Source organism: Lactuca sativa, chromosome 7 (assembly GCF_002870075.4).
Source record: "Lactuca sativa cultivar Salinas chromosome 7, Lsat_Salinas_v11, whole genome shotgun sequence".
Classification (NCBI taxonomy): domain Eukaryota; kingdom Viridiplantae; phylum Streptophyta; class Magnoliopsida; order Asterales; family Asteraceae; genus Lactuca; species Lactuca sativa.
Window position 1 is genome coordinate 169,116,992 of NC_056629.2, and position 72,089 is coordinate 169,189,080.

The 72,089-nt window shown below is 36.7% G+C and overlaps 3 long non-coding RNA genes across 5 annotated transcripts; all 3 read right to left on the reverse strand.

Moving 5' to 3' along the window:
- Window positions 1-36,250: 36,250 nt before the first annotated feature.
- Window positions 36,251-38,884, reverse strand: LOC128126980 (uncharacterized). 2 transcript variants are annotated; one of them, XR_008224946.1, is made up of 6 exons: window positions 38,769-38,884; window positions 38,537-38,628; window positions 37,835-38,098; window positions 37,276-37,749; window positions 36,515-36,608; window positions 36,251-36,377 (listed from the first exon to the last, which is right to left on the reverse strand). It is a non-coding gene; the product is annotated as an uncharacterized LOC128126980 (long non-coding RNA). The 2 variants fall into 2 exon arrangements; XR_008224945.1 differs by lacking the exon at window positions 36,251-36,377 and having other exon boundaries at window positions 36,394-36,608.
- A 10,601-nt stretch (window positions 38,885-49,485) lies between these two features.
- LOC111912004 (uncharacterized) lies at window positions 49,486-52,628 on the reverse strand. The gene is made up of 7 exons (XR_002857028.3): window positions 51,994-52,628; window positions 51,013-51,141; window positions 50,678-50,924; window positions 50,270-50,607; window positions 50,122-50,205; window positions 49,822-50,025; window positions 49,486-49,702 (listed from the first exon to the last, which is right to left on the reverse strand). It is a non-coding gene; the product is annotated as an uncharacterized LOC111912004 (long non-coding RNA).
- Window positions 52,629-63,487: 10,859 nt separating this feature from the next.
- LOC111912007 (uncharacterized) lies at window positions 63,488-65,516 on the reverse strand. 2 transcript variants are annotated; one of them, XR_002857034.3, is made up of 3 exons: window positions 64,806-65,482; window positions 63,977-64,601; window positions 63,488-63,779 (listed from the first exon to the last, which is right to left on the reverse strand). It is a non-coding gene; the product is annotated as an uncharacterized LOC111912007 (long non-coding RNA). The 2 variants fall into 2 exon arrangements; XR_002857033.3 differs by having other exon boundaries at window positions 63,977-65,516.
- Between the last annotated feature and the right edge of the window lie 6,573 nt (window positions 65,517-72,089).

Below are 72,089 nucleotides of genomic sequence, written 5' to 3' on the forward strand. Positions count from 1 at the left end.
AGTCTTCTAATGACTAATTAGGTTAAATAACAACATTGAAACAGATCTAGAATCATACCTTTGAGTTCCTTGTTGATCTTGAGGTCTTGGAGCTTCTACAGTCACAAGTGTCACTCCTCTAATGGCTTACAAACACCAATAGCAATAAGAATGATTTAGGAGAGAGGAGAGGGGAGGAATTCGACCAGAGGTTTCTTGCTTTAGGAGATGTGTCGAATTCCCTATGCTATGGGGTCTATTTATACTTGTAGACTCCTTAAGGGTTACAACTTAAACCCTAATTGGATAATCTTCTCTTAAGGCTATCCAAATCCATTCCATAGATAAGTATATGGACGATTTTAGCTTTCCTAAAGCTCTTAGAATCCGTCCATACCATATCCAAATGGATTTACAGTCTAAAGCTTAACTATCAAACAATTGACAGTTTATACCCCTTTATTTAATTAATCTCTTTAAGTCACCAAATTAATTCTAATTAATTCTATGACTTATATTAATCAAATAACAATATATTATTCATTATATTATTCACATAATATATTAATAATATTTACTCTCTCTTAATAAATCATCCTATCAAGTTGCTATGGTGAAGGCAACCCAAAAGGACCATGCACAACCGGATATAGTTACAGCCTTAGACACTATTCCAACAGTCTCCCACTTGGATAAGTCTAGTAACTATACTAGTACAATTCGGTTTGCAATCATAGCTCTCAAAGACGCTGTCAACTCTGATCTAATCAATCTTGTCCTTTAGATAAGGGAACGTACAGTCCTCTGTTAGACATCATGCTGACAATCCTATGGAATGGTTAGTCAAGCATTTAGGTTTCTCGATCTCTGATTTATTCGACATAGAACTTAATCGAACACATCAATTCAGTTCTGACCGGGCCCGGCACATAAGTCAAATCAAATCATCGAGCGGCCGAGATATCGCTTTTACCTTCTTAGATAAAAGTTACAGATAAACTTCGACTTATATGCATTTACTTATTCATTAACCAACTATACACAACAATACGTTTTATAACACCAAGTTACTGATGCGTTTTCGCATTATCAATGTACAATCAATTAACAAATAACAAACCATATATCTAGGTTTTAAGACCATATGATATTATCGTCTTGCGATCACCTATTATATCGTATTCCACAAGGTGATTCCAGCAAGCGTGGGTTTATTCCAATGCTCAAAACTAGTTCATAAGCACTCATGAACGTTGTAGCAATCCTTTGCTATGTCTAACACCATTTAGACACTCTACACACCAATTCATGACAATCTTCTTTCATATCTACTCCCAACATATGAACGATTGTGGACCATTTGAATAATTCGATTATTCCTAACAAACTCAATTATTCTGGAAGTCAAAACATGCAAAGTGAAACAATAGCTAAACAATTAACATAAGATAGTATCATTACTCATAAATAAAACTCCTTTATTTAATCATCAAATGTCAAATTACATTTATCTATTACACGTTTCTAATACTATCTAATCTATGCTAATATCATCCTTCAGCCCAATACTCCTAGCATGCTGTAAGTGCTTAACCCTACTCAGTCCCTTCGTAAGCGGATCTGCTGGGTTATCTTCTGATGATATCCTCTTCACTACGAGTTGTCCTTCTTCTACACGATGTCTGATGAAGTGATATTTTCTGTCGATATGTCTTGATCTACCATGATCCCTCGGTTCCTTGGTTAAGGCAACTGCACCTTCGTTATCACAGAAAATCTCCATGGGCTCCTTTATGGCAGGTACGACTCCAAGATCACCGATGAAGTTCTTTAGCCATATTGCCTCCTTCGACGCTTCGCTCGCTGCAATGTACTCTGATTCGCACGTTGAATCAGCTACGGTCTCTTGCTTGGAACTCTTCCAGGTCACTGCTCCTCCATTTAGGGTAAAGACCCAGCCCGACTGCGAACGGTAGTTGTCCCTGTCGGTCTAAAAACTGGCGTCACTATACCCTCGCACCTTTAAGTCATCACTCCCTCCGAGGACTAAGAACCATTCCTTTGTCCTCCGAAGGTACTTAAGGATATTCTTCACTGCAATCCAATGTGCTTTGCCAGGATTCCCTTGATATCTGCTAACCATGCTCAAAGCGAAGGCTACATCAGGGCGAGTACAAGTCATAGCGTACATGATTGAGCCAACTGCGGAAGCGTATGGTACTCGGCTCATTTCTGCTATCTCAGCTTCGGTACTCGGACTTTGAGTCTTACTCAATTTGGCATTACTTTGTATTGGTAATTCTCCCTTCTTTGAGTTTTCCATACTAAAACGTTTCAGTACCTTCTCCAAGTAAGTGTTCTGACTAAGTCCAATTAGTCTCTTACTTCTTTCTCTCACTATCCTTATTCCCAAAATGTAAGAAGCTTCTCTGAGGTCCTTCATAGCGAAGCACTTCCCGAGCCAGGACTTAACTTCCTGCAGAGTCGGGATGTCGTTTCCTATGAGCAATATGTCATCAACATATAGGACGAGAAAGCTTACTATACTCCCACTGGCTTTGACGTATACACAAGACTCGTCTTCGCTTCGTACAAATCCAAACTCTTTGACTTTCTCATCAAAGCAAAGATTCCATCTGCGAGACGCTTGTTTAAGTCCATAAATGGACTTCTCAAGCTTACACACTCTATTCGGATGCTTCGGATCCACAAACCCTTCGGGCTGAGCCATGTACACATCCTCAGCCAGCTTCCCATTAAGGAAAGCGGTCTTGACATCCATTTGCCAAATCTCATAATCATGAAATGCGGCAATAGCTAGCATCACTCTAATAGATTTAATCTTCGCAACTGGTGAGAAGGTCTCATCATAGTCAACTCCAGGAGTTTGAGTAAAGCCCTTCGCAACCAATCGTGCTTTATATGTGTGTATGTTTCCATCCACGTCGGTCTTCTTCTTGAAGATCCATTTACACCCAACGGTCTTACGTCCGGGCACAAAATCAACCAAATTCCAAACTTGGTTATCATACATGGATTGGATCTCGCTATCCATTGCCTCTTTCCATTTTGCAGACTCCGGGCCTGCCATGGCTTCCTTATAGCTATTAGGTTCATCAAGGTTTACTAGTGTACCATCACTAATATACGTGTCCCCTTCGGTAGTAATATGAAAACCATAAAACTGGGGTAGAACTCTAACTCTATCGGAACGTCTAAGAGGTAAGGATTCGTCAATCGGTTCAACCGGAGTTTCCTCCTCGGGTTGAGTGCCAGCGGTAGAGGTTCCTTCATCTATCGACTCTTGAATTTCTTCAAGCTCGATTTGCCTCCCACTGTCTCCTTGGCTTATGAGTTCTCGCTCTCGGAAAACTCCTCTCCTTGCAACGAAGACAACATTGTCCTTCGGTCTATAGAAGAGATATCCAAAGGATGTCTGCGGGTAGCCGATGAAAATACATCGCTCACTTCGAGGTTCAAGCTTGTCGTGAGTATCTCGTCTTACGAAAGCCTCGCAACCCCAAACCTTGATATGTGCCAACGAGGGAGCTTTCCCTGTCCACATCTCGTGAGGTGTTTTGGCAACCTTCTTAGTAGGGACTCGGTTAAGGATATGGGCGGCAGTCTCTAAGGCATACCCCCAAAAAGAGATTGGTAGCGAAGCACGACTCATCATAGAGCGAACCATATCCAATAAGGTTCGATTACGCCTTTCTGCCACACCATTCAACTGCGGTGTCCTAGGAGGCGTCAATTGTGAAACTATTCCACACTCCTTGAGATAATCGTGGAATTCAAGACTTAGATACTCTCCTCCTCGATCGGATCGAAGCATCTTGATTTTCCTGCCCAATTGATTCTCCACTTCATTCTTGAATTCTTTGAATTTTTCAAAGGTGTCTGACTTTTGCTTGATTAAGTAGATATACCCATATCTACTATAGTCATCGGTAAAAGTCACATAGAAGCGGTTCCCATCCTTCGTGGTTGATCTAAATGGTCCACACACATCGGTATGTACTAGGTCCAATAGACCCTCGCCCCTTTCACATGTATTTGTGAAGGGCGACTTAGTCATCTTCCCAAGCAAACAAGACTCGCATGTGTCATCTTCCCTAAGGTCGAATGACTCCAACACTCCATCCTTTTGGAGTTGGGCTATGCGTTTCTCGTTGACATGTCCAAGACGACAATGCCACAAGGATGCTTTATCCATACTAGTGGAAGAATCAATATTCAAAACATCATTTCCTAAGTTATCAACAATCATAACGGTTTCATATATTCCATTACATGGTATAGCTTCAAAGTAAAAGACACCATTTAGATAAGCCAAAATAGAACCATTCTCATTATTAAAAGAAAATCTAAATCCTTGTCTATATAAACCATGAAATGAAATGATGTTTCTTGCCATTTCTGGCGAATAGCAACAATTGTTCAAATCTAAAACTAAACTATTCCTAAGCACTAAGGAATACACTCCAATCTTGGTCACAGGCGACGATCTTCTGTTCCCCATGATTAGATTGATCCTTCCTTGCTCCACATCCCTACTTCTTCTTAGTCCCTGCACATTAGAACAAATGTGATAACCACAACCGGTATCAAGAACCCAAGAAATAGCATGATTAGAATCGTTAGATTTGATTGTATATATACCTGCGAAAGATGGCTTGATCTTTCCTTCTTTGATAGCTTGCAGGTAATCCGGGCAGCTTCTCTTCCAATGTCCTATCTTGTGGCAGTGGTGGCATTCTGCCTCCTTCGGGTTAGAGCAGGGCTTGGCGGGATCAACTTTGGTCCCACTAGAAGAGGCACCATCTTGGGCTTTCACCTTGCGATAGTTCTTCGATGAAGCTTTCCTCTTCTTTCCCTTCCCTTGTCCAATAGCCAAGACAGGAGCAGCGGGCGGATTGGGAGTGGGTGCAACAGACTTGTCCTTGAAGTTGCTCTCAGCAACCCTCAAGAGACCTTGGAGCTTGCTTAGGGTGACCTCTTCTTTGTTCATGTGGTAGGTCATCCTAAATTGGTTGTACATCGGAGGCAAAGAGTGAAGCACCATGTCGATCGCCAAGTCTTCACCGAAGTCAACATTTAACTTGCGGAGGCGGTCAACATACCTTTGCATCTTTTGCAAGTGCACGGTAAGAGATTCTCCATGACCCATCTTCGCGGAAATCATGTTAGTGAAAATCTCGTACCTCTCTTGTCTCGCGTTTTGGTGGTACCTCTCCAATAAGTCTTGATGCATCTCGTATGGGTACATGTCCTCGTAGGACTTTTGGAATTCGGAGTTCATGGTGGCGATCATGATGCAATGTACCTTCGTTGCATCTCGCTCATGAGTTTCAAAGGCGGTGATTTCGGCGGGAGTAGCAATTTCGGGGTTGATTTTCTCGAGCTTCTCATCGAGGACATACTCCTTATCCTCATAGCGAGCAATGGTGCGAATGTATCTTATCCATTCGCTAAAGTTTGTTCCATCGAAGGTGACCTTTTGGCAAAGGCTCATCAACGTGAAAGAACTAGCAGCAGCGTTGTTTGCGTTTGACATCTATAATTAGAAAAGGACAAAGATAGATTAGAATAAGAATCCCCAATTATCACCCAATAAGAAAATTAGGGCTAGGATCCAACAATAACATTTACATACTAGAAAAGGGATGCCGTAATCTAACATGCAAATAAATTGAAGGTAAGTGAATGACGATTCACTAATTCTCCATCATAAAACTTACACTATTAGTCCTAAGTGTTTTTGAGAATTCCTAGGTTCGGATGAGATTCATTGAAACTATTCAATGACATGTTTAAATCTCGAAATGCCCCTCTCGTTTGTGACTGGGATGCCGAGGATCACAAAGTGGGTGTGAATTACCATGCAAATTCACATGGTGCCTTCATTGTAACAATCACCTATTCGATGTGCCAGTAAACCACACACGCTCCATCGAACTATGATAAACAATGAATCACCCTTTGCCACCTTCGCTTAGAACCAATTAGTGTGCCGGTAAACCACACACGCTCCACTAACATCTTAGCAAGGTGCAAAGTGTAATTTCATGGGATTGCATCAATTCACTTTTCCTAAAGTAACTAGGATTGGGAAATTTTAAAAATATATGTAGTTACTTTATATTTCTTATTATACTTTTAATGAGAGAATGAGGTTGCCCTATCCTACCCGTTCGGCTAACGACCCTCCACCAATCAAGCAAGCGGTGGGTGTGAGTGTACACCCATTAAGCGCCATTTTATAGGACGCAACCTTATACCCACCTTATAGATCGGCTTCGTGAATGAGGCCTACTAACGGTAAGACTAGCATTTAGTCATACATATATATATTATTCTAGTAATATCATATTTGTATAGTGTTGTATTTTAAAACTTTTAAAATCTAGGGTTTGAAATTTAAGTTGTCTAAATTAAAACTTTTAATCACAAAAGTAAATTTCAAAACAAGAGGGTAGGTTTTAAACATTTAAAACATGGAGGATCAAATAACAAATAATTCCAATTAACAATTAATATCCTAATTATCTATATTTGATTTATTCAAGATTTCTTTGAAAGATAATTACCAAAATAGTTAAATAATTAATTAATTATCATATAAGGAAATTAAATATTTAATTAGTTGATAATTACCTTTTTCTAGATCAAGATAATAGTCATATTTATCATAAAATCGGATTTAGGTTGATCTATTATGATTAAGGTAAGTTTCCATAAGATAAACACAAAGAAATCCCGAATCTGGCCATTCCTGACGCTTTGACTCGCCGAGTGCACAAGGGGACTCGCCGAGTCAGGCCTACTCGCCGAGTCCACCTTGGGACTCGCCGAGTCAGTGACACAGAAACCAAAAAATCGAATTTTGCAGGTTTGTTTCAGTTAATCAAGCAACAATTTAAAGAAAACCAAGCTAGGCTCTGATACCACTATTGGGTTTTAGCCATAAGATCTTTCCTATGTGCGCATGCAAAACCCTAATGCTTGGATCTAGGCTTTCTAATAAACATGCATTGAATCCAAGTCTTCTAATGACTAATTAGGTTAAATAACAACATTGAAACAGATCTAGAATCATACCTTTGAGTTCCTTGTTGATCTTGAGGTCTTGGAGCTTCTAGAGTCACAAGTGTCACTCCTCTAATGGCTTACAAACACCAATAGCAATAAGAATGATTTAGGAGAGAGGAGAGGGGAGGAATTCGACCAGAGGTTTCTTGCTTTAGGAGATGTGTCGAATTCCCTATGCTATGGGGTCTATTTATACTTGTAGACTCCTTAAGGGTTACAACTTAAACCCTAATTGGATAATCTTCTCTTAAGGCTATCCAAATCCATTCCATAGATAAGTATATGGACGATTTTAGCTTTCCTAAAGCTCTTAGAATCCGTCCATACCATATCCAAATGGATTTACAGTCTAAAGCTTAACTATCAAACAATTGACAGTTTATACCCCTTTATTTAATTAATCTCTTTAAGTCACCAAATTAATTCTAATTAATTCTATGACTTATATTAATCAAATAACAATATATTATTCATTATATTATTCACATAATATATTAATAATATTTACTCTCTCTTAATAAATCATCCTATCAAGTTGCTATGGTGAAGGCAACCCAAAAGGACCATGCACAACCGGATATAGTTACAGCCTTAGACACTATTCCAACAACTATAACAAGAACATAACAACTAAAATGTGAAACTGTATTTCATGGCGTAAGAATATACTTGTTGTGTCACGTTTTGTAACCAGAGTTTCCTGGAGGGAGAGCGTGAGTTTGTGTATAGATCTATATGGGATTGACCATCCTACACCTTGCCGCTAGCTATAGTGGGACCTGCAGGTCTACGGGTGACAAATGCCATACCATTTTTGACTTCTTTAGAACGTCGGGTTTTATACTAGTCAATCAAGCATGGTTATAACCTAATCACATTTTTAACCTTAATAAACAAATTGGTTTTAAGGTTGTTAGTGCTTCAATAGAGTATTTTTATTCCACACTACTGTACATCTGCATTTTCCATTCATTCATACATGATATCCTCATATTGAGGAACACAAACTATTTTTCTAGTAAAGATAGTCATAAACTTGGGAAAACATACATTCTACAAAAGTACAAGAATACAAAATAGTTGAGTCTTGGTAGAAGGTTACTTTTCATTTAAGTAGAAAATATAGGATTTTTTGGAAACATACAAACATTTTTACTTACATATACAAACCTTTTCGTGAAACTAATGAAAGCAATTGCCACAAAAATACTTATGAACTCACCAGCTTAAATGATGATCCTCTATTTCAAAATAACTTGTATTATCAGGTCACCAGTAGACAGGTACAGTTGACAAGGTTTTTGAGAAGATGGAGCATATTCAAGACTTGTCATTATTTTGTTGATTTCATATTTTGGTGTGTTACAAACTGTACACAGAACACACTTGTGTTAACTATATTATTAATGCAATGGATGATGTTGCTTGTTTTACTATTATGCATTGTTATGATACTGTACATGACGTCCTCCGCCCCTGAACGTTTCAGCCGTTCCGTTTTGGGAGTGTGACAGTTTCAGTTCCAGATTTTGGAAGCAGTTTCACGACGAGATGGGTACTCGTCTCCACTTCAGCACCGCTTTCCACCCTCAAACGGATGGGCAGAGCGAGAGGCCGATTCACACTCCCACGACGACATGTTGTGTGCATGTGTTTTTGATTTTCAGTGGCAGCTGGGATACGTATCTTCCGTTAGCGGAATTTTTGTATAACAATAGTTATGACACCATCATAGACTGACCTTCCCTTGAGATGCTCTACGGGAGGTAGTGTAGGACCCCAATCTGTTGGGGCGAGGTTAGAGAGAGGATCATCGGGAGTACTGAGGTAGTACTCAAGACCACTGAGAGGATCTAGCAAGTCCAGAGTAGGCTCCAGACTGCTCAGAGTCGGCAGAAAATTTGTGCCGACAAGCGTCATTCATACTTGGAGTTTCTGGTGGGCGAGATGGTCCTCCTGAAGGTGTCACCTTGGAAAGGTGTCATCCGGTTCAGGAAGCGTGGCAAGCTGGGCCTCAGATACATCGATCCGCTCAGGGTTTTGGCTCGGGTGGGCCGGGTTGCTTACTATTTGGATCTTCTAATAGAGCTCAGCCAAATCCACAACACTTCCAATGTTTCTTAGCTGCGAAAGTGCTTGGTGGATGACTCAACGATTGTGCCTTTAGAGGATATTTAAGTTTACAATAGCCTGAACTACATCAAGAGACCAGTAGCTATTCTTGACAAGAAGATGAAGGAGCTGAGGAACAAGAGGGTGGAGCTGGTGAAGGTGCAGTGGCAGCATCACAAGGGCTCGGAGTGGACTTGGGAACCCAAGGAGGAGATGAGGGAGCGTTACCCGGAGTTGTTTCCCGATGCAGCAGACTTTGAGGACAAAGTCTAAGATAAGTAGAGGACAATTGTAATGCCTGGTTCCTGGTATGCATTTAAATTATAATTTATTCATTTTTGTAGAGCAACTCGACGGCTTGGGAGCCCCAAACTCCTCGAGTAGAAACCAGAATTGACGCGGATTTTAAGTAACCTACTCGACGAGTTGAGAGGCCTCAATTCGACGAGTAGGGCTACCAGAATGAAACCCTAATTTCGGCGTTTTGCACCCTATTTAAGCATCCTAATCCCCACCTGTCGGCCTCATTTCCAGCCTCCAAGTCCCAAACCGCAGATTCAAAAACCCTAATGCATTTGTGAACTTGTGAGCCATTTGTGAGTGAAACTTTGTGTGTTTTGAAGCTTGTGAAGGAAGGAGAAGCTAGAGGATTCAAGAAGAAGCTAGTACATCCAAAGACTCTGAATCTTCTTCATCATTTTTTGGTAAACAAGTATCAAACTTGCTTAATAGCTTCTTAGATCTCTTTATCATTATTTTATTGGATTTTTGGTCCAAGAAGCTTGATCTTTGGGATATGAACGTCCCAAGTGAGTATACCTTCAGATCTGGAAACATGGAGGGCTTTCATGGCATAAAAGTGCAAACTTTATGGCCATTGAAGCCCCATGCAAGCCATAGGATGTCATTTTGGCCTTTTAAGCTCCAAAAGGCCATGCATGGAGTGAAAGGTGGAAACTTTATGTGTTCATGTAGTGTTTAGGGTCTAGATCTCTTCTTGTATGCTTTTGTTTGGAGTATGTGTTGGATTAATGTCTAAGTCCATAACTATATTTGGTAAGACTTGACCCGACCCGGCATGGTCCATTTGGGTTGCATACCATCATGCACTTGAATGAGAGAAATAAGACACTTATGGTTATTAATATATTATAAGTTCTAGTATATTAATAATAAGAATAATAAGATTATTTAATTAGTATTGATCAAGAATTAATCTAGGATTAATTAAGTGATCAAAAAGAAGACTAATTAAATATATGGGTTGATTGTGTAAATCATCCATACTTGTATAGTGGGCTAATGCTCCATGGATAATCAAGTTGGGCTAAAACCCATAGGATGGTCCATGGATGCTCCATGGTGTATTTGTACCCATGGATCCAAGGAAATGGAAAGCCATGACAATTAAGAGTTTACCCTAATTGTGTAACTATATAAGCATCTTATTATTGAGGAAAAATTGGCCACTAGAGATAGTGAAGAAAGGGCTAGCCGATTTTGAAGAGTGTAGAATTCTCTCAAGTCATTCCAAGTGTTTTGATGATTGTGATTCCATTTGAGGTGTCACACTTGGGGCACTAGGCACTCAAGCTACATGAAGATTGTCTACACCAAAGAGGTATGTATTCTATCTTGCTATAGTTATTGTTTTGTATGCTAGATTAGAATAATACCTTGGAAGTTCTTATTTGCATGTATAATAGAGAAAACATAGATCCAAGGTATTTAGGGTTGCATGTACACTTAGGAAGTGTTAGAATGCTCAAAACCCAACAGTGGTATCAGAGCCACGGGTTGTTTTATGTTATATTGATGCAAATATTTTATTTTCAAAGTTGAAAAAAAAAGAAAAAAAAAACATGAAGTTTGTCAAATTTTACGATAATTACTTGTTCTTGTGAAAAACTAATTATTTGTAAAATTTGAATAATTTGCTTTATGAGTTGAATTAGGTCAAATTTAATAAAAGATAAAATAATATGATTATTTTATTAGTTTTAAAAGTTTGATCTAAAGAGTTTTATTTTTTGAAACCTCCATAAGTTATGGATATGAAAAGGTTTTAAAAAAAAATTGATTCAAAGTTTTTTTGGAGTTACAAAATTTGGTGTTAATGTTTTAAAGGATTACATAACTTAAGAATAAGTTATGGATCACCAAAAGTTTTTTGTGTTATCTTGTTTTATGAGTTGCTTAGATTAATAGAAATGTTGAGTGAAATAGTTGTTTTCAATCCATTTTAATCTAAGAGTTGAGTATAAAATGTGTTTGTGTAACTTGTCCTCAAGTTACATGAAGAGTCACATTAAAGACTCATAAAATTCATAAGAGTTGGCAATGGTTACAAAATGAAGAGTCTTGTGTCATTGAATAATTTTTATGACTCCATAACTTGTCCTCAAGTTATGGAAGTTCAAGAGTCACTTCATTAAAAGAAAAATATGTAACAATAATTAAATCCATAAGTTATAAAATAAAGAAAAAGTTAGTTCTTTTATTAGTTTAAAGTCTTCCATAACTTGTCCTCAAGTTATGGAACTTGAAGAGTTTTTGGATTAAAACTACTTTAAACACATAAGTTATGGAATTAATTAGTTTTGAATAGTTTCAAAACTTGCCCTCAAGTTTTGGAATTTGAAAAGTTTTCAAGTATGAATACTTTAATTCCAAGTTAGCCCTTAGAATTTTAAAAGTTAAAATTCAACCCTTATGCTTTATAATATTATAAGTTAATAATATATATATATATATATATATATATATATATATATATATATATATATATATATATATATATGTATAAGAGTAAAGTCAGTCTTACCGCTAGTACGCCTCATTCACGAAGCCGGTCTATAAGGTGGGTATAAGGTTGTTGCCTATAAAATGGCAACTTAATGGGTGTCCACTCTCACCCACCGCTTGCTTGACTGGTGGAGGGTCGTTAGCCGAACAGGTTTGACAGGACTAGAATTCTCCCTTCATTAAAAGTATTAATGATAATACTAAGTAACTAAACTCTTAATAATACCCAATCTTAGTTACTTAGGAAAAATGTGAATAAGGTGCTAATCCATGAAATTACACTTTACACTTTGTCTAAGTCGTTAGTGGAGCGTGTGTGGTTAACCGGCACACTAACTTGGACTTAACAAGGTAGGTAAAGGGTGACTTAATACTTATCATAGTATCGATGGAGCGTGTGTGGTTAACCGGCACATCGATTGAGGGGTAATTTATTAAGGGTACCAAGTGATTTGCATGGTTACTTCACACCTTGTTTTGTGATCCTCGGCATCCCAGTCACAAAACCTGAAGGGCACACTCGAGATTGAAACATGCCATTGAACAGTTCAATGAATCTCAAAGATCTAGGAGTTTCAAAACCAATTAAAACCTAATAATACATTTCGTTTATCTTGGTGGAAATTGGTGAATCGTCATTCACCTACCTTCAAATATTTTATAGCTTGGATTACGGCATACCTCTTCTAAGTTATAAAATAGTTTGTTGGGTCCTAGCCTTAATATTTCATATTGGGTGTCATATTAAGGACTTAAGATCAACTATCTTGAATATCTCCCAAAACATGTCTGGTTTAGACATTTATGATCTTCCCAAATCTCTTGAAACAAGGTTTCCTAAATGAAGATGATGTCCCTTGGATATCATACTTCTTTCACCTCCTCCAATTATTCTCCCTAACCCACAAGTTCAAGGTCACTCAAGCCCTATTGGCAAGGCAAGGTCTAGGTGTGATCACATCTTGGAGATGTAGTCACATATTGACAAGCCGGGAGAGTTGGGTGTCAAAGTCTTGAGAAAGTTGGTGGTTCAATCACTTTCTAAGTCACATAGTGAGTTCCTTTGGAACACCTATGAAACAGACTATGACAAGACCCTTAATGATCTTATTTATTTGCTAAGATCAACTTCCTAAAACTTTATGGACATTGACAATGATGACATTGGATATCCAGTAAAGCATTCTCTTCCCAATGGAAAGGGATCGGCCATAGTCAACTCGGTTGACCAAATGGTAAAGAGAAAAGCTAAGTCTGTGATAGTCCCTTGTACCATTATCAAAGGGTCCATATGTTTATATTGCCAAAGGAAGGGGCATTGGTTGCGAAGCTGCCAAAATTTACCTAAGGATGTTAAAGTCAATAAGTTTGACTCTACTTCAGGTAAAGTCCACTATCTAACTCTGTTAAGTTTCTATTCTGAGATTCTTGATACATGATGTGACTGGGTCACATGGTGATGTTTTAAGAATGAAAGAAAAGTGAAGAAACTTAAAGAAAGAATATGCTGAATCTGATGGCGTAGATGGATTTCTATCGCATAGTTTGAAGATCGGATTCTTGAGCTACTTCTCAGGAGTTATGAGATATTGCTTAGGAATAGATAACAACAAGTTTTCATATGGATTGTAAGGATAAGTTTTTTCCGCAAAGTTTTAAAATAAAAGAAAAATTTTTGATTTTATTTATTTTAAAAATATCCTTACAATGGCATTTGAGGAAAAAAATTGTTGCTTATATAATTCCGTTAAGAGCAAGAGTGGAAATATGAAATTGATTCTTTCATTTGTGGTAATGTCAAAATTTACCAAATAAGAAAAGATTCTCATCACCCAAGTTTCAATTGGACCGGAACTTGGAATCATGCAAGTTGTATAGCATGATGAATGAGAACTTTCAAGTTTTGGAAAATTAAGACTAATTACTTGTTCACATGGATGTGTGAGTCAAGTAATGGACTAAGGGATCGAGTGCATAGTCTTGTGCACTGATTAAGTCCACCACAAAAGATTGATAAAACTATTCGTCATAGTTTACTAAAGCTCAGTAAATATGATTATACTTACAAGCTTAAGTGTAACTCTGAGACATTGGAAAAAGGTTCCAATGTATGACAGAGCGAATAAGAAGAATCAATTTAGGCAGAAGGATAAAAGTTTCTCAAATCTGAAAAGATGGGAGAGTACTTTAGTATCAGCTTTTGTGATCATCTTACTGATTAAGAAACCATAGCACAATTAGTTCTCTAAGGAAATCTTAGTGCATTCTTATGACTAAGAAGAGGGATCTTGAATTGTTGAAATGGTTAAATCAAGAAGATGAGTCATACTGCGTTCCAATACAAGTCTTAGAGTCATACTCCAAGATTGTAACTTGAGTGACATGTCTCAAAAGAAGGTTTAAAACACTTGTCAAATGTAAGAGTAAAAGTTTTCTACTCTTGTACATTTGAAATTGGTAAGTTGTGATGTTTTGGATAAAACAAAGACCAACGTAGGCCAATTGTGTGAAGTGTTTGTCTTGATTAGAATCCACACTATCTCTTGGATATTTGACAAGGGAGTCTTATAGGTCAAGAGGACAGTGGGAGTCTTAAAGGTCTTGAAAGTCTCAAGAACTAATCAAGAATAAAACCTAAAGTTCTTCTCTAGCACACAATTTGAGGTTTATAATCTATTGTGTTGACATATTCTGTGCCCATTCCAGTTAAAGTTGGTATCGCATATGAGTTCTTAGAGTTCTCAATTTGTTGCACAACAACTTGGAAGCAATGGCAGGCCCTTGAGCTGCCAGGTGGCAAGAAGTTAAGATTGAGTTCGGTCCATATGGTTTTGGATTTGTCATTATCTTTGTCTTGTGATTATGGTTTGACAAATTCATATGGGTAGGAACTCATACACCATTAAATCTAAGTGTCATAAGGTTTCTCTCCGATTCATGAAAATGATGGTGAGGAAACTCTTTCACTAAGTAGATTTTAGCTAGATAGCAATTGTGATATTTGCATTCTCAAAGTCGTTAGTGGAGCGCGTGTGGTTAACCGGCACACTAATATGGACTTGTGAGAAGTGGCAAAAAGGTCTAACCATTATGATTATGGCATACCTCTTCATAACTGTTTAGACACACAAGTGTGCTATCTAAGGGAAGGTGTATGATTTTGATAAAGTTTTATCAAAACAATCTAGTATCAGAAATCTGAACTTTGGTAAGAAAGTCAGCTGATTTCTGAGTACATGTCAAAGCTAGTGGGAGCATAAGTGTTATGCTAATAATCATCATGTTAGTGGGAGCATGATAATTATGTTAAGTATTGCAAGCTAGCAATGTTAATTATAGAAAACAAAAGTTTCAATTGGGAAAGAGTTGTTTTGCTATAATTAAGGGAGAGGAAATTATACTTCATCTCAAATCTATAAGCTTAGATCATGAGGTTTTAATCATTTACTCAAGGATATATATATATGAATTTCATGTTGGAAAGGCTCAACATAAGGAAATTCTGTATATGGGTCCATTATTTGCGTTCTAAAATTTGATTATGATTACGGCATCCCTTTTCATAATCTGAATTATGAGAACTTGGCAAATTGAAATGGACATATTATAGCAAAAGACTAGTTTAGTCTTTATGTGAGACATCATGAATCGTGTCCCATATGCTTCGGATATAGGATCGATTACATGTGCTATATTCATCCGTTCTAAAATTTTCCAAATGCCTGGGGCATTAAGAAGGGAAAAAGGTTTAGAACTGGATATGACTAAAAGGATTAAACAATTGTCGAGGACAATCTAAGGTTTACCAAAGATTGGTTACTCAAGGACAATTGGAAGTATAGTGATAATTCTGGAAGGACCATATTGACATAATCTGTAAGGAGGCAACTCTTGTTCAGAAGTGATAGTCAAAATGGAATCTGGAAATGTTTCAAAGTTAGGATTTTCAAATCTGTGTAAGATTAAGGAAACTTAATGCAAGAAGGATGTTTCCAAGAAGTTGATCTCCTTTGGAATGCTCTGTAATGTTTGTTGTCAAGTCTTTATGACTTTGTGCATAATCATTACAAGAGGATCAATGCATATAAGTTTAGAATCTGACAGATTCCAGTAAATGGCATGAATTTGGAATTCTTGCATTTGCAGTAAGGATTTGGGAGTGTGAAAAGAGAATCATTGAAGTTATGTTCAATGGATCTAGTTCACAAAGTAAAGATCATAGACAAACATAGTATGCATACTTGGTGTATGGCATGACTAGTGTTTAAGAAAACATAGTGTACATGCTTGGAGCATGGGACAACTATTGTTTTAAATTCAAGAATAAAGTTGATAGCTGAAACAGTATACAATGAATAATGTGTAATCATATGGTGATAAATAAAAGGTGTTTTATTTATATTCATAAGTTCTGAGACCATATTGGATTCAATTATTGTTGTGTTTCACTTTGCATGTTTTGACTTCCCGAATAAACTAGGTTATTCTTCCGGAATGACTAAGTTATTCAAACCATCCACAGTCGGTCATATTTTGGAAGTAGATATGAATTAAGACTGTCATGATGGGTTGTAGAGGTCTAAGGTGTTGGACAAGGCTACAGCAATCATGAGTGCTCATAAGTTCTGAGTATTGGATTCAACCCGCGCTCGTTGGAATCACTTCATGGATTTTATCACGAGTGATCATGAGACGATAATATCTTATATTCTTCAAACCTAGAGATATGAGTTGTTACTATGAGTTGATAGTACATTGATTGCACGAAACCGCATTTGGTAACTCTGTGCTATAAAACGTGCCTTTGTGTATGATTCAACAAGTAGTAGAACAAGCCATATGAGTCGAAGTTTATCCGTTCCTTTTACCTTCGGGATAAAAGTGATATCTGTGGGCCCCTCGATGATTTGATGATGACAAATGGAAGTGTTCGGCTGGGCCAGGACTGATTTGATTTGTTCAATTAGTCAGTCGTCATAAATCGGAAATCGGGAAACAACAAATGGACAGAGAGAATGATTATAATCCATGTCTCAGTCCATATGATATCTAGAATGGAGGAATATATGATCCCTTATCTAATGGACAAGTCACTGACAAAGGTCAGAGTTTATCTACAAGGTCAGAGTTCGACAGAAGCTTTTGAGAGCTACGATTGCCGGTTGGTTCCTGAAGTCATACGCAATAATAGTTTTAGACTTATCCAAGTGGGAGACTGTTGGATTAATGTCTAAGTCCATAACTATATTTGGTAAGACTTGACCCGACCCGGCATGGTCCATTTGGGTTGCATACCATCATGCACTTGAATGAGAGAAATAAGACACTTATGGTTATTAATATATTATAAGTTCTAGTATATTAATAATAAGAATAATAAGATTATTTAATTAGTATTGATCAAGAATTAATCTAGGATTAATTAAGTGATCAAAAAGAAGACTAATTAAATATATGGGTTGATTGTGTAAATCATCCATACTTGTATAGTGGGCTAATGCTCCATGGATAATCAAGTTGGGCTAAAACCCATAGGATGGTCCATGGATGCTCCATGGTGTATTTGTACCCATGGATCCAAGGAAATGGAAAGCCATGACAATTAAGAGTTTACCCTAATTGTGTAACTATATAAGCATCTTATTATTGAGGAAAAATTGGCCACTAGAGATAGTGAAGAAAGGGCTAGCCGATTTTGAAGAGTGTAGAATTCTCTCAAGTCATTCCAAGTGTTTTGATGATTGTGATTCCATTTGAGGTGTCACACTTGGGGCACTAGGCACTCAAGCTACATGAAGATTGTCTACACCAAAGAGGTATGTATTCTATCTTGCTATAGTTATTGTTTTGTATGCTAGATTAGAATAATACCTTGGAAGTTCTTATTTGCATGTATAATAGAGAAAACATAGATCCAAGGTATTTAGGGTTGCATGTACACTTAGGAAGTGTTAGAATGCTCAAAACCCAACAGTATGGACGGCTTGTGGACCAAGATCTAGGTCCTAAGGAATTTGGGTTTGAGCTAAACCCACTAAGTAAAGGTATTAACGGGTAAAGTTGGAAACTTTACCCTTAAAATGACATTTTTAGTGTATGTGAGAAGCATGAAGCTTAGATCTGAAGAGTAGGGGATTAATCCATTAAGATGGCCCAAACACAGTAAAGAACTCGTCGAGTCCATAGAGGAACTCTACGAGTTGAGTCGATTTGTCCTGATTCTGAATAGGGTAGAACTCGACAAGTATGAGGTGGGACTCGATGAGTTGACTCTCTTTACCATGACTACCAGTAGCAAGGGAACTCAGCGAGTCAGGATGATGGATCGACGAGTTGGATGGTGATTTCAGGGCTTCTGATTTATGGAAACGGCGAGTTGATGGGTAAACTTGGCGAGTTGAGTCAACCTAGAATGTTGACTTTGACCAGGGGTAAAATGATCATTTTACCCTAAGAAGGATTATTGGATTTTGACTAAGTGTTATTGTGATAATGATAGTCAGGATGTCGTTGGAGCAGCCGTTAGAGATTCCTCACCGCGAGATTTCACAGTCAGCTTTGCAAGGTGAGCTTTCCTTCAGTAGGAATGGGTCGAAGACACCAATGTCGTCCTGTTTATGTATGTTAGCATATGTCGGACATAGGTCCGATGCCGAGGTTAGCCTGATGTAGGTTATATGTTTCCGGACTTCGGTCTGATGCCGGGGGAAGCCCGAGGAATGTTTGTATGCTTGATGTCTTTGTGATTCTTACATGTGTTTGTTTGTATGTTCTGGGCTGCGGTCCGATGCCGGGGCAAGTCTGAGGAATGGTTTATATGCTTATGTTATGTGTTTACATTATATGCTTTGTTTATATTCTATATGTATACCGGACTTCGATCCGATGTCGGGCAGGGCTGGATGTCGGACTACAGTCCGATGTCGGGCGGGGCCTGATGTAGCTGGCAAGGCCCAATGTGTGTTATTATGTGATTATGTGTATGTTATGTGGTAGTTTAGGGAGACTCACTAAGCTTCTTTCCTTACAATTTTCAGTTTTGGTTTCAGGTACTTCCGCTAGTAAGGGGAAGAGCTCGGGATGACTGCATCGCACACACCATAACATTTAGCCTAGGATGATTTACTCTGATATTTGGACATGTGATTTTGATAAAATGTTTTGATGTGATGTTTTGAGATATTATCACTTATGTTTTTATGAGATGATTTGGGTTACCATGGTTTTATTTATAAATTAAAAACGAATTTTTTGGACCGTATTTTTGGGATGTTTCACAATCGCACCTTACCTATAATATGATCGAACCTGGTTGTTCCTTACTTGATAGATCTTGAAAGTACACTTTGAGTTAATGGTAAATCTAGACTAATAATTTCTCACAATGAATATTAGACTAAAATCTTGCAATAATAATACTAGGTTTCATCAAAGGAAAAGACGATTGTTAGAAGCGAAGCGCTACCCGAATTTCGATTCATCACTTTAACAAATGAGGCATAGTTACTTTCATCTTACACATAGATATGAAGTATTTATTATAAATTACATGCTATGTGTACATATTATCTGTGTTCTTGATATCTATATTGGATGAACAAAATATACATGTTTTATTTGAATTAAACTATAGATGTATTATATATATATATATATATATATATATATATATATATATATATATATATATATATATTGGGTAAAGATGGTCATTTTACCCTAAGAAGGATTATTGGTTTTTAACTAAGTGTTATTTTGGTAATGATAGCTCGGGGGATCGTCGGGGCAGTCGTTAGAGATTCCTTACCATGAGATTCTGCATTCAGCTTCGGGAGGTGAGTTTCCTCTTGTATGAACAGGTCAAAGGCACTAATGTCAGCCCGTATTGTTATGTTAGCATGTTCCGAACTAAGGTCCGAGGTCGGGTGGTGCCTGATGTATACTTATATGGTTTCCAGATTTCGGTCCAATGTCAGGTGATGCCCAATGATTGTTTGTATGGTTTATGTCTTCATGATTTTTGCATGTGTATGTATTTGTATGTTTCTAGATTACGGTCCGATGTCGGGCAATGCTCGAGGAATGTTTGTATGCTTTCGAATTTCGATACGATGTCGGGAGGGGCCCGAGGAATTTTTATATGTTTATGATAGGTGATTATTTTATGTGTATTTATTGATATGTTATATGTATACCGAATTTTTCTCGATGCCGGGTGGGGCCTAATGCCGGACCCTGTCCGATGTAGGGCGGGGCCGGATGAAGGGGCAGGGCTCACGATATGTTTGTATGTGATTATGTGATTATGTGTATGGTATATGGTAGTTTGGGGAGGCTCACTAAGCTTCGTGCTTACGGTTTTTGGTTTTGGTTTTAGGTACTTCCAGTAGCAATGGGAAGAGCTCGGGATGACTACATTGCACACATCATGATGTTTTTAGCCTGGGATTGTTTACTCTGATATATTCGACAGATGTGTTGATATGACAAACTATTACTTACGTTTTGATGAGATGATTTTGATAACTATGGTTTTATTTAATTAATAAAAATGAAATTTTTGATCATGATTTTTGGGATGTTACAAGTTAGTATCAGAGCCTACGTTTGAGGGATTCGGGCACACTCTTGGGTGTATCTGAACTCAAACTAAGAACTTGGTAAGGAAATTTTCAAAAGAAAATCATTTTATAAAAAGGATTTCCAAAAAGAAAAAAGGGTGTCGTGCATGCAACCAGCCGAGATCAAGTAAGTTCTCCCAAATTACCCATACATGTTGTTTATGATATGATATGGTTATAAGAACTGCGTGCTAGATTAGCGTTAAGGATCTAGGAAGGATGCCTTGTATGCCTGATGTATGTGTATCAGAACTACATGCTAGAATAAGGCTAAGGATCTAGGAAGGATGCCTTGTATGCCTACTGTATGTGCTTATCGAACTACATGCTAGTACCGATTAGTCAATGATACGAAGGCGTGATCAGGATATGCTTGATTTTGATTGCTCAATGTACGAATGTTGCTTGCTTTGTGCTTTTAGGAGTTCTAAGTATCTTTAACTAACTAGTAAATGAATATGTTAATTTACATATTACGATGAGTAAATAATTTCAGAAGGTTAGGTTTAGCCCTATTCTGTAGCTCTCGTTCGAGTCTAACCGTTGTAGGGAGAGACCTCTCATTCAAAGAATTATCTGGTCTTAGTAATATGTAATGGTATTCACAAGCTAGTTAGAAGGAGATAGGAGGGACTTCTTATGCAGCTGATGGCAGAGAGTGGTTTGGAGATTAACTTAGGGCAAGCCTAGGATGAGATTAGCGCGAAGAGAAGTAGTAGAAGAAAGGACTTGGTGGAGTCTAGGAAATTCTGGAGGAAAGTAGGGATAGATGTGGAAGGTAGTATGGGCCCCTACTGCTGAAAACAGAGGATCCGTACTCGAGTCAAGGAAAGCTGAGATGAATCTAGGTAACTTGTATTATGTGTGATCCCTCGAGTTATGATGAGTATTCTGATGTTTGTTATGGTGTATTTTCAGTGTGGTAAGGCTACACACTAGACCAGTTGGCAGTTCTGGCGCTAGTGAGGGATTAGGCTCGGGCTCTGGAGCCGGGCAGCTCGATGACTAGATGAGAGAGTTTATTTCATCTAAGATTACACGCAGTATTATGGACCAGACTCTTGTGATCTTCAGTACGGTTAAGGAGGACATTTGGAGATTCTTGATGAGAGGTTGGGTGCTTTTCGCACCGAGATGGCGACAATGATAGGGGCAAACACGTTCACAATTAGGGAGTTTCGAGCTTCTAGACCTCCAGACTATCATGGGGCATGGGACCCCATTACAAGCAGCAGGTGGTTAGCAGAAGTTGCCAACGCCTTTCGCACTAGATGTTGTCCCAAGGCGGACAAGGTCTGACTTGCTTCCTGACTTCTGAAGTATAGGGCCCTTGATTGGTGGGAGGAGGTTGGACAAGCTATTGGAGATGATACCGCAATTGATGCGATAACCTGGAGTGATTTATCGGCCAGATTCAGGGCCGATTTTGCACTTGTGATCAAGGTGCAATAGCTTGCCAAGGAGTTCCAGGATCTCTAGTAGACTAGTTGACTATGGCATAGATCACCGCTATGCTTAAGGAGGCAGCCCTTCTCGTTCTGTAGTACATGGTAAATGAGGAGATGAAAAAGGCCCGGTATCATGAGATGCTGAGGAGTGATATAAGGAAGTTTGTTAGCCACTCCAGCTGCAAGACGCTGGAGGATATGATAGCGAGGGCCCGGGAAAGGGAGTTGGATTTAGAGATGGAGAGGAAGAGGAACTAGATGGGGTTCAGATAAGGAGTTCAGGCAAGAAGCCCAAGGTATCAGATCACATATCGAGGAGCCAGCAGAACCACAACTGTTGTGGCAAGTGTGACAAGATGCACAAGGGGGTATGCATGGTGGGTAGTTCGGGCTGCTTCAAGTGTGGTCGGACTGATCATGTCACAAGGGATTGTGCTGCTACCACCACCACCACTGCAGTATCTGATCTGATTTTTTTCCAGTGCAATCAGAGGGGCCACAAGAGGTCCCAATGTCTGAGTTTAGTAGCAACAGCAACGGGACAGGTGGCAGCACCCGCTCCTGTGACACTGAGGATTACCGATGGCCGTTAGGGCCGGACAGAGGTCCCTACGGCGAGGAGCAGGGTTTTTCAGCTGACTGCGGAGGAGGCACGTGCAACTCCCGATGTTGTGATGGTTATGTATCTTTTCCTTATCTCTTTATTTGTATCGATTATTGCTTATGTTATGTGTTTTATTATAGGATGATTCCTTGTGAATGATATATCTGCTTTGGAATTATTTGATTTGGGGGCTACCCGATCTTTTGCATTTCTCGTGCTAAGCAAGCCATTTGTTGGAGCTCCAGGAGAGTTGGATTGTCCACTTGATGTAGAGATAGCGTATGATAGCACCCTTCGGGATGCGAGGGCTCATTGGGGATGTACACATCAGTTATTTGATGAGTATTTTTCCATGGATTTATTCAATATTCCCTTGCGAGGGAATAAGGCTATCGTGGGTATGGATTGGTTGAGCCCCAATGGGGTAGTGATCAATTGCGAGTAGCAGCTTGTACGAGTTAGGACCCTAAGTGGGGGAGGGTTGGTGATTCAGGGAGAGAGGCCACATAATGGGCTGAGTTAGTGTTCAACAGCGAGAGCTATGCGCTACCTTCACCAGGGTTGTGCAGGTTATGTCGCCTATCTTATGGATACCCGACATAAGGGTAAGGTGACAATGCATGATGTACCGATCGCAAGGGAGTATCCGAACGTGTTCCTGGAGGAGTTTCCTTGAGTACCTCCGGAGAGGCGGGTAGAGTTTAGGATTGAACTAGTTCCTGGTGCGGCTCCGATAGCCAAGGCACCATATCGATTGGCTCCTCCCGAGATGCAGGAGTTGTCTACACAGTTGCAAGAGCTGTTAGACAAATGATTTATTAGGCCGAGTAGTTCTCCATGGGGAGCCCCGATCCTATTTATGAAGAAGAAGGACGGGTCACATCGGAAGTGTATAGACTACCGGGAGTTGAACAAGGTAACGGTGAAGAACTGTTATCCCCTCCCGAGGATTGACGATGTATTTGATCAGCTTCAGGGTGCATCTTGGTTCCCCAAGATCGATTTAAGATTAATTTATCATCAGATGCGATTCAGGGGTGACGATGTGTAGAGGACATCCTTTCAGACTCGCTATGGTCACTATGAGTTCGTGATGATGTCGTTTGGGCTCACCAATGCTCCTGTTGCATTCATGGATCTCATGAACCGCGTGTTCAAACCGATGTTGGACCGGTCTGTAATACTTTTCATCGAGGATATCTTTGTTTACTCCAAGACTCAGGAGTAGCAAAAGGAGCATCTCAGGTGGTGTTGGAGACACTGGGGAGAGAGAGAATTTTCGAAAAGTACTCCAAGTGTGAGCTCTGGTTGCGCGAGGTGCAGTATCGGGGGCACCTTGTCAACCAGAAGGGTATTCTAGTCGATCCGGCCAAGGTAGAGGCCGTGATGCGGTGGGAGATTCCCAGGTCTCCATTTGAGATTCAGAGTTTTCTTGGTCTGGCGGGTTATTATCAGAGACTCATCCAAGATTTTTCCAAGATTCTTGTTCCCTTGACCTGAATGACCAAGAAGTCGGTGACATTCCGCTGAGGGACTAAGTAGCAGGTAGCTTTCAAGACTCTCAGACAACGGTTGTGTGAGGCACTGATTCTGACTCTGCCGGAGGGTGTCGACCATTTCGTGGTTTACTATGACACGTGAAGGAAGTTGAAGCCTCATGAGTCGAACTATCCGACGCATGATGTGGAGCTAGGGGTTATGGTTTTCTCCCTCAATATTTGGCAACACTACCTCTATTAGGTTCGTTCTACCATTTACACGGCCATAAGAGCTTGAGGTACCTGATGGATCAGCCGAATATGAACATGAGGCCCCATTGTTGGTTGGATGTGGTGAAGGATTATGATTGCGAAATCCTTTATCACACAGGGAAGGCCATTGTAATGGCAGATGCTCTCAGCCGCAAGGCAGTCGCGGCTCCAAATCATGATATATGTCTGAGAATGACAGTGATTACTCCGTTGTTGGAATGGATTCAGGAGGCACAGGTCGAGGGTATGAAGCAAAAGCACCAGAAGTGTGAGCGGATCATAAGCCAGGTAGCTTCATTCGATTATGATAGTCATGGATTGTTGACCCTACCTCGGAGGGTCTTTGTTCCTTGCCGGGATGGTGTACGCCAGGTTCTGATGGACGAGGCTCACAAGTCGAGATTCTTCATTCATCCTGGGGTGACGAATACGTATCGAGATTTTTGCCCTGGTTATTGGTGGCCCTACATGAAGCAGGACATAACATGATATGTGGAGTGGTGCTTGACTTGCATGAAAGTCAAGGTCGAACACCAGCGACCTCATGACAAGATGCATCCGTTGGATATTCCCGTTTGGAAATGCGAAGATATCACTATGGATTTCATCACGAAGCTTCCCAGAACTGCACATGGAGTGGATTCAATTTAGTTCATTGTGGATCGGTTGACCAAGAGTGCTCATTTCATCCTGATCCAGAAGAGTATATCGGCTGAGAAGCTAGTCGAGATCTATGTACGTAAGGTGGTGGCACATCATGGAGTGATGGTGTCGGTTGTGTCAGACCAAGATGTTCGCTTCACTTCCAGGTTTTGGAAGTGATTTCATGACGAGATAGGTACTCGTCTTGACTTCAATACAACTTTTCACCCTCATATGGATGGGCAGAGTGAGAGGACGATTCAGACTCTAGAGGATATGTTGCATGCATGCATATTAGATTTTGGAGGGAGTTGGGATACATATCTTCTGTTAGCGGAATTTTCGTATAACAACAGCTATCATGCTAGCATAGATCGACCACCCTTCGAGATGATCTACGGGAAGAAGTGTAGGACCCCAATCTGTTAGGGTGAGGTCGGTCAGAGATTCATGGGGAGTACTAACGTGGTACTCAAGACCACATAGAAGATCCTACAGGTCCGAAGCAGGCTCCAGACTGCTCAGAGTTGGCAGAAAAGCTATGCCGACAAGTGTCGATTAGACCTAGAGATGCAGGTAGGGGATATGGTCCTCCTGAAGGTGTAATGTTGGAAAGGTCTCATCCGGTTCAGGAAGCGGGGAAAGTTGGGCCCCAGGTACATCGGTCCGTTCAGGGTTTTGGCTTGGGTGGGTCGGGTTGCTTATCATTTGAATCTTTCAGTAGAGCTCCGTCAGATTCAGAACACCTTTCATATCTCTTAGCTGCGGAAGTGTTTAGTGGATGATTCTGAAGTTGTACCCTTAGAGGATATTCAGGTGGAAGAACACATGAATTGTATTTAGAGACTGATAGCGATTCTCGATTGAAAGGGGAAGACCTTAAGGAATAAGGTTGTGGAGTTGGTTAAGGTATAGTGGCAACACCGAAAGGGATCGGAATGGACATTGGATCTGGAGAAGGAAATGGGGGAGCATTACCCTGTTTGTTCCCTTATATGTTGAATTATTGCTTTTGGACCTTGTAATTAGTAACACTCAGTCTAGGTATTATTTATATTTTGTTCCCTTATATGTTGAATTATTGCTTTTGGACCTTGTAATTAGTAAGTTTGAAGGATGGAGGGACTGTTTCTGCCAATTCGAGATTTTGGAGGCGGAGCCTGAACATGGGGCGTTCCCTTGAGGAACGCACTGCGTTCACGTGCAAAATGCAAGCCCAAACTTTTAGGGTTTGGGACCTATATAAAGAACACTATGTCCCATACCTCAGCCTCTTTACCAGCCTCCTTAACTCATAAACCCTAAAAACCCTAATCTTCTTCATCTTTGTGTGATCTTGATCTTGTGAAGTGCATTTTAGTAGCTTGGAGCCTTGGAAGAAGGGAAAGAGGAAGTTAGTGAAGGAGAAGTTGTGTAGCTTGAGCTTAAGGATCAGAGTTATCATCATCATTTAGCACTCACTTGAGGTAAAAAGTTCAAAACTTGCTTCATGAATACTTTGATATTTTGTAATGGGATTTTGGACCTTTTTGGTCCCAAGAATGAAGCTTTATTGTTCCAACTCCGTTTCTCGGCTTAAGGTTGCCACCCTTAGTGCTATTTGAGTCCCAACGACAGAAATGTTACCGAATTGAGGGTCTTGATGAGCCCATGTATGAGATTAAGACCCTTTTATGGAAGTTGATTTCTATTTCTTGAGATTGGGACTTTTGGGGGCATGCAAAGTCACAAAGTCCATGACTTTATGATTCTAGAGGTCCTAAATCGCTTGGATCTACGTTTGGGTAGCATGGATTTAAGCATTAAGTACCTAATAAGACTTTTGGAACCAGCATGTTAACGCGCCGTGTAGGGTTGAGGAACACCCTTCGTTCCGATTTGGGTCTGCGATCTGAGTCGGTGGCGAACGCCCAACGCTCAACCAGGGAATGTCGTGCATTTGGGGCATCAGTGGGACTTCAGACCTTTTTTCCTTGGACTTGGTTTTGGGGCTTTAATGGACTATGTCTTATTTTGAGCCTAGGGTTAGGCCTATTAGAGGGTTTGGGCCTAATTTACAAAAATTAGGCCATTAGCGGGCTTGGGAATTCTACCTAGTATTGGACTTTTCACGATATCGTTTTGGGCCTTAGGCATGGACCAAATTAAATCAAGGGTAAAATGGTCATTTTGCCCTAAAAAGGATTATTGGTTTCAAACTAAGTGTTATTTTGGTAACGATAGCATGGGGGTCGTCGGGGCAGCCGTTAGAGATTCCTTACCGTGAGATTCTGCATTTAGCTTTATGAGGTGAGTTTCCTCCTGTATGAATGGGTCAAAGGCATCAATGTCGGCCCGTATAGTTATGTTAGCATGTTCCAGACTAAGGTCTGATGTCGGGTGATGCCTGAGGGATTTAGTATGCTTGATGTCTTCGCGATTCTTGCATGTGTCTGTATTTGTATGTGTCCAGATTACGGTCCAATGTCGGGCAATGCCCGAGGAATGTTTGTATGCTTCCAGATTTCGGTCTAATGTCGGGCACGGCCTGAGGAATGTTTATATGTTTATGATAGGTGATTGTTTCATGTGTATTTGTTGATATGTTATGTGTATACTGAGCTTTGCTCGATGCAGGGCAGGGCATGATGTCGGACATTGTCCGATGCCAGGCGGGGCCCGATGTCGGAAATTGTCCGATGTCGAGCATGACCCGATGAAGGGGTAGGGCTCATAATATGTTTATATGTGATTATGTGATTATGTGTATGGTATATGGTAGTTTGGGGAGACTTACTAAGGTTCGTGCTAACAGTTTTTAGTTTTGGTTTCAGGTACATCCGGTAGCAAAGGGAAGAGCTCGGGATGAGTGCATTGCAAACACCATGATGTTTTTTGCCTGGGATTGGTTATTTTGATATATTTGACAAATGTGGTGATATGAGATACTATTACTTATGTTTTGATGAGATGATTTTGATAACTATGGTTTTATTTAATTATTAAAAATGAAATTTATGGTCATGATTTTTGGGATGTTACAATATCAAGGTGTTGGCACGCTATAATGAAGTTACCATATGCATCGGAATTTGGTGTACACCTCTGTTAGAAAATAAAATAAAGCACTAAATTGTTTTCAAGTCCCCTAGTTGACCATCCTCTTGCTGGGAAATTTTCTTTAACACATAAACTCACTCAAATATTTTCTATGTTAGCCTCTTTATAGTGTCTTTTTTTTTTCTTATGTCTGCCTCTAGAGCCCCATATGGGCCACATAATATTAAAACCAAATATCTATCTCTCTACCAGATAGAGTGACAATTTGCCACTATTCTCTTGATCGAAAACTTGTCAGTCTTTATCTTATTGTATGTTCTATGTACCATTTTATCTAGCTGGAAACCACTGAAGAGGGTGCCTATAGAGAAGGCCTGAACCTCCAATATTTATCTTCTTCTCGTTATAATCTCTTTCTATCTTTTTGGGGAAAGAAGGAAGACGAAATATAGAAATTGAATACAAAAAAGAATACAAACTGATGTATTTATTAATAGATAATCAATACATCAAAATTTTGAAATTAACACACACACACACACAGAGACACACACACACACACACACACACATATATATATATATATATATATATATATATATATATATATATATATATATATAAGAGCTAGAGTTATATGTTTTTTGTATATATTGTGTGTATGTAGGAACCAATCAAAATTTAAAAAAAAATAATAATAACAAATAAATAATATAAAATTATAATAGTAATCTTAACTATATTTAATTATAGTTATTATTTAAAACATTTAATATCCCTTTAAATTAGGGAAATCTTTTTAAAACCATAGAAACCATTGACTCCTCATGACATTCTTTATCATCGACACATACCTATGCATCATCTTCATTATCATTTCACCACTGCCTTTTTTCCTAATCCTCCACACCGTTGACCAACGTCATTCATCACCAGAATAGGTCTGCGGTTACCACCATATACCAACGCCACAATCATCGGATATCAAAGAGGGTGTTCCCTTGCAAAGTGCTACCTATCTCACAAAATGCTTCACTCTCAACTATTACTCATGTGTAATCATAAACATGTATAATTTTTTTTTTCTAAATAAAATCAAATTTGAATTAAACTCCATGTTGAACTATTAATCGATTTGGACACAACATTCATTTTTCAAAATAAAATGAAATCGTATAAAACCCAATTAGTTGATTTCTAATAATGATCTAGATATTTTATTTTATTTCCCTCTTTTTTTATAGTTTATTTTAGTAATTTTAGCTCTTTTCATTAGTATTGCGTTGTATATTTTTTATTTTCTTTATCATGGATCGGGTCGGGTACTTTCTATTTTGCATGAGGTATTTTGCAGGGTTTTAGAGCTCGTTGCAGTTATAGATTAGCTTGGAGATGAGCTTTATGGGTTTTCAATTCGTCAATGGGCTTTACAAATCCATCAAACGAGAAGGATTCATGTTTGATTGTCATTTATCTTATGTTTATGATTCTAGTTCATATTTCTTATGCTTATTTAATACTTTGACCATGAGCTCGGTACTTGAATGAACAATTCTTGTTTTATTTCTTTGGTTTAGCATTAACTCATTGAATCTTCGTAGAACAAGGGCTTTATGATGATAGAAATCATATTTAGCTTATGGATCAAAACTCCTTTATTTATGCGTAAGCATTGACATCCTCTAGAAATTAGGGAATCCTTCATTCTTCAGGCTAATCAACTTTCTTGGATTCAATTGCTTCAACTGAATCCTTGATTTGATTAAGAAGGTGTGTTGTGGGCTTCCCCAACCTCCATATTACCTATGATGAATCTTGGCATAGCATGCTTCATGATTCCTGTAACCAATTTAGGATAAATGATAAGCTTCATATTGAATCCTAATGATAAAAACACAAATGTTCGTTGTGTTGAATTGCCTGGGTTAACCAATTCTCTCCAATATTTAAGCGTCTCACTATCTTGCTTAATTGCAATCCTTTAACTTATTCAAGTCTTTTAGTTTTCAAACAATCACAACCCGCGCCCCCCCTTTTTAGTTTAATTGTAGTTAGTTAGTCCTTTAGTTTTCAAGCAATCACAACCCCCCCCCCCTTTAGTTTAGTTGTAGTTAGTTGGTTTTATTACATTATTTTTCTTAGATTGCATTGGTGATTGAATACAACCATTTCCCCGGGGATCGATACCCATATTTACCATTATATACGTTTTATTTGCAAACAAATGGTGTAATTTCCTTAGTGGACTTGACATCCCATCAGATCTCATTGAAACGTTTACATTCAATTCCTTTGATGCGAATCATTGCCATAGTAAATTGATTTAGGATTTAAAATTCTGATCTTTTTGTAACCTAATATGAATTTTTATTAACTTTCTTTTAATGCTAGTTTCTCTCAAAATATGGTATGTTGTTACTATTTGGTTTTCTAACCTAAAATTGGTTTGGAATTCAAAATATGATATTCTGTTATTATTTGTCTATGCGACTCGAGTTACTTCAAAATGACTACAAAAACTAAAATAAACAAAAAGAATATGCATGTTTTGATTTAAACAAAAACAAATTGCCAATACAAAAACCTTATTGGATTCATGTATGACTTATTTCACTAAATTTAGAATGCAACATGTTTCAACTATTATTTTAATAATGTATAGTTTATGTTTTTTTAACGAATGTTTAGCTTTATTCTTTTAGAATGCACTGAATTTAGAATGCTTATAGTTTGATTGTTTTAAAGAATACATAGTTTTATTTGTTCGATTTTAAATTTTTTTTAGGAATCCTACTGTTTCATTTGGATAAAATTTTAATTAATCATTTATATATTGAATATGAAGTTATTACACAAGCACCGCCATAAAATATTTGGCAATGCATTTATGGAGAAGCACTACCATATTCTTCACGAATCTCCTGAATTGTTTCATAAGTTTTATCAAGATTCAAGCGTCTTAAGCATCTTAAACATCTTAAGTTTTATTCTTAAAGAATTTCATTTGTTATTCTTTCAGAATGTCATTATTCTTCAAGAACGTTTTTTTTTATCACATTCAGACAATGTAATTATTTGATATATTATTAGTTTTATAATCATTTTTGTGTATTCTTTCAGAATATACTTGTAACATCCCGGAATATCAAGAGTAGAGTTGAAGGGCTAAAAGTGTAAATGGGAAAGGGCAACCCGGCGAGTCCACGAGTGGACTCGGCGAGTAGGGTCGTGTCTCTAGTCGCGTGTTAAGTGACCAACTCGGCGAGTAGCATGGATGGACTCGGCGAGTTGGTGTTGAGTGGAGAAAACCCTAATTTCGAGGGTTGAGCCCTATATAAAGAACATCATATCTTTTCCCCAGTCTCTTTACCATTCCTTGAGTTCCAGAAGCCCTAAATTCGTGTGGAGACCTCATTGTTGAGTGAATTAGAGCTTGGAGAAGGATCTTTGGTGCTTTAAGATTGAAGATTGGAGGCTTGTATCAGGAAGCTTGGGGAGATCAGGAATCTACAGTTGGTTGGGCTCATTCCAGGGGTAAGGAACCATTTCCTTAAGCTATTTTCTTCATGGGTTCATGTGTGGTGGTTAATATGACATCTAAATTGAGATAGAAGCTTGGATCTGAGGATGCTACTTCAGATCTAAGCTTGTGATGGTCCTATATGTCATAAAGTCCCGATTCTAGAGTGTTTGGTGAAGCTCTTTTGTCCCAAACCCTAGCCCTAGAGTGTAATATGCCTAGATCTCTTTGGATCCACGTAAAGTTTGCCACTTTACATGATGGATGGCTTGTAAAAGAGTAGATCTATGGTTTAGAGCTTCTGCATGGCTTGGAAAGCCTCTGTATGGTTTCAGATCTAGGGGTACTCGGCGAGTCACAAGGTTGTACTTGGCGAGTTGCTTGAAGATAGGCTGGAACTCGATGAGTTAGAAGAACAACTCGGCGGGTTGGTTGAATATGGGCAGGAACTCGGCGAGTTGGTTGCAGATAGCCTTGGACTCGGCGAGTCTGTTCTTGGACTCGGCGAGTTTGGTCGTGAGGTCCTAACCTTTCTTTTGGTTGAGCTGTGAATCAGTGGGTCAAGGGATAACTCGGTGAGTCGAGTGTGAAAGGACTCAGAGTTGTTGGACTCGGCGAGTCTCGGGGTGACTTGGCGAGTTGAGTCACAGATTGGGGAAGTTCTGTGCATGGGGACTCGGCGAGTCATCGGGTTGACTCGGTGAGTAGAGTCAGTCAGGGGTTGACTTTGACTTTGACTTTGACCAAGGGTTGACCAGTTGATTTCCGAGGGCATTTTGGTAATTGTTGGCTTTTGTTTTGAGTTCAGAGTTTTGGTGTTGGCCAGTGTTGGAGATCGTATCAGTGGTCGGAGCAGCTTGGGTTTATCTTTTCAGTCGGCAGTTGCGAGGTGAGTTATCCTCACTATATCAACAGGGTCTACGGCACCAACTCCGGCCCTTTATCGGATTGTGATCCGTGTATCGTTGTTATGTTATTGCTTTGCTATGTTGAATCCTAGTAGTTAGGATGGTATATGTTAGAGACCTGGTTAAGGTCGGAATCCTGGTACATAGGATGATGCTATGCTAGTGATCGTTTAGGTCGGTATCCTGGTTAGGATGATGTTATGCTATGTGATCTGTTAGATCGGCTTGATTGGATGCGATATGTTATATGATTGAATGTTTATGTGCACATGGTTGTTGGACTGGGGTTGGTTTGAGGCGGGATCTGCTTTGTGCTGTAGGCCAACATACCCAGGGCGGATCGGTTATCCTGAAGTCCCAGAGAGCGGTCCGGATAGGCTGCAAGCTCCAAGAGGGCGGACCAGACGTGCCGAAGCTCGGAGAGTGGACCAGACCGACTGCAGGCCCGGTGTGGGTGGACCAGTCATACTTTAGACTCAGAGAGTGGACCAGGTGGATTGAAGGCCCGGTGCGGGCGGACCAATCACATTGTAGACTCGATGTATATGGCTAGACTCGGAGGGTGGACCAGGTGGACTGTTGGCCGGTGCGGCGGACCAGTCACACAATAGACCCGAAGTGCATGGTTGTTTTGTGTTCTATTATGTTATGGCATGTTATGCGTGTATGGTATATGTGGTTGGTATTTTGGGGATATCTCACTAAGCTTTCGGGCTTACAGTTATGGTTTAATGTTTTATAAGGTTCTTCAGGAGACCGTGGCAAGGCAAAGGCGAGATCGTACCGCTCCTCATGATTATGTTTTGTGAAGTGATTCTGGGAATACTCTGAAATAATTGTATTGAAAACCTTTTTGTAATAATTTTGTGAAGTCGGGTTGTTTTTGAAAAGTCTAAATTGGTTGGAATTTTATGGTCGTTACAATACTTATTCTTGTTTTCTTAAACAATGTTATATGCAAAAATTATATTTCAAAAAATTGGACTTAAGAATGTATTATTCTTGTTTTCCTAAAGAATGTTATATGTAAAAAATTAGATTCCTATGTATTCTTAAAGAATGATATGGTAAAAATTAGATTTCTATGTATCCACAAAGAATTATATTCTACACATAAGATTTGTCAAATGATGATATTGTACACATAAGAATTGTAAAAGAATTCTATTGTAAAAATCAAAATGGATGAATTTTAAAGCTGATTTCAGAATTGGTTATGAATACATACAATATCTATGCATGTTATAAATGTTTTAAATATAGAGTACTAAATATGCATTAAATTTTGGATTTGTTTTCTTGTTTTAATATAGTGTAATTGACTGAAATACACTTACAATGATATTAGTATTATTATATTCTATATACTCTCCCATTTTAATACCATACATCCCAAAATCATATCCCTTCATTCTTTTCATTCGTTGGTCCATAATTGTTCCCACGACCACACAATGATGTGGTCGTTATTAGAACCTACCCACATATATATATATATATATATATATATATATATATATATATATATATATGTATATATATATATATATATATATAAACATAGTGAGAGAACTATTGCAACCATTCCAAGCCAATAGTCACAACCATTCAATTCCAATCGTTATAACCTATACTTCCAGTACTTCCTCTTAAGCTAGACTTATTTCATTCCCAATTTTTTCTTCAAGTGATTAGAATCTCCAACTTGCACAAAATTTATGAACATACATGTCATATCATTTGATCTTTAGTACTAGAATAGTTCACTTCCAATTCTTGATTGCTGACCAATTCACGAATGAAATGATACATTATCCTTCATGCTTGTTATTTTTATGGAATACATGATGTTGACATAGAGCAATAGCATTTTTTATCACATAAAATTTATGTAACTTCCCCTTCAGAATGGATTAACTCATTCAGAAGTACTCATACCAACAAATATTGTCACCATGTAATAGAAAGAGACATGTATTCGACCTTTGTAGATGATAAGACACTGACACTTGCTTCTTAGGTTGCCATGACACCACCCCTGATCCAAAACTGAAAATATAGCCTACTATACTTTTACTATCATCTATATTGCCTCCAAAATCACTATCATTAAAAACTACTAGTTTTATTTATCAAATTTTCAATATATGATCCCATGGTTAATAGTTATTTTTCACAAACCTTAGTACTCTTTTACTAGTCTCCTAATGAATTTTTTTGGCTCCTCCATAAACCATTGAATTATGTTGATGACAAAAGTGATATTTGATTGTGTAATAGTTAAATACATGAGACCTCCAAGAAGACTACAACATATACTAGGACTAAAGTTCATCTCTGAGGTATTCTTTGAATGTTTCAAACTATATCCCATGGGGTAGATTATGAACTTGAATCATTCATGTTAAATCTAACAAATAAGTCATTGGTCTACCTTTTTGGGAGATGGAGATTATATCTTTTTCTCTCTTTACCTATATACCAAGGAATGAGTGTAGGAATCCCAAGTTAGTCATCTTAAAATCCTTTTCCACGAATCTTTTAGAGTTTTTTATCTTTATCTTGAAATTCTTATGAGAACCATGTTAGAGATTAAGCACTTCGACAAACAGTAAATGACTTCTTACACACAAAGTAATAATGTAATAAGAAATAAGAACACAATATTTAACATGGTTCACACAATATGATAAATCGATATACGTCTATAGGCAAATAAAAGAGAAATAGAAAAGAGAGAGAGAGAGAGAGAGAGAGAGAGAGAGAGAGAGATTTTATTGATAACCGTCAAATTACATGTTTTTTCTTAGAGTTACACTAATTCTAAGCGATCCTTTTATAAGAGCAATTTGACCTAAGATTTTTCAATAAGGTCGAGGCTATGAAACACTAGTACAAAACTGGTCTTTAGCCACACAAAAACCTATCACTATAGATATTTTATGATGATTTTTTTTTCATTCGTTGTGAAAGGAAAGGTCACATTATTAAAGGTAAGTTATGGTGACGTTTATTGTGGTGATAATAACTCATAAAAAACCGTTACTATAGGTAAAAACGTCACCGTAGGGTACTGATTTTTGTAGTTTTTCAATCATTTTTTGATAGCTGTTACCATAAAGTACTTTCTCTCACAAGTTGTTTTGTTTTCATGACTATTGCAGACTTTTAGTGACATGTAATATATTAAAATATGAACATAAACTAGTATTCGTCACATGTTTTTTCATTTCTCATGGCTATTGTTGACTTTTAGTGACACGCAATATATCAAACCATAACCAGAAACTACTTTTAATCACATGTTATGTTCCTTTGTCATGCCTATTATTGGCTTTTAGTGACATATCTTTTATTAAACTGTGACCATAAACTACTATTAGTCACATCTTTTTTTTCTTTTTTCATTACTACTTCTGACTTTTAATGACACATAATATACTAAACCATGACCATAAACTACGTTTAGTCATATTTTTTGTTTTTTCATGACTATAATTGACTTTTAGTGACACACAATAGATTAAACAGTGACTATTATTGACATTTAATTATATATATTTTTTTTTAATGACTATTGTCGAACTTAAAATCATTTATATGCTAAATATTGATCAATTAACATCATATACATTATTTTGATCAACTTAAATTAACAAGCATATAATACAAATTGTCTAATACATTAAAAATGTCTAATACAATTACATACAAAATATATTGGATGTTTAACAACTTAGTGGTTGTTAAATGATCTCATAAAACCCGCTGATTATTATTTCAGTTGAGTTAGTCTTCATTGTATTTCTACATGAATCTCTTTGTGCCTTCGAACTTGTTCATGTAATTCATACACCTAAAGAATAGTCGGTCCAACATATATAATTAGTATATTTACTTTAGATTTACCAATAATAACAATGTACTAGTTTAGTTTCGTTATATAACTTATAAAGCCTTAAAAGACATGAATAAAAGGAAATGTGGACATACGCATTTGCAGTCCCAGTAGTAATATTAATTCGGATGTCCCACGTTAGAGGAATTCTAGGTCCTGCATCACCGCCTCGGCCTTGGTGCCTTCGACCTGAAAGTATAGTGAGGAAGACTCACCTCACAATGCCAAACTGTGTTGAGACCTCTGACTTCTGACTCACGGAAAATCCCGAACTATCACATAAAACAAACATAAAAAAACCCTATGGCTGACTCATGTAAACATCTTCAACCAACTTCACATTGAGGAAAGTGGTTTTGACATCCATCTGCCAAATTTCATTATCATGAAAGGTAGTTATGGAGAGCACTATCCTATGCAACCATTTTTCCAAATTTCCACTGTCAACGTACTCATACACAAAGGAGTTGTGATGGTATGGTAGGAAAAAAGAAAAAAACCAAATTTAGGTTAGAATATTCAAAATAATTGAAAAAACACCACAACTTACTTTTTTACCTTGTTTACTTAAATTTGGAATTGGATATTCTTTAATTATGTAAATCATTTGGTTATGTATTTAATATTAGGAGAAAAAATAAACCTCATAATTTTAATTTGATCATGCAACCAAAATGCATTACAGCTAATGATGTCGTAAGAAACTACCTCCTAGAAGCTTCTAGGAAAAAAAATCCAATTATTAGGACAATGTTTTCATACTTTGCATTGCCAATGGTATCAATTTCCAAGATTCTATGTAATGTATCTTGAGAAAATAACCATCCCAAAAAAAATGTGCTCAGTATCAGCTTACCTTGACGTGCTGCTATGATAGGTGGTGATAGGAACGTTAATTCTGCGACGAGAGAGCGGTCACAGAAGGAACACGATCCATGCAAGCCCACCAATTGAAAATAATCACTTTAAGATGATCTTACCTGCAATAAATAGTAGGATTCTCCACCGGATCAGTCAATATAGAATCATTCAAATTTCTTAGGACATGAACATAGAAATTCCCATCCGAGGATCAAGAACATCTCCAAGAATCCCTGCCATCATTTATAACCACAGAATCCAAAAAAAAGCAATGACATCAGAAAACTCATTAACCTCCACGAGGTTGTTGGGAGTTCATTTCCATGCCTAATTAATCGAATTAGGGCCCATTCTCTCCGACACCAAACATGAGTTTTTTCTTGTCCAGTTCAAAGAGAGAGGGAAGAGTGTATCAAGGTTGTTCACACCAATCCCTTTATCACGCCACAAGAGAGTACTCGCACCCGACCTTATGCAAATATAAAAAATGGAATAAAAATGAATTTTGATATCAGCCATATCATGATCCACCGTAGAAATATTTTACCACACACCTTGGAAAGATTTTTAAGCCATAGACTTGACAAGTTTTTTGTCAAGATTATAAATCCCACTGATAACTGTAACATTACAAAATTCATAAGTAAAAAATCATTTTTAATTCAACTAAACATCCATCAAATCATCAAATCAAACCATCAAAGTATGCTAATGTGAAAATAGTTATCAGAGTACAAATCCCAAAATTATAAAAATGCAGAAACATGGGTGGATACGTTGCGATCAAGCCACTCCATTTCCCTTCGAACTAGAAGTACCTGAAACATAAAATGGGAGTAGGACACATTACACTGAGAGTATACATATGTACGCCCCACGTACTCCCTTGATGGCCAAAAGTCACGTTAAGTACTTAATGCATTAAGACTCATCATCCAAACCACATATTTTGCTCTTGGGGATGTCTTAAATGACAAAGTCATCAACTTGATGCCTTTTCATGGCTCAAAGAGGCACAAATCCAAACCATAAGTCCAAATTATACTTTAATATCCAAGATCTCATGCATGGATGAATGGGGGCGTACAAGCCCCCTAACTTTATGACTTTATATGCTCAAAATGCTCAGAAATGACACTCAAAACGATTAAGAACAAACCAAGTCTCAAAATTCCAAATCTTGGGACCAAAAACACAACATAACATGGTCCAAATCTAGATCTAGAAAAAGAAGCATAAATGTTCAAGCTTTATACCTTCATAAGCTTGCAAGGATGATAGAAGTTTTGGATCTAAGAGCTTGAGATTTTCCAAGCTTCAATTGTGGACTTCGTCTCTTCTAAGAGCACTAAAAACCCACAAAAACCACTCAAAGGTCTCAAACATTTCTCAAAGGGGTTAGGGTTTCATAGAAACTTCTTTGAGACGAAGGAGGCTGATAATCAAAAGGGTCTTGAGGTTAAGGTGATTAATTAATAGAGTCCAAACCTTAAAATTTGGGGCTTTCCCCAAGATCGAGTACGCCCTATGTACTCTAGGTACGCCCAACGTACCAGGGGGAAAACCCCGTATCCAAACTTCAATAAGGTACGCCCCACATACCTGAATTACACCCAACATATTAAAACAAAATAAAAATAATTAAACATATAGAATATAAGGAATTTACATAGGAACTAGGCGTTACAATAAAACACCTCCAAAGAGACAAAGGACCTGTCTTGAAACTCGAAAACTATTTGATTAGGGGAGCCCAGTTCAGCGACAGTAAGGATCCAACTCCAAAACCTCCCTTCTTTTTAGCACCAAGAATTAATTTCCAAGCGACCCAATTAACTTTATTTTTCTCTTCATTACCTCCCCATAAGAACCATCTCCGCATCTTATCTAAGATACTGATAATCGACTTCAGAGCTTTAAACAGAGAAAAGAGGTACAAAGGAAGGCTTCCAAGAACCGACTTCACAAGCGTTAAACGCCCACAAAAGAATAAAGTCATGGCCTTCCAAGATGAAAGATGATTAGGCTCTATCAACAATAGGTATCTAATATCTCTTAAGGGCCATATTAGCACCAATTGGAACCCCTAAGTACTTGAAGGGGAACAAACCCACATCGGAACCAAGGATACGAGCACAACTTGAGACCTTATTCACCGAAACACCAATTCCATATATATATATATATATATATATATATATATATATATATATATATATATATATGACTTGTGAAAGTTAAATTTTAGACCGGACGATGCATGAAAACGCCTTAAAATACGAGCTAGGTTAGCGAAGTTGGAACATTTCCATTCACCAACAAAAAGGGCATCATCGGCATTAAAGAAGTGAGAGATCATATGACCACCATTAGGAGCTTGAATGCCATGAAATAAAGAGTTTTGATGAGCCAATCTTAATGCAACATTTAAACCCTCCATGACAATAATAAACAATAATAGAGAAATAGGATCACTGTGGCAGACACCCTCGTAATAGGAAATTACTTTGTTGTTGATCCATTTAAAAGGACCAAATCATGTGAAGATGGGAGACATTCCTTTATCCTAAATCGCTATTTATCACTGAAACCCATTTGCGACATCACCAACTCCAAATAATTCCAGTTGATAGACTCGAAAGCTTTATTGATATCAATCTTCAATAAGAACATTCTGGACTTTGATTTTTTAGCCTAGGAATACATCTCATTAATAATCATGGGACCGTCAAGGATATTACACCCCAAAATGTACGTCATTTGAACTTCATCAACCACATAACCAACCACCTTCTTTAATGTAAAATTAAGGATATTTGCGATGATTTTATAGACATATCCGATGAGGCTAATGGAACGATAATCACTTAAAGAAAGAGGGTCCTTTACCTTAGGAATCAAGGTAATGAAATAAGAGTTGCTTCCTCTAGAAATATTCCCAACCGATTTAGAATGTTTGACAAACCGCATGATGTCATCATTCATAATAGGCCAATAATGCTTTAAGAATTTGAAATTAAAGTCATCGGGTCGTGGTGCCTTCTCATTCCCACAGTTACAAATAACCTTTTTATATCTTCAAGTTCAAATGGTGCCTCTAGGCAAATTCTATCCGCATTAGAAAGCCTCGCGAAATTCCGATTGATGAAAGAAGGTCTGGTAGATCAGTTTTCACGAAATTTTTCTCCAAAATAATTCAAACTTCCTCCTTGATTTACTCAACATCGGTGACTTAATTACCATTGATCATTATCCTGTTCACGCAAGGTCTCTTGGTTTTTATCTTGAGCGAAATATGGAAAATGATAGAATTATCATCTCCATGACTTACCCATTTAGTTTTTTATTTTTGAATTAAATAATCCTTTTTAAGTTTCTCCATATCGGTAATTTTGATTCTACTTTCTTTTAATTTAGCTATCTTCAATAAGGTTCATAGACTCTTCTCGGCCTCAATATCCAAATCATTCACCAATTTTTTAAGTTCAAGCAAAGCAATACTTTATTTATCAAATTCACCCCTTCTCCAAAGTTTAATGGAATTTTTGACAAAATTAAGCTTATCAGAAATATATTTGTTGGGAGCTATGAGTGCGAAATCAAGTACCATCCAGGCAAAGCGAATGTGGTAGCCGATGCCTTAAGTCGAAATGAATACTCGGGTCGTCGAGTAAAGACGTTAACAATGACCATCCATTCCCATCTATCCTCAAAAATCAAGGAGGCTCAATAAGAAGCCTTGAAGCCAGAAAATGTCGCCAATGAAGCATTGCGTGGAATGGAAAAGAATCTGACAGTCAAAGAAGACGAAGCCTATTATCTTATGGACCGAATCTGGATACCAAGGTTCGGTGGATTTCGGTACATGATAATGAATGAGGCTCAAAAAACAAGGTACTCTATCCATCCAGGTTCCAACAAGATGTACCTGCATATCAAACAACATTATTGGTGGCCGAATATGAAAGCAGAGATTGCTACTTACGTTGGCAAGTGTCTTACTTGTTCCAAAGTTAAAGTGGAGTATCAGAAGTCCTCGGGTCTACTTCAGCAACCCCAAATACCCAAGTAGAAATGGAAGAGGATAACAATGGAATTTATCACCAAATTACCCAAGACGGCAGACGGTCTGGATACTATCTGGGTGATCGTTGACCGATTAATAAAATCCGCCCATTTCCTGCCAATAAAGGAGACATACAAAATAGAAAGGCTAACGTGAATATACCTAAAAGAGGTGGTGAGACTTCATGGAGTCCCCATATCTATTATCTCGGATCAGGATAGTAGATTCACCTCTCGTTTTTGGCAGTCGCTCTAGAAAGCATTGAGAAGCTGACTGGATATGAGCACTGCATACCACCCTCAGACTGATGGCCAAAGTGAACGAACTATTCAGACTCTAGAAGACATGCTCCAAGCATGTGTAATAGATTTTGGCAAAGCCTGGGATACCCAACTGCCCCTAGTTAAATTTTCATATAACAATAGCTATCACACAAGCATAAGAGTCGCTCCCTTTGAAGCCTTGTATGGCCGGAAGTGTAGATCACCTCTCTGTTGGGCTGAAGTGGGTGACACACAGCTGGTCAAAGGGCAATCGCCAAACAACACCCTTACACGACTAGAAATCATTCGAGAAACTACAGAGAAGATAATCCAAATAAAAGCCCGACTCTAAGCATCACGTGACCGACAAAAAAGTTACGCTAAAAAACGACGAAAACCCCTGAAGTTCCAAGTCGGAGATCGAGTGCTATTAAAGATCTCTCCCTAGAAAGGGATAATCCGTTTTGGGAAACGGGGAAAGTTAAACCCGCGATACATTGGACCGTTCGAGATTCTTGCCCGAATTGGTCCGGTGGCCTATAAGTTGCAGCTACCCCGTGTTCCACGTATCAAATTTGAAGAAGTGCTTATCAGATGAAACCCTTGTTATTCCTCTAGAAGAGATTGAGATAAACGAGAATCTCCTGTTCATCGAAAAACCAGCCGAGATAATGGATAAGGAAGTGAAGCGCACGAAAAAGAGTCACATTCCGATTGTGAAGGTTCGATGGAACGCTAAGCGTGGACCGAAATTCACTTGGGAACGCGAAGACCAGATCAAGCAGAAGTACCCTCACTTATTCTCGCGTTCATGATCCTACCTTTCAGAAGAATTTTGGGACGAAATTCCCTCTAACGAGGGGATGATGACACAACTATCATTTTTTAGCTCGGAAATTATGTCCTCAAGTAAAACATCAACTATTGTAAGGCTTGTATCAACGCATTTAAAGTTTACATTGTGATTCCTAATGAACCGTATTTTTATAATGCAAAGCATATATGTCTCTCAATCTCACCCAAATCTCTCTATATATCTCAAATCTCTCCCAAATCTCTCTATGGATCTCAAATTTCTCCCAAATCTGCCTATGAAGTTTTCTTAGTCGAAACCAACTCAAAATGAAAGGAGAAAACTTGAAGGAGCAAGCCCAGTTCAGAACCCTTTGGAGGCTTCGGACCCTCCCATCAGGACAATCTCGCTCCAGAACCCCCCCCCCCCCCTCTCCCTAGTTCGGAACCTCCTGTTTAGCTCTGGAAGATCTTGCATGCTTCGGAACAAAGGCTTAACTCCGGAAATGGAGGATTTGCTCCGGAACCTCTTGAATCCACTCCAGAAATTAAGAACCGACTCCAGAACTTGAGATGAACTTCGGAACTCACCAAGTGACTCCGGAACTCACAATTTTACTCCGGATTTTAGACAATTTTGGACCTTTTCTTCATTTTAAGGTATTTTGACAACGGGAATTCCACCAAACTCGTATTTTACATAATTTAGACCCCTTAAACCCTTATTTTATGCCAAATTTGAATATTTTAAACATATTTTCATAAAACAATAATTAATATTTATAAAAGTATTATATTAAATCATAACGTGATAAGGGGGCTCGACTTTATGATTTGATGTGATTCCCCATTTCCCATGCAAATCCCTATAAAACACAAAATAACCATGGATAACAAAGCTTTGTCCTCCAGTACTTCAACCAAGTATCAAGTCACTCCTTATCCTCCCTATTAGAAAACGTGAACTACTCTTCCTCATATCCCACTTCTCATATCCACACTCTGTGAACTCCTAAGTGTGCTCTCAATTTATTCAAGCTTCAAGTTAGATTCCTTTAAAGCAATTGCCTGAAATTTTTTGTAAGTATCTCATCTTCATGACTAGTGGTTCTCCACATTATTCTGTAAATTTCATTATATTTACACATAAAAATTATGGGTACATATTCTTAGGATATTCTAAAGTTCAAAGAGTTATCAAACCCTTCAAGCGTTAGAACTTGGAAACTCCTTAACACCTCTTCAAATCATCCAACAAGCTAAACCAAGGTGAGCTTCATACCCCTACTTTTTCGAGTTTGTTTTATTGTTTTTGTGGGAGAATACAAGTCAAAACCTAGTTTTAAACTTTGATTTATTTGCTTGTTATGCTTGTATGCTAAATTATATGTGCTAAAGTTATGAAAACTCCAAGAACTAGAAATCTTGGGTAAGTCTCAAGTGTCTGAATCATATTTCACAAATTATACAAAGAAGCAAGAACTAGTATGTTACAAAATATAAGTTACAAGTTTTTATGACAAAAACCATAAGTATTTACGTCAAAAATTGCTTAAACAAGTGTTTTGGAGGAACTGGACCACTTTCAATAATTCACATAGCTTTGAGCCCCCTTTTGACAAATATGAGTCTTATTTGACAAATTATAAAATGAAGGACCATTTTGCCAACATCAAGAATATTGAGTCATTTGGACAAACCAGATTTAAACAGGAATATTTTCTACAAACGGAAACGAAATATTTAGTCAACGAGTACACCGTTGGTATTTATGTAATAAATAACGGATTACAACGATTTTTGATACAAACACCTGTTAGTATTCTAGTCAGACGCATATTCATAGTACCTACACTATTATATTTATATATATATATATATATATATATATATATATATATATATATATATATATATATATATATATAAAATAGTGTACACTTTAAGTCCTGTAAGAGTTATAACCAGAGTCTCTTGGAGGGTGAGCAGGAATTTATGTATAGATCTATACGGGGTTGACACCCCGCACCTTCGCTGTTCGCTACAACTAGACCGGTCAGTCTAAGGTGACAAATGTCTTAAACGAAACCGACATCTGAAGAACTTCAGAACAGGCATTCCGTCATATTAGTATGGTTATAACGACTCACTAATAATACAACAGTTAATATTTAGTACTTTACACAATTTACACCTTTCGATTATAAACAACTAACGTCTGGATATATCAAACGAAGCTTTTACCACACAAATCCTAGGGTTTTAGTATTACCATTTTTATAGATCAGAAAATATAGGATTTTCTGGGGAAAACGGTTTTATATGATTACCAAAAACGATAAACTAGAACACATATGCAACTATACTTGATTAGAAACAAGACTTATAACCATTTGATAAGAAAATATGGGATTTTCTAGTTTTCCATCTAACACGTATTTTTATACAAAATGCTTAGGAACTCACCAACATATTATATGTTGACGTTTTTCAAACGACTTGTATTCTCAGGAAATCAATAGGCGGGTCAGTGACATGGGGATTCAAGATTATTTTGACGTAGTTTGGAATTTATTCAATGTTGTCTCTTTTGTGTATTTCAAGAACATAAACAAGATGTAAAGCAATATAAGTTTGTTATATTGATGTATGATGTTTGGATTTGCTATGCTTCATTTATATGCAATTGTTATGATACTGCACAATGACGTCACCCGCTTCCGGACGTTTCCGCCGTTTTAGTCCGGGGGTGTGACAAATTCCCTGGGAAGGTAGGTGATAGAAGTGTTGGGGAAAACAAACATGAAATACGAACAAACTAGAATACGATCCATCTTGCATAATTTGCAGCGTTTATCACATCAATAAGTAAAACATCCACCTCCCTTGTTGAGATCAAGAATTCCAGCATCACAAATACATTTGTGGAAGTCGGGTGCAATTTTAGGGCAGAAAAAAGAATTAAGCCTTTCCCCCGGTCTCCTGACAGCATTGAAGTCGCTAAAATAACCCAATTCCTGGTCCTCAAGTTCATTAGATTAAGATGTTTTCCCCTGAGAATTTTCTTCTCAACTGGCGCTTATTGAGCATATACATTAGGCCTTATGGTATACTCATAACGATGATGTCCGTGGTCTATGTGGCGACGAACAAAAAATATGAACACCACCCCATACTCTTAGTGGTGGTCAGTGGTGGAAAAATTCGTGGTCAAATGTAGTGGGGAGAACGGACAACAACATCCAATAGATTTTTTTTCTCTCTCCATGTCTCTCTATCTCTCTCTACATTTTAATTAATTAAAATATATATATTTTTTAATTTAAAAATTAAAAAATAAGAAGAATATAGTGGTGGGTATCCCATAGATTTAGTGGTCAAATGTGGTGATGAGGTGACACCCACCACTATAATGGTTAGTGGTGGGTATAACGGAAGGCCTTAACAAAAATAGTCTCCCCGATGATACCTTTCCAATAACCAACAACCGCCAGGAAAAATCTAGACTTGATGACTGTAATAGCAGTAAAAAGGCTTTAATCCCATAAATTAACTAGGCCACTAGATTTCCCAACATATTCCAGAAAATTCGATACCCTAATCGCAACTACCCCACTAGTCTCCAATATCAGAAGGAAGAATAGTGAATCTCGATTCTTGAAGACAACAGAAAGAGACCTTATTCTCCATTTTCAATCTCTTGAGATAATCGTGTTTATGTGATTCACTCATCCCCCTAATATTTAGAGATAGGAGGTTCATGAGGAATTTCTGATAATACCACCTCCATTGACAACATCCAAGAAAGCTTGATTACCACTGTCAATTTTAAACCCCACTTAAATACCAACATCAATGGTGCACTCTAACTCGTAGGAAGAAAAAGGTTGTGAATTAAGGTGAATCAACAGGATTATCGCTCTTGTGCTCACCAGATGGACATATGACAATTTGATTTAAGTCAATGGAGCCGAATTTTGAAGATAGACGCCGATCATGATCACCAATTCCTTTTTTTTCGTACGATAATGTTTAAGAGTAGATGCACCAAGCTCGAACTATATGTTATTTTGTGCTCTAATGGACTGCAGCCTAGAATTAGGTCTAGGCGACTTCAGCTCAACAGTAGTACCACCAAGTTGACTACTCAACCTAGCAAGAGTGGACCCCGACAAATTAAACCCTACACAATTATTCTCTTCACTTTCTAAACTTTTGGGATGCGCCATATGACCCCCACCATCAATGCATAAGGACTCTCTAAACTTTGTCTCTTCGTTTTCTGCATGAGCATGCATGGTCTTGTCCATTCCAATACCCACAGGAGAATTCACAGCCATCAGAGTTGTCGAGCGCCCACCGGCTTGATCATTTTCTTTTGGATCAATCTCACCATCATCAAGGGTCGTATTCTCCTATATCCGGGTATCATAAACCCCGTCAACATCATCATCAAACTCATCATCCAACTCCTCATTTGATTTCGACGAGAAGGGCTTGAATGGAGTGCATTCATCAACAATTTCAATTATATCGATTCTGCATGCAAGTCCATCAAAGACAACATTCACACCATCGTTTATCCTTTTCCTAGCAACAGTTAGAATACATAGCTTTCCATAAGAAAGATCATTACGAGTCCAAAATGGACTGTGTTTAGCAACGCCTTCCTGAAATTACAGGCCACAGCTTCAAAATTGGTTCATCCAAATCATGAAGTGGTATTCTCGTGATCTTGACCTATGAAATTCTCTCAAAATGAACCACTTTCCTCCCCATATGATATAACCAGTTAAAACATTTCAACCAAATGCTTTTATTTTCCTTGAACACTTGAGCTGTCCCATCCGATTTGAATTTGATGATGATTTGCATGCCTCCAAGATATTTGGACTCCAGCACGTTATATTCTTCTAGAAATCATTTTTTGTTGGTAGTGAGTTGGGTGCGAAAAAATTCACATGGATAAAATGGAAAATTGTAATGACTAGAAAAGATGATGGTGACTTAGGAGTGAGAATTTTCTCTGATTTAAATATAGCACTTTTTCAATGGAAGTGACAGTTTTTTTTTAATAACTCAGATGTTTTATAGCTACAAGTTATTAAAACCTCTATGGTGAAGATGGGCATCAGAAAACTTCCATTCCTTCCATTTATGTAAGCCCCCTTAGGTGGACATTTTACATTCGTCTACACACGTAAATAATAAATGTTAACATTGAACAGTTTGTGTGAAAATACGAGGAATGCTAAGAACAATCGGTTTTTGGATGAAATTTGATTGGGTGAAATTCCATTAGAAACTCGTTTTTTTTATTTTTTTTAGACTTTTTTTGTCTTGATATTAAATCAGTAAAACTATCCTTATTCATATCTAATTTCTAATCCAAGCTTGGCAATCATGCTTGTGCCATGAACCTCGAGGAGGGCCAAATCGGATCAATGGGTCGTTTTAAGGAGACTTTGCAAAGTGTGGTCCTATCATATCAAAATGATAGATGGAGCCATGGAGGTGGGATCTCAAAGCCAATGAGGATTATTCGTTGTCATCGATAAAACGTTTAATTGGCGAATGCATGTTAATTGTTGATGGTTCACCTACATGTTGTTGGAACAACCTAGTTCTGATAAAGGGAAATGCTTTAGCATGGAAGATAAAGCTACACAAGTTGTTGACCAAATATAAACTTGGCAACAATGGAATTTATTTGGACAGCCTTATTTGTAACATATTTGTGGATTGGGAAAAGAGAAGCTTGATCATACTTTTTTTCTTATCAACCCTGGTGTTTGGGCACAGATTGTGTTAGTGATTAGGGTTTACATCCAAGCTGTTAGGGTTTAGCCATTAGGCTTTAGGTATTCCCTATATGCTTTAGGATAAAACCATGCTGCTAACCACAACCTGCAACCACCGCCTTCCACCTCCAACGACCTTCTCTAATAGTCATTGGAGGTGCCTTCATTATGTTCTGTATTTTTCCTTTTTTTCTTTTCCTCCTAAGTAATAAAACAGCCACCGACATCAAACTAGAGCTCTTTTATCGGTTTCTTCCACTGTCTCGTCTACTTCTGTCTCCTCCTCAGATGAACCTTGCCTCTGAGCCTTCTGACTTCTCCTCAGCTAGCTAATTTTTCAAATCTCTTTTCCGATTCAGACCCTTTTGATGTTGTTGTTTCCTCCCTCCAATGGCACTTTCTCCATCGGGTAGCCTCTGATTTGTAGTCGTTTCTTTCTCTATCAACATTGCAGTTGCTGATCTCGCTGGAATTGGCTCTATCCACCGCAACTCAAATCCTCTTTCTTTCCCGTTTCCTTTCTTCGGACTCCCTTGACGTTGGTTGCATGACCATTACCGCCGCAACCAGTCTTCTCTTTTCCTACAAAGGAATCACCTATGGTTGTTGCTTCTTCTCTCTTCTTTTCTGACGAGCAGTCGATGTTAGCCATCATTTTTAGAGCTCTACCACCGTCGATGCCGCTATCTTCATCTAGTTTTTATGTTTTCTTCTTTTGTTTATTTTTCCAGTTTAATCGTCTCCACCCGATTAAACTGCGGGCAATACTAGAAAACAGCCCTTTAATGACGCGCAAACAATGACATGCGCTGATACAGGACGCGTATTTGTGCGTGCCCTAAAAAATAATGTCAGTTTTACAAAATTTGAAGGATAGAGGACACGCATTTGTGCGTGCCCTAAAATTAATGTCCAACGAAAAAAATTAAAAACACGGAAGGCACATAAATTTAAGTGGGTTTCGTGTAGAGATCACTACAAGAAATACGGGTATTAGCGGCGACAGCTGTCGCCGCAAAAAAGTAGGTTTGTCGCCGCTAAAAGTATTAGCGGCGACGCGTCGCCGCAAATACGTCGTCACTAATGCCCTTCTTGTCGCCGCTAATACTTATATGTCGCTGCTAATACTTACCTGTCGCTGCTAAAAACTCGTCGCTGCTTAAAAGCGTCGTTGCAAAAGACTCTTTTCATTTTTTTTTTATTTGTTACAATTTTATGGAATATAAATCTACAATTTTATAAAATCAGTTATATTTAACCCATACACAACCAAAAACAATATAACAATTATAAAATATTAATCCACAATCAAAAATATTAGTCCATACAACCTAATTAAAGTATTCTTCTAAACAAACATTTCACAAAATCCTAAAATTCATACTCCTCGCCATCACTCTCATCATTTTCTTCATTATTTGGTGGTGACAATGAACGAAACCACTCTTCTAATGCCGCAGAACATGTCGGGTCCTTCAATATCGTTTGTAGCATTTCCATCTACAAAGAAATCAAAATATATTACCAATATATCATAATAGTATTATATTTTTCAAAAACTACCAACATATCATTATAGCATTATAGCATTATACTTTTCAACTTAAACAAACAATTACATGTGATTGTGGTGGTTCCTGTCTCATCGGTTGTTCTTGATCATAGATAGACACAACGGTAGGGGGTTTACGCCTAATGCCTCTAATATGTCCGCTTCGAACACCTAATATTTTTTCAAAACATCTTCTTGTATCACTTGGCGTTAGACCGCTTGCTGAAGAAGAAGCTTAGGTTTGTTGATTGATCTCCTGAAGTAAAGCATTCTGTATTTTCAAAAAATGATAAACATCATAAAAATATATTACTAAATACCCATGACGATATAAATACGTATATGAAAATACAAATTAACTACTTACATATTGTTGCTCGGCTGCAGGACTGTAAAACACCCATTGGCGATTGGAATTAGCCTTATGGAATGCTTCGATTCGAGTGATATCCTATTTAACAAAAAAAATAGATTTATTATACTTTAAATAAACATTTAAATATATTATAACTTACTTCTTTGAAGCATGGATTACTGTACGAGCTTGACCCCCTCTGTTTACAACTAGTTGTTTTGCACGGACTTCTTTGTCGTCGAACGACTTAAAAATTCGGGCGATTGAAAATGTTCGACTGTCTTCGCACAATTTTCTGGTGACATACCATTGGGGGGGGGGGGGGGGGGGGGGGTTGTTTAGTGCCATTGGGATATCTGCAGGCCCCCCAATATCCTTAAAATAAGAATGGGCTTTACTTTTTCGGCCTCTGTAAACTTTTGCAAGACTCGAATCAATGCTCCGCAACAATTGTGCACGCTCCGGATCCAAGTTAACTTTATCCAAATCAAACTTATTCTACAAATACAAAAAAAGTTAGTTAATTAAATAACAATCACACCGAAGCTTAAAATATTATTCAAGTTACCTTTAGATGCATAACTGTCGCATTCCTTAACGCGGGGGAAACATTGTCCCAACCAGATACGTTTAAAGGGACGTTGTTGCACAAATACCTCCCAATTTCATGTATGAACCAATTAACAGGCTTCCCAACAGGGGAATATGTGATCTCCTGTCAAAATTCAAATCCACAGTTTTTCCCTTGTTTGCCCTTATCCACTTTCCTAGCTCTATATTCTTTGACAAGCCCCTTCTTTTCTTTTGAAGCTCGACTGAAAAAATACAATTAAAAATATTAGTCACGATAACTTATAATAAATTAATTAAAATAGCTAATAAATATATCATAATAAAACTTACCATCACCTCCGTGACCAAGGCCCATAATATCGGCCTGTTCATGTTGTCCGCGACCAAAGCCTCCTGGAGATGGTGGATCCCCAGCTCCATCACCTCCGTGACCAAGGCCCATAATATCGGCCATCACCTCTGTTACAAAACAATTTATGATTATAAATAACTATATTTAATATCTAAATTAATAATAGAATATTTAATTTAATAGTTTTACAAAGCAATTTATGATTATGAATAATTTTAAAACTAAAATACCACATAAATATTAAATTTGATTTGAAAATTACTCTTTGTAATATACACACTTTGTTTTTCACACATTACATACATAGATACACACACTATACATACAAATACATATAAACATTTTCCTACACATATTCATTATAGCATCATACTTCTTTTTCTATTATAACAACCTAATTCCAAATAATAATCATACAAAAAACACACAAAAACATAAAAATACCACATAAATATTAAATTTGATTTGAAAATTACACTTTGTAATATACACCCTTTGTTTTTCACACATTACATACATAGATACACACACTGTACATACAAATACATATAAACATTTTCTTACACATATTAATTATAGCATAATACTTATTTTTCTATTATAGCAACCTAATTCCAAATAATAACCATACAAAAAACACACAAAAACATACAAATAACACACAAACAGATTTCCGGCGACAATTCATTCCAAATTCCAAACCAAATAATACCATACAAATAACATACAAAAACATACAAATCAAAAATATAATTTCAAAAGTCATGAAAAGGAACATGTGGTAGTGTAATTTAGTGATTTTCCGGTAAGAAATCCAGTTTTCCGGCAACAATTCCGGCAATAGATTCGACAGAAGTAGATTTTCCGACAAGGGTTCAAAAAACATTAAAGTAAACACTTAAACCAGTAAAGAAAACTTCAAAACAGAAGTTGAATAGAAAATAGGGAAGAAATCAGACCTTAAATCGAACTTTTGTCGCAGGAAATGAGTGTGGTCGCCGGTAATAATGGAGCTCCACCAGTGGCCGGCAGTAATGGTTGCCGGAGACGAGTCACGTGGCGCAAACGAGGTCGTCATCGGAGGTGCAGTCGCCGATTATCGTTAGAGGAGTGAAAGGAAGCAGAACGAACAGGAAAGTGACGCAGTGGGGGGTATCTGCGACGAGTATTAGCTGCGATGCGTATTAGCGGCGACGCTAGGGTTTTAGCGGCGACAATAGGGTATTAGCAACGACACCCCTGGAGGGAAAATATAGCGCCCTTTTTCCTCATTTCCCACCGTTGGATGAAAAGCAGATCGAATGGATATGGTTAATTTGACGTGGATCGACACCGTAGCATCATTAGCGGCGACACCAGCTATTAGCAGCGAAACCAAATCCCTAAAAAATTCAAGTACCCCGCCTTCCCCAAAAATCGAACCTCACAATATCTTTCATGGAGTCGGTGATTGGGGGTCTACGACTCCTCAATCGCATTCATTTTCACTATTGTTGGTTCATTAGCCAATTATCAACCACTGCTCGCAGCACTTGGTCGTCGTCAGTTTTCCATTTCCACCGACAATTATGCCAAGAGAAACTACGCCAACAATGTGTCTGAATACAGTACCGTCATTCGATCTCTCACTTCTCAAAGAAGGTATGTCTCTCACCGCTCTTTTTTTCATTTCTTACTTAATCAACAGCAGCACACCCTTTTTCACTCCACTCTTTCTCTCTATACAAACAACCAAGAAGCAGCAACAGCAGCACAAGAAAGATGGGAGAAGGAAAAGGCTCATCCTTAGTTCATCTTCTAGTTATCATCTTATGTTTAGTTGCTTTTGGTTTCACCATTGTCGCCATAGCACCGTACTTTCTCTTTCTCTCATCTAAATTTGATCTGTTTATGTTGATTTCATCTGTAAGCTAGGGTTTTCTGCTCGATTCCTCCATTCGCATTTATTTTCTCATGTTTGGTACATGATTGAAGGTTGAAGGAGCCATGGAACACTCGTACAGCTACTATTCTGGTTATAATGGGACAGACCAGGTATATTCAATTTCTCAACTAGAACGTGTGTGTGTGTGTAGTGAAGTTAGTTACATAAATTTTGTTCATTTTTTGATGTTGTTCCTAACTTTTGAAGGCTTCTGGAGCTTATATCTTCCTTCCCAATGCCACATTTCCAATAAAATCTCAAGGGCAGGTAAACCATACTCTTTTGGGGTAGTTATCTACTACTGTTGTCTGTTGCAAGTGACTAACGATTTCTTTTTGTTACAGAAAGCTTTTACTATCATAAGGGGTCCACTAATGGATGAAGTGCACCAATAGTTAAACTCCTGGATATATCAGGTCACCTGTGTATACAAGGAGAAGGAACATGTTGATGTTGAGTTTATCGTAAGAATTTTATTCCTTTTTGATTTAATGTAGTTGTAGCAGTTTCTCGTTGACACTTGACCAGAATGTGTGTGTGTGTGTATTCTCTAATTACATATCTTATTTTTGGTACTATCAGATTGTACCTATCCCTATAGATGATGGTGTTGGGAAAGAAATAACAACTCAGATCACAAGTGCCTTGAAGACAAACAAAACACTCTATATGGATTCTAACAGGAAAGACTTCATTAAAAGGGTATATACGTTATAGAATATTGTTTCTGTACTTGTCTCGCACATGATAAAATTTACTGTTTTGCAGGTTCATGATTTCAGAACAGATTGGGAGCTGCAAGTGAATGAACCAGTTGCTGGAAATTATTACCCAGTACGTGTTCACATGTCATCATTGTAGTGTTTTTTATGAATTAAGTAATAAAATGATTTGGTTAGATAAATCTTGTATGATCTAATAATCTTTTATTCTTTTTGGCTACATCACCTAATATTTTTCTTTTTGTGCTCTGTTTGTATGATCAATTCTGCAAATGCTTATTATGGAGATTCCTGTAAGTATTAGTTCAAACTCATTATGATTTTCTTGAAAATATTGTTGTAACCATTGTTCATTTTTCAATATGAATGACTCTACTTTGTATTTTATTTATTTGTTTTTGTTTTATCAGAAGGTTGGAATTGAACTGATTGTTAACAAGGCAGAATTTCCTAAGCACCAATGTGCAAATGTTATAGTGGCAAATGAGTGCATTGATTTACCTTCAGAAACAAATGTTGAAGGCCTCAAGTCGGGCCTTGTGGATTATGTTCTCAAGCATGGGAATAAAAAAGATAGTATATGCCATTCTTGCTTTACAATCGAGTAAGTTGTATGTGGATAAGATCTAGTTAAGGTAGCTGTGTTATTCAGATTACCTGATTATTATTGACCACACATTTTCATCCTGTTGCATTAATGCTTTTTTTTAGGGATCACTTGAAAGTAGGAAGTAGGGAGGTCTAGAAAAGTTATAGGGATACTAAAACAACAATAGAATCTATGAGAACCTTTTGAACCTTGTGTTCTTTTTTTATAAGAAATTGAAATAATGTGATCTAATGTATTTTGATTTGTTTCTATTGTATTAAACAGAACCATATAGTGGGTATACGGTTGACCAAATTAATCCATTTGACGCAATTTCTTCTTTTAGGAGGTGATTGAAATTGCTAAACCGTTTTTAAATGAAGGGGAGAATGTAAAAAGTATAGTAGCTCAAACAGTGCCTCTTATTACCGCTCCTGTCATTGTAAGTTTTACCTTCTTTAATAACATTATTTATAAATTTGGAGGTACATTAAATATAATCTTTTGTATTTTTTATTTTTTATTTACTTAACAGTTTTGTATTATTTTTTCAAAGGCTCTATCGAAAGGTATATATAACTAACATATATAGCAACTTACTTTGATTTGTTTTAATTTTTATCTAATGTGTTTTTTTATACTATTACAGGTCAGGCACGATACTTCTAGGACCAAACAACCAGTATCTCACTAAAATTGTTTTTATATTTGCTAAGGTTAGTTGTTTTTTTTTTTGGAAAATTAATAGAGGGCAAAGTTGTCATTTCAGATGTTTACTAATGTTGGTATATGTTATGTGTCTGTGTTTGTGTAAAATAACAACACTAGTTGTACAGATTTTCAATAGTTATAGTCTATTATTACCTTATATGAAAATAGTTATACAATATGGTATTTTAAACCCCATGACCTAATTTGTAATTTTTTTTATTTAAAAAGCTACTAATCATAATTATCTCATATTATTTTGGTTTTTTGAAGGGTGATTGTACACGAAGTAGTATGTTAAAATTTGGTTGCCAGGTACTTTCAACCTCATTACACGATTCTTAAAGTTATTTTTTTTTTTTATTTTTGGCTTATTTTTAAATATTGGGATTTGTTGGTTTATGTGAATCCGATGGTTGCACTATTTAAATTTGTAGGTCTTGTTGATGTACATAGTGTCAAGAAAAGTAGCTTGGGTGTTCTGAAGGTGGCAACTAGTTCTTGTAGTTCAACTATTATTGGTTGATGACTTTCATCTCTTTCACATTTGATGTATTACATTTGTCTACTATTGGAATGATTATTTGTATGACACTAACTTTTGTGCAATGGATTGTATTTTTCGTATATGGTATTTTATTTCGTATATATACAAATATATATATATATATATATATATATATATATATATATATATATATATATATATTTAAATATAAAATTACGATACGCAAAAATGTGTGTCATCTTCAATTATGACATGGCCTTTCTTGACAGCGGTTTTAATGATACGCATTGCATGTCATAAATGCATGTAGTAAATGCGCGTCGTCTATACACGACACACAAAAGCGTGTCGTCTTTCGTTATGATAGGGTCTTCCTTGACAAGCATTTGCGCGTCGTCTGAGCGTTTTACGACACGCATTGTGTGACAACCTGGAATTTTCATTCGTACAAACTCTAAAGTCAATAACTTCGATTCAAAGTCAATTACATTTTAATAGTTGTTAGCCAATTTAAAAGTTTGTTTGATTGTTATAATTATTTATTCTTCAAACGAACGAAGGAAATGATGTACCTTCTCGGGTCTTGAAGTAGCAAACCCACCCAATGCACCCTAATAAAGAGTTTACGGGCAAAAATTTTAGAGTTTGGGCCGTAAACTCTTGTGTGGCCATGAACATATGCCTTAGGCATGAGTTTACTCCCCAAACTCCTCATTTCTCACTTCCACCCTCAAGTTTACTCCTCGTTCTCTCTCAACTATCATCCCGTTCTTCGTTCGATCTTCCGAAAACGTAAGTGTTTCTCGACTTGATTTGTTGTTATACCCTATCACCTAGTGTTTATACGTCATTTCATCCATTCATTATTGCTTTTCAACTAGATCTTCAAGTGTTCTTCAAAACACCAAGAACACCAAGAGCACACACTAGTGTTCTTCGACCTTAAACACCCAATCGAGCTTCTATCTTGTAAGTACACTTTCCTTAGCTTCTTGTGTGCTTAGTATGCTCTTAATAACACTTCAAAATCATCAAGAATCATAAGAACAAAGGAGTTTACGGCCGAGGATGTTCTTGGGCCGTAAACCCCTCTTAAGGTGGCTAAATGGACCCTACTTCCTTCCTAAGCCTTGGATGCCAACCTTGATCCTTCTTAGAAGCGTTTAAGACCTTAAACAACAATCAAAACAAGTCCCCATGAGAGTTTACAGTCGTAAACACCTAAGGAAGTGGTCCTTAGTCTGTGAAATCTACAAGAAATGGTTAGTGTGCCCCTAATGATTTCCTAAGGCTTGGACTTGATCATCGGAAGCTCAATCATGACTTGTAAGACCTCAAAAAACAATTTGGCACATAGTACCATGAGTTTACGGCCATAAAATTATGGGGAAATGGTCATGGGCCATAAAATCCATAAGGAGTGGTCCTTGGGCCATAAACTCCAATGCCATGCCATATAATCCTTAGATGCAACCCTTTGGTACCTATAGCACTTTATTCAAAGTGTTTCCATGTCCTAGGGTGTCTTAACTTGATTAATTAGTTGTTAAGTGTCTAATTAGATACATATATGTTTATTATCTGTTAACTAGGATCATTGTGTGTGTTCAAGTCTTCACTTGACACCTAGCACCTTGTCCAACACTTACGAACAAACCACTCACTACAGGTGAGTTCATACCCCTTAATTAACCTTTTAAATGTTTTGAAATGTTTATAAATGCTTTTATGGGGGGGATACAACTTGAATCATGTTAGTTATTATATCAATCGCATGTGATTAATAACTAGCATACAAATGGATTTACTACACTTTTAGCTGTTTTACCAAACATATTACTTCAAATGGCTTTCTCAAACGTTTTTACATGTTAAAACTCTTTATAAAACTGTCTTGTCAAACAAACTACTTTCAAATCGTTTTTATAAACTGATATCAAGTCATGAACTCTTATTTATTAAACTTTTCAAAGGTTTTACCAAAACTTCTTTTATACTTTTATATTGTAAATTGCATGCCTATATATGTATAGTTATATAAGTAATGTTTAAAAGACTTAGGACGGCTAGCTCGCTTTATTTCCTTTTCAACGTTGGGATGTGGCCTTAGGGTATCGGTTATTCGTCCGAATGTCGTCTAACTATTAGTTTTATATCATGTATACCTAGATAGACATAAAAGTTCTATCAGTCAATTCAGTACCTTTGGGTAGCAAAGACATACTTTCGGTTATTCACTTACATTACTAGTAACTATAATAGGTATAGTTAGGAGATACTATTTACTATTCCTAGTACAATTGTTAAAAGCATGTCTATATATGTATAATTATATAAATAATGTTTGAAGGACTTAGAACTGCTAACTGGCCTTGTTTCCATTTCCTCATTGGGATGTGGCCTTAGGGTGTAGGTTAGTTGTCTGAATGTCGTCTTAATATTAGTTATATATTATGTATACATATATAGATATAAAGGTTCTAATCAGTCAGTTTAGCACCTTTGAGTAGCAAAGGTATACATTCATATATTTCTAGTAAACTATTATATGTATAGTTTTGGGTATATATATATATATATATATATATATATATATATATATATATATATATATATATATATATATATATATATATATATATGATTACGTAAATGTGGATTTCAACCTAGTGATTTATTGCGGAAGTCACCTTTAGTTTCCCAGAATCTCTTCTAAGGAGAACTTTTAGTATGGGGACTATCAATCACATTATTACTTACTTTCAGCGGGTCTTGTGAGAAGACTACTTACTTACAGCGGGTCTCATGAGAAGACTTCTTACTTACAGCGAGTCTCGTGAGAAGACTACTTACTTACAGCAGGTCTCGTGAGAAGACTACTTACTTACTTTCAGTGAGTCTCGTTAGAAGACTATTAACTTACTTTCAATTGGGGTCTTGGTAGAAGACTATTTTTTATACTAGTAGGAAATATGGGATTTTCTAGGGTTTTCATACTTATACACACCTTTCCTCAAAACAATTACAAGTCTTTTATTACAAGTTTTATTCACAAATAATGACATTAAATACTTATGAATTCACCAACTTTATGCTGATACTCACTTTCAAAATAACTTGTATTCTCAGGTCACCAATAGACGGATACGATGACTAGGTTTTGTGAAGACGGAGCAGACAAGACTCGTCTTTTATTTTGAATATTCATTTTATTGTTATTCTATGAAAAAAGACACTTGTATTTAAAATTAACTATTAATGCAATGAATGATGTTGTTGCTTGTTTACTAATTTGCATTGTTGTGATACTTTACATGACGTCCTCCGCCCAAAACGTTTCCACCGTTCCTGGTTTTGGGGTGTGATACATTGCGCATCGTAAAAGACTGTTTTTTTAGTAGTGGGGGGAATGTAAGTGATTAGGGTTTAGGCTCATGCCCTTTTGGGTTTAGCCATTAGGGTTTAGGTATTCTCTATATACTTTTATGTAATTGTCTTTTAAAAATCAATCAATCTGTTATTTAACAGATTGCTCGACGATGGAACTTCACGATCCAAGGTTTGCAAATTTTTCGAAGTTAATTGCGTAGAAGAAGCACCTTATGTTGGATGATTTGAAGGTTTTGTAATGACACGATATTTGAAACGGTTAAAAAAAAAAGGAAGACCACCGACTTTAAATTTATTGTGTCAAAATCCTATTCTTTTATATTTTATAATAGGATATTTAAGCTTAAAGTTAATTGGGTTGGTTGGTTTAGAAACCATATTTATTCTATGAACTGTGTAATTGTTTGTTTCTTCATTGCACCTTGTTAGGGTTTAATACAATTCTGCTGGTCCAAAAAAATGTGTTAAGAATTTTGTTAATCATAAATAATACGTATCTGCTAATTCATTTGTTATTTTCATCAGATTTATGTTATCTATAGAATTCGTTTCGTTGTGGTTGAGGAAAATAAGCTATTGAATTGCAGTGGCCTCAGAATAATCTGGTGGTGATATTGCCGTCTGTATGGAGAATGCCAAGATAGTCATACATCATTGCTTATGTCAATATAGTTTTCTAGAAGGATATACATACATATCATGGACAATTATTATTTGGGGTTAGCAGAGTTGTGATAGGAAATAAATAAATAAAAACTATCTACATAATATTTATAGTCACAGTGTGTTCATGGGCCATTTTATGTCAACCTTTTATATATACTATTTAAACTTTACATTGTTCTGCTGTTTGGTTTATATTTACAAAAATGTTTCTTTTTCCTTTCAAATGACCTAAACAAACTTTAGGGAGACATAGAATGTTTTTGGAAATAATAAAATTTGTCAAATGACTAAAAATCTTAAAGAAAATTGGAAAACAAGAATTGAAATTTGTAAACTCTTTGGTTGACAAAGTCCTTTTATTTATTTATTTACTTTTATTTATTTATTTACTAGGTTTAAAACCCATAGAAACCATGGAAACCACAGTTGATATGATTAAATATTTTGTATAGACAAAAGAAATAATAATTGTAAAGGAAAGCATGAGATTCTCCATGGTAAGTGAAATTAATTCAAAATATTTTATCAATTTCAAATTTTACAATAAGATAGGATTTGTATTTTGATATTAACTAGATTATAGTCCGCGTTAAACGTGGGAAACGCATAAAAAAACATATAATCGTTCATAGATATTGTATAATGATTATAAAAAAATATATGGTTATTGGTATTATTGAAATGGTAGAAAATACATTGAAAACGATAAATATATATAATCATTGAAACATCTCTTTGTAGACATCATTTTTTGTTTTATTAGTTGAACGACTTTCCTCATCTTATATAGTTATGATATTTATATATTTATAAGCATTTTAATTAGACGTTCCTTGCATAATAATGTTACCTAATTTAAACATATTTTGACAACCAATATACCGTTTTTTCTATTGCATTAAATATTGACAACTATTTTATTTATTCAAATAAAGTTATGTAATATAATTTATAAAATGTTAAATGGTATATATATTTAATTTTAATATATCATCAATGGAGATTCTTTTCTAAATCATGATTGGTTTATTTTAAATTGATTATAAATATAAATGCTAGCTTTTATGTTTGTTCTTATTTATTTAGTGTTCGCAAGAACTTTGCATTAGTTTTGGCGCAACTTTGAATAATTTTAGTATATTATCAATGTAATTTGATATATCTGTCAATTATATGAAATATCAAATAATGACATTTCATTATTATTATGATAATTTAGTTTATATATTGTATTTTCACTAATCTTAACGGTCTTATTTTTTTATAATAACCGTAACGCTTTTACTAAATATAACTTTTACAAATCTCCTAATATCTTATAATTTTTATCCTACTTTATAATTTTTCATAACTATGTTATTTTCAAGATTGACTGCTTTAATAGTGTTTTTTTTCAGTCTATTCAATTTTATATTTCATTGTACAACATCATCGTTTGTATGTATTCTGAAATTTCACTTTAAAAATGCTTAATGTTTACACCTTGATATTAATTTTTTTAATAAACTCATGTAATAATTATGGAATATATATATCTCATTTTAATTAACATTCACTTTCTTTATTATATCTAATTCCTCATTAAACGAATATACTTTTGGAAAATAATAATTATAATAGGGCAGCATCATCTAAGACGTAAATGTTTGATATATTTTTGGAGAAAAAAATCAGGATCATTAAAAAAAATTTATATAAAGAAAATACAAATTTAAATTTGTTGAAATTATGGATGAAATTACTGGCGAAAATTTATTTTGGAGGGAGTTGTATTTTGTAAGGTATAATAATATTACAAAATTTGAAATATCTATATTTGTTGTGTAAATTAATAAATTTTATTGTTACTATACAAAGATAAAAAAGTAGGTTGATATGATATACAAAAACATAATAATTTCAATGATATTTTAAAATCATGCCAAAATTAACCGGATTCTTATGACATAAAAATTTTAAAAAAAATCATAATCATCCCTAATATATAAAAGTAACATTTTCGTAATTAATGTCAGTTCCCAAGATAGTTAACTTTTGTTTTGTTAAATGCACCTAATATCTTTTCATGTTTATTTGAAAAGTTTCAGAAAAGTAGTGAACTGATTTCATGTAATTTGTGACAAAGAAAATCGAAATATATGAATACATACATTTGATATAGGAACAAAAAATAATCGAAAAAAATATAAAAAACGAAAGAAGGTACTGACCTTCTAGCGCACAAGAGCGAATATTTATAGCAGAGAATGATGATGGAAGTTATAAGCAATATTAACGATGTTGTAGGAGAAGGTTTGAAGAAAAGAAACGATTGAAAATAAATGTGAGTCGCGGATTCAATGATGAATCGTATATGTATGTGATAATTTGAATATAATTTTTCGGTATTAATGATTTTCTAATAAAAAAGATTTTATATTAATGATTTACTAATATAAACGGATTTATATTAATGGTTGATATTAAGCCTTGATTGAAATTATTTGCTAGTAATATGTTTTTAAAATTGTTGATATTAAAATCTTCATAACTGAAAATTCAAGATATAAAATATGGAAAGTTTTCATTGGAATTAAATACATTCCATTTCAACGAATGGAAGTTATTGATTGATGATTGGAAAACATTTATTGGAATTAAATACATTCCATATGGGGAAGATGATGTCAGCAATATGATTTAAGGGTGGAAAAAATAAGATTGAAATACAATTAATGATCCAGATTATTTAAGATGATGTCATAAGGTTTCTATTTTAATAATATTTAAGATTGAAATCCTGAAAAATTTATAAGGTTATTATTTTATCAATTTCAAAATTCAAAATAAGATTGGATTTGTATTTTAAAACTGAACGGCATTTTCTATTGTTACCAAAAAAATGGAATTAATTAGAGTATATTTTATATAATTTCGGGGTTACTATTAATAATTCTGGATTTATGATTTGGAAATGGAGGAATTAAAGAAATTTCAATAAAAGATATGAATTGTATTTAAAAAAAATGAACGGTCGTTGATATTGTATCCAAACAAAGTGGACCTAGTTAAAGGAATTAAATGTATTTTTTGATATAATTGTGGATTTATGATTTATTTTTTGTAAAATAAAAGATTTATTTAGAAATGTCACGTGGCAATATGAAATGGTAGAAATGGGACATATGGCATATCATGTTTTTGTTTATTAGGAGAGGGAGATTTATTAGAGTTATCAAATGAATTAGAAAGTAAATTATGTATAATTGCTACGGATAAAACCAATTAACAAATATTTTGCATTGGAACCCATTTAGTTCGATTTTTGAATGGTTACAAAATTGACCAAAAAATAATATTAAATTTACTATTTATTAACAACTAGGTGGTGAACCCATGCTATGCATGGGTTAAGAGGTGTTACATTTTTTTTGAATTTTTTTTTGTTGGGGTGAAATGCCCATAAAAATGAAGACAATATATCATGACAAAATAACCATGACTTTCCTCTCGCAACCACACATGCATATCCAGATAAAAAAATAAAATAAGAAAAAATAAACAAAATAAGCAATATGAAAATACATTGCCATTTCTAGCATTCATCCTAATCAATGACTAAATGCAAGAAGTGCCAATGTACTTTCATTTTACAGTTTAATATGACATGTTAATTTTAAATAGCAATGCACTTTCATTTCTAAATGAAAGCAAGTTACTACATTAGACATTATAGTAATTTAAAAAAAAAAAACAAAATTAAGAAATATAAATCAAAGTAAGGTGCTATATTAAACAATAAAATGAAAGTACGTTGCTAATTCTAGCATGTAGCCCGATGAATTGTATTTATGTGCTTCGCTAGAATAATAGTGAAAAGAATATTGTGTTTGTTTCTATTATGTTTTATCGTGTTTGTATAAATTTAATCTGTTTCACCATCATTGTGATTATTCTTGCAGGGACGGAATGGTAATTTTTTAAAATAAATGGAATAGCAATCCAAATAAATGTTTTCAGTTACAAAATCAATGTTTATAACTGAAAAGTAACATACTAATAAATAAATTTTAGTATGAAATTTAACCTGTTGGAATTGCATCTTAGGATAAAGTCCAAGTTTTCTATTTGTCGTTAAAAGCTTCTTCAACATGTCCCAAAATCCACATCAGGGTTCAAGCTCTTTCCACAATCATATATGATGTCCTCTTGCAAATTTTGGTTTCTCCAGTCTAAAGTTTTACTTCCACCTGTTTTTCCTACAAAAACAACATTTTTTTAGTCACCTCGGGGTTAAACCTATAAAAAGAGTAAAATATTTAATAAAATTAAAGTTTGATGCTATAGTTATAAAAAGTGGTAAATTTTTTTTATAGATCTGATATGGACAATTTCAATATAAAAATATAAGTTAGAAGGTGTTGTTGTTTGATTTACTTTGTCACAACTTCCCTACCTTTCATATTAGATATCCATAAAGATGTCCTAAAGATCACATACTTTCTCTTTCTTCCCATCAACAACCACTTGTAAAAAATCGTTGATTATACTGTCAAAACTCACAAAAAACAACTGAAATAGATATCTTTAATAATAAAAACTATGCAGATAAATTATTGATGTTGAAGCCCTTATGTTATTTACCAAAACTTAATTAAATATAGAATTTTCAGGCAAAAAGTAAGTGTAAAGAACACAGAAAACACTAAAACCATAGATTCAAACTACGTGTTAATAAAGTAAGAACCAAACCAACAAAATATTGGTCCCAATTGAGAATTAAGCAGCAAAAGAACAAAAAGAAAAGAACCAATTTTCTTTCGGCTCCCTTTTTTGTTGCCCATTAGTCTGAGAAGGAATAAGATAAAAAAATTACACCAGAAACCTTCCTTTTCAAATGATGTGTGTCAATCTCTTCTGCAAATGGGTACTCTACAGCTCCCTTTCTTCGCTCTGCTACATCTTTTTACAGCGAAAACAACAAATTAAGATTCGATGTGGAAACAAAGTTGAATATACACAACCCAAATTATCGTAGGGAAACAATGGTTTGTCTTCAAGCCTTTAGATGTCGGACTCAACTCCAAAAACGAAACCGGAAAAGAAATTAGGGGTAACAGTCGATTAAAAATACCAATCTCAGTCAGCTGAACCAATTTAATCTTTCAATTCTACCGATTTACATACGTAAATTTACATATACGTTTACACAAAAAGCTCAATTTACCGTAGAAGAGTGTGTGTGTGTGTGTGTGTGTGTCTGTGTCTGAATTAGAAAAAGATACCTTAACAGCAGAAATCGAGCTCTCTCTGTAGCTATCACACAGAACTCCATCGATATCCAACGGATACAGATCCCCCATTTCTCTCTCTTTCTAATCCAGTCGGTAGGAAACAACTGGAGAGCTTGAACTTGTCGTTGCAGTCCAATAGATTCCAACTGAAAGCCTTGATTTTTGGCCTCGTTTGTTGTCGACGGCGGCAGCAAAAAACGGAAGTTGGAGGATTATAAGCGTTATAGAAGTTGGAAGATCCTTGAAGATGATAACGAAGATAACACAAAAACTTGATTTAGTGCTGGAAAGTTAGAGTTTGAGTAGAAATACCTATACCAGAAGCAACCTCGTCCAGTATCGATGTCATTAGCCCTGTTTCGTCTCTCTATCGAAGGTTTTTATACAGGTAACCCCTAATTTTCGTTTTCAGAAATTACCCACAATCATATGTTGATTATCGGCTGAGAAGGAGGTTCGGATTTAATCTGTGATTTCAGAGAAGCGCCACCGTTGGTGGTATCTGGAAAATTAGGAACATGTAGAAGTTAACAATCGGGTGGAGATAGAGAAAAAAAGGAAAGAGGGACGATGCTATAATTGCAAAGCGGTTGGAGGTAGCGAATAGTCTTTGATCGAGAGAGAGATGATAATTTGTAACACTTTGATTGGAGAACAAAACGGTGGAGAAAGAGAAAGCGGACACGTATCTGTAAGTAAGACTTGCCGGCCACGACCGCTTTTGAAAAGTTACCACATTTGACAACTTTGTATAAGAGAATGGACTATTTCTGCCAATTTTTTTAGCCATTTTACTGTATCTAAGGTATATCTAAGGTGGACAATTTTAATATATATATATATATATATATATATATATATATATATATATATATATATATATATATATATATATATATATATATATATAATTATCTTCTTATTCAATAATCACCATTTAATAAACATTATTGTTTATTTTATATATATATATATATATATATATATATATATATATATATATATATATATATATATATATATATATATATATATATATATATAAAGGAGAGTTTAATTAAGAAAAAAAGTTGAGAACAAAGAAATAAATCTAGGTCACTCATTTCGAATCTGCCGTTTAATCGTTCCAGCGTCCTGGACCGACGAAACAAATCATATTCATTTATGAATAAGTATGAGCAAGTGTATTCATATAAGAATAAATATATTCATATATGATTGAGTATAGTGGAAGTGATTATTCATAAATGAATATGGAGGCGGTGGGTGGTGGCTGGGGTGACGGTTGTTGGTGGTGGGTGGTTGTGGAGATGGCGGAGCTGACAATGGTGGTTGGTGGTGACATTGGTGGTGATTGGTAGTGGAGGGGAGGTGGTGTATTCATATATGAATACATTTATATTTATATTCATATATGAACATTACTCATCTTCCGTCGGCTCGATATGCTGGAGCGTTTTGCGGCAACAAAAGAAATATGTGGCCCATATTTGTTCTCGCGTTCTCAATTATATAATTGTTCTTGTTTAAGCCTTTATATATATATATATATATATATATATATATATATATATATATATATATATATATATATATATATATATTGTGACATCCCCATTTTTCACGGCCAGAAAAGACCGATTTTGCTTATGCTTTGTTTAAAATTCAGAGTAACATTTTAAATAAAAGTGTTGCGGAATTTGTCCCAAAACAAAATATGATAAATATTTATCAAAAGCATTTCCAAAAAAATGTATTTCATTAAAAGACTTAGGATGTCATGTTCGTTACAGATCAAAATCATAAACAACATAATATAAGTCTTACTACATTATTTCATATCTACAGGCCTATATCCGTAATCCTTCATCCAAAACATCACATCTATGCTCATGCGCCACTACCTGTAATACAAGAAACTGAGTGGGTCGGGCTTGGGAGCCTGGTGAGCACATAGGGTTTTCAACCCATAATAAATAAGTTTATTAATTTCATCAATCAACAATAACCCGATTACCCGTTCCCGTTATCCTCACTTTACGTCTCTAAACACCTATCATAAGAACCTAGCCTAAGGATCATCATCGGGATGGACACTACTGCTAAGGGGATTCCTCAACAATAAATGTCCTAAAGGCAACCATGTGGGGGATGGAGTACACCGGTGAACACATCGTTCACAAACACCTACAGGTTGCGAGCCTGCTAGTGTTCCACTGGATTGTCTAGAAGAGTTCGTGGTCGTCATCCATACTCCGCTGGATGACAGGATCAACAACATCAACAACGAGGCCTCTCATCATTTTATCACACATCACCTATTACACCTACCCATGTTTTACCCCAACATTTTCGTAGATATAAAATACATAAGTTTAAATCATTGAAAACATGTATAAAAACGTTCATCCAACATAGATAGCAAGTATTCAGATAATATGCACACATAGCACGTAATTTATATAAAATACTTCATATCTATGTGTAAGCTGAAAGTAACTATGCACTCACCTAAAAGGTGGTGACTCAGCACTCGGACAACGCTTCTATACTCTTAAAACAATTTTCCTTAGATAAAAACCTAGTATCAATACCACTAGGGTTTAGTCTAACGTCAACCGCGACTAATTAATAGTCTAGCTATTATTATTATTATTATTATTATTATTATTATTATTATTATTATTATTATTATTATTAAAAGCGTTAAATAACACTCAATATAACTCATAATAATAGCTCAAATAATTATTTTAAGGACCTAATAACATTACTATAATTATTTGAAAGCTATATTAAAAATTGTGTATGCGTAGCGTACTTACAGCGGATTTTAAAGAAAACTGGGCTTTGCTCGGAGCAGTGTTTCGAAACCAAAAGACTTTTTTTCTCGGGACTCCGGGAGCCTCGGGGCTTCCTTCGGGTGCTAGGGAGGTTCCCTAGGGTTTAGGAGTGTTTAGGACACTTAGAGAGAGAAAGAAGTTAGAGAGACATTAAAAAAGGTGTGAAAATGGAGGAACTCTCGACCCCCCTTTATAGCCTGCGAGGCCTCAGATTACGCTGGGCGTAAGGCTCGGATAAGATTGTCACTCGGATCCAGCTGTCTCGCACACCGGTAGGATAAGAAGCGAAGGTACGCAGTGCGTACTTGGCCTCGGACGCAGGGCGTAATGCGAGGGGCTATGTGGCATAATCCGAAGCGAGGTCTGATCAGCGATGGACGGTCCGGATGTTGCCACGTCATCTCAGTTTCGCATTTTTCCTTCTCGGCTTCTAAAAATCATAACTTTCGCATATGAGCTCCGTTTTTGACGTTATTTATATCCACGCTAAGGTAGGAACGTACTCTACAACTTTCATTTAGACTCCATCGGCTAATTTTGAATTTATTTTAAAAGTTATATTATTAACAGGCCAGGACAGGATTGGTCCGTTAAAAATTCATAACTTCTTCATCCGACGTCCGTTTTCGCCCATCTTTTTCTCGTTACGCTACTCTTAATGAGATCTTCGATTCTCTTTTAGGTCGTGTCGGTTAAAAACCGCTCGATCTATTATTCGAATTTCGGGTTGTACACTGCTAATCCGAAACTTCGAAAAATCATAACTTCTTCATACGAAGTCAGATTTGGGCGTTCTTTTTATGGACGCTCTCGGTTTAACGCATTCTACGACTTTGGTTTAGATCGATAAGGCTAAATCTCGCTATATCGTAAATTCACTATTTACGCTTCCCGATATCGTGTTGGTTCCGTCGCGAAACTTTAACGGGTCATAACTTCTTCGTTATAACTCGGATTTCGGTTTTCTTTATATCCCTGGAATCCTTGTTTTGACCACTAAAACTTTATATAAAGATATCGGGCTTATGTCACACTTTAATTTTGACGCTTATTTTTATTATTTATTAATTATACATTTATAATTAAATATTAAGCACATAAATACACATAATTCACATAATACTCAAATATTTCATCTTTATTACTTCAAAATGAGTTACAATAGTTGACCTAGAATATTACATCATCTAAAATGCTTAGCCCCGAAACCCAGGCGTTACAATTGTCTCCCTTTAGGATGATTCCGTCCCGGAATCATGCATCAGCAAACAGATGTGGATAGCGACTCATCATGTCATCCTCTGTTTCCCAAGTGAGATTAGGCTCATTCGAATGTTTCCATCAGACTAGCACTAAGTCGACCATCTTGCGTCGTAACTTCTTAGTCTTACGGTCAACAATTGTCTCAGGCTCTTCGATCGGCCTTTTATTCTCATCCATTCTTAAATTTGAGATTGGAATTATGTCGGGAACTTCTCCCGTGAATTTCCTCAGATAACACACATGGAAGGTGTTATGTATACCATTGAGTTCTTCGGGCAATTCCAGCTTCTAAGCTTGGTTCCCAATCTTCTGAAGAACTTTGAGTGGCCCAATAAACCTTGGACTCAACTTCCCTCATTTCCCAAATCGTATAAGTCCCTTCCACGGTGAGACTTTAAGCAAAACGGAATCTCCATCTTCAAAAGTCATTGGTCGTCTTTTCTTGTCAGCATAGCTCTTTTGACGATCCTGAGCTGCTAACATCCTGTCCCTAATCACTTTCAACTTCTCAGCAGTCTCATGGACTATCTCAGGGCCCATAAACTAATTTTCTCCGGCTTCAAGCCAACAAGACGGCGTACGACACTTCTGTCCATACAAGGATTGAGAAGGTGCCATCTTGATGCTCGAGTGGAAACTATTGTTGTAGGAGAATTCTACCAGAGGTAAGTGCTCGTCCCAATTCCCTTGGAACTCAAGGGTACATGCTCTCAGCATATCTTCCAGTGTTTGAATCGTTCTTTCGCTCTGACCCTCAGTTTGCGGATGGTAAGCAGTACTCAAACATAACTTTGTACCCAACTCCTCTTGTAGACTCCTCCAAAACCTCGACGTGAAATGACTATCACGATCTGATACAATTGTGAGGGGAAAACCGTGAAGTCTTACTATCTCTTTCACGTAAGCATTTGCGAGCTTATCCTTAAACCACTTCTCATTGGCTGCTATGAAGTGTGCACTCTTAGTGAAACGATCCATGACTACCCAAATCATATCGTAACTGTTCTTCGTCCTGGGCAGTTTAGTCACAAAATCCATGGTGATGTCTTCCCATTTACCCATAGGTATAGGTAAAGGTTCTAAACTCCCATATGGTTTCTGATATTGTGCCTTAACTCTCTCGCACATGTCACACACTCAGCCACATACTTCGCAACATCGAGCTTCATTGCCGGCCACCAGTAGTAGGGTTTTAGGTCCCTATACATTTTAGTGCTACCGGGATGAATCGAGTACATGGTCTTGTGTGCTTCTTCCATCAGAAGATCTCTTATTTTTCCCGTCTTAGGTACCCAAATCTGATCTTGGAATACATTCAGTCCTCGACTGTTTGTACCGAACACTAACGTTTTGCCCAAACGTTCTTCCTTTCGGTCATTCTTCTCTAAAGCTTCTTCTTGGGCTTTCCTGATACTTTCCACAATTGTCGAGACGACTTCAATTCTCAACGCTATTGGCCTTTTCCTTTCAAGTTTGACTTTCCGATTGAGAGCATCAGCGACAACATTTGCTTTACCGGGATGGTAAAGTATCTCACAGTCATAGTCCTTGAGTAACTCTAGTCAGCGTCGTTGTCTCATGTTCAATTATTTTTGATTAAAGAGATACTAGAGACTCTTATGATCAGTGAAAAGCTTGCACTTCGTGCCGTAGAGGCAATGCCTCCATATCTTTAAGGCAAATACTACCGCTTCCAACTCCAAATCATGAGTGGGGTAGTTCTTTTTGTGCTCCTTCAATTGTCGAGAGGCGTATGCTATCACCTTTTCTCTTTGGGTTAGAACACAACCCAAACTGACTCCAGAAGCGTCACTATAAACCGCGAAATCTTCAACTCCATCGGGTAGAGAAAGTATCGGTGCTTCACATAACTTCTTCTTTAGCTTCTCGAATGCCTCATCGTGTTTCTCACTCCACGTATATGTAGCTCCTTTATGGGTCAAAGCTTTTAATGGAGCAACTATCGAGGAAAAGCCTTGGATAAATCGTCGGTAATATCCGGCTAATCCTAGAAAGCTTCGAATCTCTATGGGACTTTTCGGACGTTCCCACTTCATCACAGCCTCGATCTTTGCGGGGTCAACCATTATCCCTTCTTGGTTAACCATGTGACCCAATAACTAGACTTCTCGTATCCAAAAGTCGCATTTGGAGAACTTAGCATAAAGCTTCTCCTTCTTCAGCACTTCTAATACTTCCCGTAGGTGCTTGCCATGCTCCTCTTGGATTTTGAAGTAGATTAGAATGTCGTCGATGAACACTATAATGGATTTATCGAGGAATGGTTTACAAACCCTATTCATCAAATCCATGAATGCTGCTGGAGCATTGGTTAGTCCGAATGACATAACCAAGAACTCGTGTGTCCATATCTTGTTCTAAATGCAGTCTTCTCAATATCCTGCTCTCTTACCTTCAGTTGATGATATCCGGACCTAAGATCGATCTTTGAGAAGTAGCTCGAACCTTGTAGCTGATCGAATAGGTCATCAATCCTCGGCAATGGATACTTGTTCTTCACCGTTGCCTTATTCAGCTCCCGGTAGTCTATGCACATCCTCATGATTTCGTCCTTCTTCTTCACGAATAACACCGGAGCTCCCCAGGGTGATGATCTAGGTCGAATGAAACCGTTGTCCAACAGCTCATGAAGTTGCATCATAAGCTCCTTCATCTCCGTCGGTGCTAATCGGTAAGGTGCCTTTGCTATCGATGTTGTACCTGGTAACAAGTCTATACGAAACTCCACTTGCCTATCAGGTGGTAATCCGGGAAGATCTTCGGGAAAGACTTCCGGATAATCACATACGACCGGTATATTTTGCACCTCTTTCTTTTCCTTCTTAGCATCGATTATGAATGCCAAGTATGATGCACATCCTTTGGACAAACATTTCCTGGCTTTCATCAGGGAGATGATTCCAGAATCCACTCTGCGTTTGTCCCCGTACACCATAAATGATTCCTTTCTGGGTGGGTTTACCCTTACTATCTTCTTTCGGCATAATATCTCGGCATCGTTGGCACAAAGCCAACCCATACCCAAAACGATGTCGAAACCGTTTAACTCTATGGGTAATAGCTCCTCATGGAATTCGTTTCCGTTTAGGTCGATGACTATGTTCTTAATACGATTACTAACAGGTACGAATTTGCTACTGGCAACTTC